Genomic DNA, 72089 nt, shown 5'->3' on the forward strand with positions numbered 1-72089 from the left:
ACAAAATCAGAGTAAAGAGGATGTGAGACAGAGACAGGAAGGATCATATATGAGTGTGTTGTGAAACTCGCAATTATGCTTTTCCTACTGTGCCACTTGTGACAGCAACCAGCTTTTAGAAAGTCAAGTGAAATCCTGGCTCAATAGAAAAATCTTCCATAGCCTACAGCAGCAGCAGTACTTCATCCCAAAGGAAAGTATCATTTCAGGATATATTTACGGAGGATTATTAGTAGTGTTGGATTTCAAGGGGCAGTGACAATTTACATTAGCTTAAGAAGTATTTTCTAGTATTTAAAATAGCTTAGCACAGGATATGGTAGGCATATAGTCAATGCCAATTCTATGCTAACCCAGAAAAGGAATGGGGAAAAAAGCCCCAAATCTATGGCTTGCTTCTTGATAGCAGACAAAATGGATACTGAGAAGCTGTTAATCTTTTTCTTTCCAACTTTTGCCTATTATCATTCAGGTTATAATTTTGACTCTGAATAGTTACAATGGAAGAGTTCAGAACAGAAATTGATTAAGAGTTTGGAGGAGAATTTTTTAGTGGAAGAAAGCGAAAAGGGAGAGAAGAATCTAGGAGCTATTAATAATGAGTCTAATTTGCTATTTATCCGGAAAAAAAAATCAAGTTTATATCTTAATTCTTATTTAGAAACAGAAAACAAGAAAAGGAGTGAAATATCTCTTTGAAATTCATTTTTTGTCCTTTTCTCCATCTCTTTTAGTTTATAAATTTGTCTATTTTTAATGCAAATCTTTGCTGAAGTTTGTAGGTCAGTTTCATACACCATTAAGATACCATGAAACAAAACAGAAGAGTAGAAGTCCTATTTTTTTCTTGCTTACAGGTCATCCTAAATGCCTTGTGAGGAGAACATCTGCGCTGTTCGATTTTACTCTTCATATTCCTGCTACTTCTCTCTTGCCTCTTCCCTCCCCCTTAAGAAAACCTCAGTGCTGAATCTCCACCAGGTCAGGATCCAGTCCTTCCTCTTAGACTTGACTCTGGCAGCCCAGCCATGGGAGCTATGCTCTAGGGAAGAATGCTCAGCATGACGCAACCGTAAAGGAGTCAAAAAAAATTTAAATCATTTGAAATATAAAACAATAATTTATTTTACTTCATTTTACTTGTTAACATTTGCAGCTAGTGATGATTTAATGAAACAGCTTTTATAATTCAATACGTTCAAATCTATAAAGCAAACGGTAACTACCATGGGCTTTTCAAATTCCACAAACTGTCTTATATAAACAAATCAGCTGTACATGCACATTTTTTTCAAGAGGTTGCAATGTTTGCAAACATGCTTTAAAATCTTTAAAGCTGCAGTATACTTCTCTTTGCTTCAGGCTTTTCAGATGAAACCTATATACTTTCTTTAGAAACCTTAGAAAGAAAAATGCTTAAGTGTTGATGGTAACAATACAAACTGCTGTTTGATAAATGTTAAATATTACAAGAGAATGGCTCTATTAGGAATTCAAGAATTCTGAGTTTAAACCTTGAGCTAAATATAGATAAACAGCACTCAGTGTAGAAGTGACCAACAGCAGAATAGTATCAGAAAATATGATTTCACAAAAAATACCTATGTGCAGTCGCTCTTGTGGGGTTTTGCATCTTTTTAGACAAAGAAGAGCATGGGTACCTTTTTATATGAATATAGTTTAAGCAAATTACCTGTGTAAGTATGGTTACTACATTTCTGATATTTAAACACTTTATGTAAAAGGTAACAAGTAAAAAAGTACAATCAGTATCCCAAAAAGCACTGCTAATATTGCCTCTGGAGGAGCTGGGGTGGGCAAACTTTCCCTCCACTTTATAATGGAGATTCTGGCACCCACAGTCGTAGAGTTCAGTATTTGAACTATAAACTCGATGACTGTATCTTATATACAAAAATCTTGCCACATTGAACGAGGCATTGATTTCTACCCCAATGGTAGCGTTTTATGTACATAATTTAGCAAGGATGATTATACAGTAGTCACTGACAGGAAGGAATTGTACACTCGTGTTCCATCTGGTGACTTTGTTCCATGGGTAAGCAGTTCCTGGATTGTCATCCAGTTGTCGAATATTTTTTTATTTCTTTTCTTCATCATTTTTTTGTGGCTCAGTTCAATGATATTCATCTCTTTCTTTTCTTCTGCACCTTGCTGTTCCTTTAAACAATCCAGCCTGCTCTGCATCATAAACTCACGTCTCCTCCTCTGCTCCTTTGCTTTCACTAAATGCTGCTTCCGCTCCTCCTTACTCCAGTAGCGGCCCATCTTCATTTCACTTATGGCATCATCATCAGTAGTCATCCCACTGCGCTCTTCCTTAATCTTTATGGCTCGTTCTCTCAGCAACCTGTCCCTGACTGGTCTCTTGGTAATGTAGCGGGTTCCATCGCTTCGGACCTTCACTTTCCACTCCATCCTCGGCTCACTCTGGCTTGCACTGAAGTCTTTGCACATACTCACCAGACTCATCTGGCTCTGTGCATATTCCACTGCTGATTTCTGCTGGATCAGCTGCATGTAGCTTTGATAGTGCTGTGCATGAGCAGGAATATGAGCATGCTTATATGGAGAGTGGTGGTATGGGGAGACATAGGAGCCAGAAGGTTTTTGACCATGAGTAGGGCTTTTGCTTCCATCACTGACTTTTCTCTCCTTACATTCCATCTGTTTGCTAGTGTCAGGATCTTTTGCAGTTGAATGGCATTTACCAGTGCTGGATTCATGACTTTCTGAGCCAGCAAATAAATTCTTTTGGGAGACATTATATGCCACTGCTCCCTCATTACCTTGACAGTTGATGCCTTCTGCAGTTCTGCGCAAGGAATTGTCAGGAGAAATCTCGAGTGTGAGCGGAGTGCTTCGGCAGCTTTCACCTGTGTTGTATGCACTCGAGCTATCCTTGTCAGACTTCTCCGGGAGCTCTGTAATGTCTGAGAGCTCATGCCTGCGAACATCGATGCTTGTGTTGTAGTTGCGGAACCCACTGTTATGCAGCATCCAGGGCTCCCGGTACTGATCCTTCAGCTGCTGCATTTTATGAGCTCTCACAATGTTCAGGCACTCTAGCTCAATATTGCGCAGCTCCTCATTCAGCATCTCCAGCTCTTTGTCAACACTTTCTTGGTCACTTTTGCTCATATCCAGAGTGCTGGTATGGTAATACAGGCTGTAAGGGTTGGCAGACTTCACCTGACATTTGAGTTCCAGCAGTTCCCGGAATCGCTCACATTCGTCTACAGGGATGCCAAGGAAGTCGACATCTGTGCAGTCGGCTGAGATAAACGACTCGTTGCTGAACTGCATATCGCCACTTCCAAGAGTGTCATGACTGTATGTCAGCTTCTTCTGGCTCCCTAAAGTGTTAGAGGAAGTGGTGTGATCATCTGCATTGTTTTCTTGCTCAGAGCTCTCATCATTCCGAGTGCTGTCGTCTGTGCGCCCTACGCCACTGTCCTTCTCGTGCTGGTTAGATAAAATAGTGGCTGTGTCGGTGGTACCACCATCTTCCTCGTGCTTCTTCTAACATAAAAACCAAAAGACAAAGAGAAATTATTGCAAGGACAAAATATCTCAGGGTGTCTATTATGTAATAGTTTTCTTAATTGCTACCTGTTACACCTGATGCATTTTGATTTTTAGAAAGCATGGAAATGGTGACCGAAAACACGCCTTGATTTGGATGACCTTTTCAGAAGAACTTGGTCTGATTACAGTTAGAGAGGAACAACACTAGAATCCAAAATTTCAACACGTTTCTTCTGGCATTTAGCTACACAAAATTATCCAGTTCTACTGTGGTGCCAAAATGAGAATATCGCTCTTCCAAAAATGTGGCTCCCACAATGGATGTAGAGTTTTAAAAAACTCCAGACAAAAAATGAGAAACTATTCATGAACTTGTATGACTATGTTGATTGTGGCAGGATAACAGGGAATCCAAGTCCAAATCTGTCTCTCTGCATAAGCTTGCTATGCAAAAACATTTTCTTTGTCTTTCTTGTCAAATATACAGACTTCAGTCATTTGCCTCAGTTGCCCATTTGTATTTTATGGCTTTGGAAGACAGGCAGTTTTTGATATATGTGTGTATGTCAAATAGGGTATTTTATACAGAGAGCAGTAGCTCCCTGCCTCCTTTATTATACTATACTTAGCTTCTACTTTTGTTACTGATCACAGCCAGAATGGCACATCTGTGAGAAGATCATGTTGTCATAATGTCAAAAATGGAAAAGGTAACATTTAAAAATAATTTAGTCCCCAAGAAGTTGTTCGTGGATAGACATATAACCTCTCGATTTTGCAGTAAGTCTTTTTGCTTTGATTGTCTTTTGAGACACTAAACGTATTCAGTCAGGCTCAATATTGGAATATTGAGTGCAATGTGAAGCTTTGACACCATTGCACAACAGAACAGCAGTACCTGCTGAAGCATGCTGGCAGTAAATTGCATTGCCTGGTGGTGCTGCTCCTCTAACATGTCCATGTGCAAGTCATCCAGAAAATCATTTCTGTCATCATCCATCCATCCTTCATCCAGCTATGTGAGAAAGAAGGGAAAAAAAAACCAAACCAAATGTTGTCAAAAGAATGAAAACTTGTAAATTAGGTTCCTTCTTTGTGGAAGGTGATTGGGAAATTTTGACACTCCTTCCTGTGACAGTGCTGCTATGTCCTGTAAGGATGCACACATCTACTGAGTGTGGGCATTGACACTTCTATCTTCCTCCACCTCAAACTTCAACAGCATGGCTTTAACGTCAACAGCCCTTTGCATGAAACCAATACAGTCTTTTTCTCCATGGAAATGCTTCTTAGCATCAGGGCTGTTCTGGTTTGCATGTCATTTGATTAGGATGTATAAAATGCTCCAGGGTGCAAGGCTTAAGTATACCACTTGTAAGGCAGCATGGAGGGCCAGGAGCAAAAATGCTTGCACTGGATATGTGAGTCTTTTTACTCCCAACCTGTCAGCCCCAAGGGAGAGAGCTCAGAAACATGTAGGCTAACAAGACAGTCATGAGCATGACCCCGTGTTTCTGCGTGCATTGGCAAGGGTTGCTTTCCCAGCACATGGAGCAAGAGACAGATCAAACAACAGTGCTGTTTGTTCAGCATCTTTGTTGTGCTAATCCCCACTCCATGAAGGGAGCTGGTACAACCTTTTATTAAGCTGAAGATGCTTCTTGACAGTATTTAACTACATTAAGAGATGGTATTATAAAGGGATAAATAATAGATGTTTTAATGAATGATTTATCAATAGCTGTAGGATTTAGAATTCAGTATGGTCTTCAAAGCCACAGCTTGAAATCATCCAAAGTATCTTGCACTGATAGTTGTAACATACACTGCAGCATACATAAATCACTGAAATTCTTATACATTGAACTGTAATATAATGCATATCTGTAAGTATAATGACTACTGTATTCTATTATTTTATACCACATGTATGTCCAGTCAAACAATTTAATATGGTTTTAGATAGATTTGGTGGATTTATTTCAGTTAAAATTCTTCAATGGTAAATACTTTCTACAAAACAGCAAGTCTTTTAATTAAGACTTTATTTATTTAATACTACAGTACCTGAATTTCTGGTCTTGCAACAAGTAAGGAGATATTCTTGCTCTCTTCACTGGTGAGAAGTGCTACGGCTTCTTCTCGGTTCTGTACCTCTATGCCATTGATCTTTAAAGGAAAGAGCAACAGAATGACATCCTTTCACACAGATATTTAAATACTGCCATAGTCAGCTCTAGAGGGCTGCATGGCTGGATAGATCCCAGTGCAGTACAAGCCAGAGAGCTTGAATCAACAGCCATGTTGTTTAGGTAATTGTCAAGCAATGGATGCATGAAGCTGTTCCAAAGCTGTGCGGATGATGCACAGAGCTTGTTATGAGAACAGAAACTAGACTGGGAGCAGAGTCAGCTCCTGTGGGTAGAAAGGAACGTCCTCATATGGGACAGGTGAAGCTATGAACACCATCCCCAAAGATTACATGGGATGTGGATGTCTACATGCTTTAGTCTCTGTGTAGGAGATAGACCACTTCCATCAAAATCCCTATGGTGTAAGATTGCACTGCTGTCCTTCTGGCATGCAGAAGTGGGTGTTCAGCCTGCAGTGTTAGACACCCTGTTCATGAGGCTGTCCACTGAGATTCTGCATGTAGGGTCAGAATGGATTTTTTTTGTGGTAGAAGGAAAAGTTCAAGGTGTATCAGAATATGTGCTGTAAACAGATGGAATCTACTGACAAAATCCTCAGCCTGTAGACCAGGCTAGTATACAGCTTTACCTGGCCAGGAATATCAAAATTTGACTGATACATAGCAGACGAAATTCAGTTGTCTTCAGAAAGTTAAAAGGGACTATAAGAATGTTGAAAGGAACTTTATGAGCAACCTGTCTAGTGCAAACTGTCTGTCCACGGCAGGGGAACTGGATGATCTTTAAGGTTCGTTCCAATCCAAACCATTCTACCATTTTAAAGGAGTGATTTGTAAAAATGACACTGAAATGAAGATGTGGAATTAAAATGGTTGCAGCAGTAGGTTATAGTGTGTTACTTTCAACCTATACACACATACTTGAATAATGCGATCCCCTTCTCGAAGTCGACCATCTTTTGCAGCAATACTGTTGGGATCGATCTACAAAATAAGAGAACTGTAAGCATTTTGGAGATTTTAGGCCTCAGCCTCTTACTTCCCAGCGTAACCCCAGCATTAGTAAGATGACTCATGGTAAGCCACTGTGCCTGTCATTGCTGCTACATAGTTGTTGCATCTTGTTAGTGATTACAGGACTTTTCCTTGCTTATGGAAGACAAAATGAAATGCAGGTTAATATGCCAAAGTCAAAACCAAAACACTACTTCCCAAGAGATGTCTTCAGGGACTGTAGGTTTATCATGTTTGCATGATATTTAGTTACCTCATAATTTAACATTTTGCTTTACAGCACATTACTCTAATTAGAACCTAAAGATTTTGCCTACAGAGCAGGAAGGATTATAACCTAAGTGATGCATTCTAAAGGAACAGTTTAGACTTAGCTGATTTTTCCTCCCCAAACTGCTGTTGTGAAGTTTGAAATTGATCCGTGTGGTAAAAAGATTCTATAAAATGCTAACTATTTTATGAAAGGAAGCAAAGAGAGACAAATGAGCCCCAAATCTTTGCAAATAAACATGTAGATTTCTTTTTCTTCATTTAAACTATTTCTGGAATAACCGAGAACAAAAATAAAAGACAGAATGTATTACAAATCCTCTGAAAACGTCATCTGAAATTGAATGTTGAGAATATGTTAGGGAAAAATGAACACTAAATGTCAATATAACAGAAGCTGTTAGCCACACAAAAAGAGTTCTTATAAATTATAAGAGATAATCAGACATTGCAAAGTCCATGTCTTTCTGTGATGCAATGGAAAAGAAGCAATGTTTAATGTGAAATGTTTCTACAGGTAGAACTCAGGTATTTTTAATGAGTGTAAGTCTTGAGTACAACACATATTTGGTGTTTGTACAGACTGAAATAGGGTAACATCACAGCTCTCTTCTCTAGACTTCAGAACAGGGAACATGCATACAAATAACAAAGGCAAGCATTTGTTCTGGGGTAGTTAATAATGTTCAATACTGGAGAAACTGTCAATTTAACATTGCTTTCCAAGTGAATAAAGAGCCTTCTGAAGGCTGTGTGTTTGTTTTTTTCCACTGTATTTCTAAAGATTTCTCACTGAAGTCAGTGGGAGTTGGACTTCAATGGAACAGGATTTCACTCAGTTTGAAGAAAAGGAAAAATAATTAGATTTCTTCCAATTATTACTTTCTAGCTGTTGTTTCAATATGGTACAAATAGAAGCAAGGAGTTGTCTTAAATATCTAGCGCTGCAGTTTAAAAGACAAATTTTATCTTAGGGGATCAGCCCAATCGTACCTCGCTCACATAAATACCAGTGTCATCTTCATCATCCGTTCTGTAACACACTGTAAGACCAAGCTTGTCCTGGCTGTTCACTCTGTGCAAATCTACTTCCTGAGGTTAAAAAAAAAAGAAAAAAGAAAAGAAAAGAAAAGAAAAGAAAGAAAGAAAAGACAGTGAGATACTTGTGATAGATGGAAGCTATTTTTCAAATACAATGAAAATATTTTGCGTAAGTGATATAGTGGATGTCTTCTCATTTTACTGTGTAGGCTAGCTTAACTTACTGAGCAAAACGTGATTATATGCATACAATCAATACTTCGGGCATTTTTGGCCCCTCTATCAATACACTGTCATTTTGAAAACAGACCTTTTATTGATCTTAGAGAAAAAAAATTACCTGTATTTCATATAGAGGTAAGACTTCAAATATTATAATGCTTATGAAGTATGATTTCATTATTTGCCACAACTGATCTACATATTTTCTTATAAGCAGGGATTTTTTTCTGTCTCTTCAGAGGAAAAAAGATAACATTCTTTTACCTTAACTTGTATAATTTTTATGAAGTGATGTAATAAGTTTCTCATACGTGTGATTGAAGATGAATATATGGTTATCAAAGCATTTGGTACTGGTAAGAGAAATACACTAAGTGCCTCAATATCTTGCAAAAGTGTCATGTGAGTAGGTTGTGATTTTACCATTCCAGGGCTCTGCGGTGGTCATGTTGGTCTTGGAGACATTTAAGCCATCTTAATACATGGTTTTCCCCAGGACTTTTTGCCACAAGGATTTCATCTGGGTTGTTTTCTCCTACATTTGCTCCTGGTTTGTATAAAAGTGTTGCAAGACGTTCACCAAGCTGTGGGATGCTCCTGTGTAAACATCTCTGTTTTCCTCCCTTCTGAAGGACGTCCCAAGAACCAAGGGAGCCTAACACACTTAACCATCTTACTGTGACTGCTGCATCGTCTCTTCCACAGGGAGAAAGGCTGGTTTGCACCAGCTAGAGAAGGAGTAACAAGTTGTGGTTTTTTTTTTACTCTACTCTCTGTGGAGAGCAAGGCTTTGAAAAGGGCCTTCCTTCTCTGCAGCTTAAACCTGGCTATGGGACTTCAGCCCCATTGCAGTGAAGGGATGGAGTGGGGCCAGGCAGACAGGGCAAAGGGACCTGTGCTAAGAAGGGGGAACAGCCGCTGTGTGAGTTGAGGGCTGTCCCTGCCAAGGGCAGACCTTGCTATGCTCGGGGTGCATCCAGCTTGGACCTTGCGTTCCTGTGAAAAGTCCTGCTAACAGGATTCATTATTTCTGAGCGTCTCTTCTGTTTTGACCTGCGCTGTGCCATTTGTAAGGGCAAGATAATAAAACAAGCTGATATGAATAATTTATTGGCATGTCAAGATGACAGCTGCCAAGATCAGCAATCTCATGTTATTTACTTGTCAACATGTGTAATTTCTTTTTTTTCAAGAAGCATTGCTGTAAATGTCAGTGACATTTCAGATGGTATTCAAATGGTTTCAATCAATAGTATCCATGGTGAGCTGCTGCTCTTTTTCTCTTTTTCACTCTCTTTTGTTAAACACTGGATGAACACAATGCTTTAATAGTTTTTTTGTTTTGTTTTGTTTTTTAAAGATTTCTAAGCTTTGGGGGATTTCTAGAGAGGAGGCAAAAAATTTTCAGTAGAAGTGAGACAAAATAAACTTGATTCCAGCCTTAGTTGATGTGATTAATCCTTGGAAGTACCATTGCAGCTAACTCATTTATTCTGGATGCAATCAGGCTGTGATCTAGAGATGAGGTGAGAACGTGTTGAATTGGACATAATTCAGGCATATTTCCTGCTTGCTTTAACAAAAAGACTTCATGTTTTGAGGAAAGTTTTCATACAGTTTAGTTGTTTGAAAATGAAATAACTGAGAAATTAGTGTAATAGCTCACTGCTGTTTGTTATGCTGGTACTGAAAACATATATACTGTGTTTAAAAAAAAAATAATTATATATATATATGGCAGTTTTGGTCATATTTGAAACAGATCCTATGTAAGCATGCACACTTGCTAGCACTTCTTGGAGTGCAGGCAGCAAGGTAGTAGCTTTGTTCTTCCTTCTGCCCTTCAGCATGTTTTAATAACAATAGATGTTTTTCCAACAGTACACAAGTATGAAGAGTACTGTGATAATTAAAAAATAAGTAAGAGTCTATATTTAAAGTAAACTTTCTCTGACATCTTTAATACACTGAAAGGTAATAAATGATCTAGTGTATTAAATAGTATATATTTTAAAAAGAGAACAGACACGTATGCTTTAAAAACAAGCTCACAAATAAAGCACCCAAAAGCTAAAGCAAACAGAATACTCTTAGAGCAGGTGTTTAGAATCTCAATTTTTATGAATAATTTGTTGACATTCTTACCCTTGGGTACAATCCCTCTAGTCCTTGGCAGGAATGGAATAACTTGGTTTGATGCTGCCCAAATAAGATAATTTTGTGTACTTAGTGGTAGGAACAGCTGCTGTCTATGGGTCTTTGCATCAATAAAGTTTTAATATAATTAAATTGAAATTTTTGAGAGATGAAAGTATGCAATTCCAGTTGGAATTGAAGAATCAACTCCAGCATCTTCCAAGCAAAAGTTATTTCCCTTGTTCGGGGTGGAATCTGTACAACGTATACATGAAAAGGAAAAACAGAACAGAAAATTGGCACCTGCAAGTACAGATATTGTGGTAGCTTGAGTAATTGCACTAGGAATTAATTAAGCTCTAGGAATTAATGTGGACCTAAAGAACTTTGAAGGTTTATGTCTGGACAATGCCATTGGACTTGCCGTGTCTTCCTCCTCTCTCTGCTGCTCTGCCCTGCTGGACAGCCCAGGGCCCAAGTGTGTGAGCCTGCAGTGCTGTGTGCTCCTGCTGCAGAAGCAGCCACTGCATGCACAGCAGTGCCTGGCCTGCTTCCAAAGCCCTGCTAGGCACCTGCTCATTCAGTTTGTGCAGGCATGCTGCACAGGCAGGAGATGAAAGAATATTTAGTGCTCAGCCAGGGCTCAGATGCTGTGGTAATGAACGCTTTATGAAATGCATCAGCCACCTACAATGAGGAAGGGGCATCCTGAAGTGTCCCAGCACCTGGTCTAGATCTGCACAAATTAGTTAGCAGACTATGCTGGTATGGACAAAATGTGTCAGTATCAAGGGATGTGTTAAAATGATAATTGTGAAAATCTCACATATGGTGTAAGTTTTACACAAATACTTTCAATCTTTTGCTGCTTTATGCCAGGTTAAAGTGAGATTTTGAGAGATGTTTGAGAAAAACAAGCTTGCACAGGAGATTTGTTTGAAAAATTACTAGCTCCATGTGAAAAGCAGGGCCAAGGAGGGCTCAAAGTGCTTGCTGCTTAAATCCACATGGCATTTGGAGAAGGCAGGAGGAAATAGATGTGCACTGTGGCATTATACCTGCAACTGTCCATAATAATAGATTAGGATAAGTAGTAATAGTAAATTAACCTCTGTAAACTCAAGAAAGCCTTCATGTGCAACAGATTATTGGATTATTGTACTGGTGATTTAAAATTATGACATGCTTGTGTATTTATAAAGATCCAAGTCCTTTTTCTAACAAGACAAAAATGAAAGTAGAAAATTGGAAGGAATGGCAGTAATGGATAAAAAAAAGAAAATAGTGCAAATGTTCAGAAAGTACTGTCCAAAGTTTGCACAGAAGTACTCCGTCCTTTGTCTCTCTCTGTAAAAAGTGGTTCTTTTTTTTTTTTCCTGAGCTGACTTCTGAGATACCTGCTGAGCAGGGCCCACTTTTCAGCACAGTCATTGCTAAGGTGTGAGAGCACATTTCTGTCCTCCTGGCATCAGGGCTGTGCCTGCAGTGGGGGGAGAGTGGTCGCAGCCCTTTGGAATAGGCATGAGGTCAGTGGCAAAGAGCCAACTAAAAAAGCAACTTCAGCTTTTAAAATGAAGAGTTCATGTATGTTCAAGATGGAGTGAGAGCAGGAGAAAGGAGATTTTCTAGATGCTAGCAAATGTTTCGTGTTGCCTTTCATCTCCAAGCTGTGCTGTCAACTCTGATGAGCTCAGTTCTCTGCTCAGAAAGAACAGAGTTGGATATAGGCGTAGGGTAAAGGACAAAGTCAGATGTGAGAGAACAAGTGTCCTTTTAGATTTAGAATGTTCTCTTTTGTAATCTGAGAAAATTAGCTCACTGAGAAGTCCCTCACTTAGGCTGTATGGTTGTTTGAATAAACATATTAATGCATAATGCTGCTGGGGAAGCCTGCAGTAGCATTATTCTTCCTTTATGAACCCAAAGTGACTTCTGGATGCGCCTCTGTGAAAAATGAATGTACTTTAATTTGCAATTGAATCCAGAAATAGAATAGAATTCAAGATTTAGACCTCCTTTCCTGGTGGCATGTAAACTTAAAGAAAAGGGAAATAATATTTGCTTATTTTAGTAGTAGGAAATATATTAGCAGTTACCTCCAAATCCTCAATTTTTAGATACATATTGAGAGAGAGAACTGAGAACACAATTTTGGTGTCTTGGCAATACTGCCAGCATAAATTCCTTCCTGAGAGTTATTTACATTAGAAGCTTGTTGTGAAACAGTATTTCACTGTTTTGTGCTTTGTTTACTTGGTACAAATCACTAACCACTCAGCTGTAGACCATAAAAGTTTGGATGAGGAGCTGCTGATTTAAATTCAAAGCACGTTTTATGGGCACAGAAACCCATAGGGCTGACTTGATGGCTTTCTTACTTTAGGCATTCTTGCTGCAGTCAATGAAACAGTGCCTCTGTGGTCCTTTAAAACATATCTATCAAAAGGCAAAACAAAAAAGCAACTAGCCAGTTGAGTCCCTGTTAGCACTTTGACCTTACCATTGATCATAGTCACTACAATTTGAACAGGAATCTTTAGTGGTTTTTAAGAAATACTATTAGGCTACAGAGACTTTTCTAACGTTCATCCCCCTGTGCTACTGAGCTGATCGCCTTTTACCATCAAGCACTATATCAATGTCAAAATTATTAATGTTGTGGTTTAAGCCATATTAATGTCTGGCTACTGAAGTGCATGTGTTTAAACTGTTTTCAGCTCAACTGGTTGACCTTCTAATGGAAGCAATATGATTTATCTACAATATTAGATTTCCTAAAAGATAGATTTTGAAAAGACACTAACAGAAAATACTAATTTGTTCTATGTTTTCCCTTAAGACTGGATTTGTTTTCCTTTTTATTTAAGAAAAAAAAAAAAGGCATTTCTTTAAAAGAAAGGCCCTTGAAGTCTGCTGAACAGGGTTTGTTTTGCTGACACTCTGATTTTATCCTGACTTCTATTTGGGTTTGTATACAGAGATGAATTACTACCAGATCTGCAGAATTTGAAGACAGCTTGCAAACTTTTTATGGGGATTGAGATCTTGATTCTGCAAACACTTTTATAGAGGGGAACAACTTCATGCTCATAGAATGACTGAACTTTGCTTCTGTTGAAGCTGTTGATAAATCTGTCACTGATTTAAACAGGACTATAGATAGATTGCCATCACATGCTTTGACAGCTTCTGCAGCAGGACCAAGATCTAAGAAATCAGATGTGCGAGCAAGCCAGGAGTCATCTAGTCACTTACTGTTAATGACGAACGTATTTTCTGGATCAAATATCACTGGAAGTATTTAGAAGTACTGAGATACTTTGCTGCTATTTATTATAAATTATGAAAAGCATTTCAGTGGGCCAGTGCTGTTTAAGTAGATGCAGAAGCAGGGCCTCCAATCCGTATGTTGTACTCTGAGTGGATGGGAACGAGTTATAAAAAGCTAAGAATGAGAAAACTGAAAAAAAATCTTCTGATGGGACATGCAAATATGAAAACCACAAGTGAATTTTAAAGATGTGGCAGGCAAATGAACTTGGATATCTTCATGATGGGCCTATAATTTTATATGTATCCTCATGTAACTTTAGTAATGAAAAAGGAGGGAATAGCTTAGTATAATGTCAGATTATGTTTTCTTGTAAACATAAAATATTTCTGAGTAATATGATTGAGAATGTCTGTTTCTCAGCTGGGAAACATTTAAGGGAAACACATGGTTTTTTACGGTGACTGTGTGGAATAGGTCCTGCCACTGAGCTAACCAGGAAAACCTTTGAGATTTCTAGAAAATCTAAATCAGCACAGTTATAGAGAAATTACCTGATGGAACTAAGGAATTCATTATTTATGTTAGTTAGCTGAAGACCTAGCTCATCACTCCATGGCACATTGTTAAATACATGCTAAAGGTATCAGTAAGGTTTGCAACCTGCAAAGTAACCAAGATGCAATGTTATTAAAAATAACTGCTTTGAAATGGTCTTTTCACTTTATACAGGATATAAAGACCAGGACATCCACATGTTAGGCTTTCAGTAAATGAACTGGTTACTGAACATTAAGTACCTCCAGTTCTAACTCATCCCGGTCCATTTCTTGATGGATTCCTCCCATGTAGTCATTTGGGTCATAGTATTCATGTACTGATGGATGACTGGAGAAAAAAAAATATTTGTTACAATAGCACTCAGTTCTATAGCTTGCACAGCAATGCATTCCAAGCTTATAGCAACTCATCATGAAACAGAAAGACTAACAACCAAACCATGAAGGTACACACAGTTAATTATATACACTATACCATTTATACCAATAAATGTATTAGACAGTATGTTACATGTATTGCAAGATGAATCAAACATTTGACACCTGATGATGAATGAGGGATTTGTAAAAGAGTCTTAACGTTTGTATTAGTGACTTTTCCTCAAATGTAAGGCTAACCTGGAGAAAAATACAGAGAGAATGGTGGCAAAGTAGGAAGAAATACTAAATTATTTATTCATGAGCTCGGTTATTTGCAGAGATGTATATAAAATCATCATTGCCTACTGGTAGTTTTTCTTTGCCTTGAAGACAGAAAATCATATTAAGTATTTTAAAAATAATATGCCACCCAACTATTTTGATTTAAATCAACAGCATTTTGTTGACTGACTTGAATACAACAGGCTGTGCATAGTGATTTAAATGCTATTTAAATATGCACCACTCTATTCATACTGCCATTCACTACTGGCATTGTGCTTTTTACATCTTGAGCTCTCCAACAGCTTTGCTGTCTACATGGCAAGTTTAAGCAGTATGATTCTTTTGTGATCACTCTTTTATATGCTGCAATTTTATTTCTCCTTTCAATTCTCTTAACTAGATACATGTTTCTCTATATGTGTGATAGTATTTAAATAACAGCATCTGCTAACTGGTTAAGTTACATAATTCACTAAACACAGGTTACGTTCATTTGAATGGAATTTGGAAAAATAACAGGAAGTATTAAGGAAGCATAAAGCACATCCTCGGAAACTTGCATTACTCTTTGCTTTTACACACTGGATAACAGCACAGTTTAATAGCAGTCTGACTGCCCTTGTATGCAGGATAGCAGTGAGGCAGGCTACCAACATCCAAAGCTCAAAGTAAGGCCAACAGTTGGAACCTGTGCCTAATGATTGAGGGGCAGTGAGGCTACATGGCAGGACAGAGCTGGCATTATGTAAGTACATTTCAATGGAATTTTCATGAATTAATCTTTGCCATGTTTCTGCGTGTTTGGTTTTGTAGTTGAAAAGTGGCAGGTAGTTGACTGAGGTACTGAAAGCTCCTCTTGCAAAAATATTTGAGAGGTGCCCTAAGAACATGGGACCTCTGCTCTAATCCCTATTTCCTGTTCACTGCATACAAGCTCAAGTTTAGCTTTGTCAAGCATTTAAGTTAAAACATGCAGCTGTGCTTGAATTTTCAATGGATGACAATAGGTAGCAATGCAGTAATATTTGACTGAACCATCTTTCACGTAATCAGCACTGAGAGCCACAAGAGGAATAGACTGCACACAGAAGACCAGTTCGTGGCTGAACACGTAGATGTTAGCATGCCATACGAGTCACTTTGGAGCTATACAAGATTGGTGCCTGTCTGCAGTCAAACTCTACTTGCTAGGAGTGCTGACAGTGCTGTCCGGAGAGGCGTGCCGGTGTGTCTGAGCTGTGTTCACCACTCAGGCTCTCAATGGAGTTCCTGTTCAGAGCCATACTGCACAGGCAGGACATGAGCACGTTGGCACAGCTTCTCACCCCAAACAGAGTTGTCTCAAAACCTGGTATTGCTGCGGACTGATCAGATCACAGTCTGAGACAACACAACAACTGAGGCATTCAGCACATTTCAATTACTTTTTCCATTGGGGAGGTATGTGGCAAGACAGGCAATTTGCATGGACTCCTTGGGGAGCTCTTTTCCTCTTGAACAGCATGTGAGGGCGTGGTGTGTGTGCACCAGGAGATAATTGTCATTTTTATTTGTACGTACAAAACATCAAGCTCCCATTAACAATAATTAAAATTTGATTCTAAAACATCCATGACAGCACTGGTAAGTAATTTTAGTCCTAGAAAATAATTTATTTGAGTAACATCGCTGCAGGGTTATAATAAAGTAATTAATACACTGGAACAGAACGTAGCGACTCTTAGCATTATACAATTTATGGCAGCCATAAAAAATAAAGTTAAAACATAAGCAACCCAAAGAGGCAATGAGAGGAATTACAAGAAGCAATAACTTTATCCATCAAACGCCAAAAAAAATGAGCTTTATGAGGCTGTGTTGTGACTCAGTGGCATTACTCATGTGAGTAATAGCTTGGTAATGTGTAGAGAAAGTGAAAGTGTTTTGAATTATGAACCAATGTTATATGAATCTTGGCTATATCTGGGAGCACACAACCACCAGCAAATAAAGGTATGTTTGTGAACTACTTCTAACATGCCATGTTAAGGAATGCAAGGATTTTCAAGTGCTTCACAAACAGTTACTTACTCTTCAGGTAGGAGGTATGGGTCCAGCACCGAGACGGGTGGGGTAGGCGAGCCCATCTTGCTTAGAGCCATGATGTGTTCAAAAGTGATATCTGTCTGAGTGCCCACATCCACCAGCTGAGACTCAGGAGCAGTGAAGATCTTGGTGCGTGGAGTTCTCCTCAGGACCTGCACCACGATGGGCTCCTTGGCTGTTTTGAATGCTTCCACTGCCTGCTCATGCGTTGCTTTAGATAAATCCTTCCCATTGACCTGTGGGAGAAAAGAAAGCAAAACAATGTGAGGAATAGTCAAAGAGTGAAAAGTAGCTTTGTTGTTGCTGGCTGTTAGAGGAAAAGACTGAGTTTCCACCTAAATACTCATATAGCAAGTACTAGGAATGATTTATGCAATGTTATGCATCTCTCTTTTTCACCTATCACTGGAATCACTTTACAAATCCTGTGCTCTGCTTTTAAATTTAATTAGCAGATTTTATGGGGATCACTCTGAACTAAAGTACAAACCAGTATCTCATTTATTTCTTGAAGATTAGAAATCTCTCAGCCCTCGTTCAAACAAAATAAGTTATTGATTCTCCTGTAATTTTTCTGCTTTTGTTTGTTTGTTTGTTTGTTTGTTTTTTAATCATTTAATCTTGTTACTGAACTATTGGGACAAAAATTGCTATTACAGAATTAGGTATCAGTGTATTTCTGTGTATGTTAAATACTTTTTCAGGTGAGACATGATGGTCATACGCTAAGATGGAGATTTCTTTGGGAGTGTGGTTTGTTCAGACATCTGAAAATGTGGAAGGTCTCAGGGCTCATTTACAAAGAGTTATGCTACAGAAATAGTAGGATTTTACCATCTTTTAACCTGCCAACTGTTGTCATTTTAACACAGATTTAAAGAAACAATTAAAGAAAAGCTGCTCAGAGCAATTTTAGTGAAAGCTGAATAGTAACATTACGATCCCCCAGCAGCATGCTACTTTCATACAGTTGTTACGTTCTTTGGACCGAGGCGAGTTTTGGCTCACATGCAGACACAAAATACAATTCAGAGTTTGAAAGCTCTCCTAGCAGTGAGAGTGAGGATCCCTATCATAGCAACCCTCACCTTATGAATAATGTCTTATATTGTTCTCTTTCCAGCCAGAAACTATTTACTTGATAAATTGCATTGCTGTATCTATCGGAGGTGGGGGCTGCACAGTGGAAACTCCTGCCTTCTGATGGAAGTGCTGGGTTTCTCAGGTCCAAGAGTAGCATATTTTTTCCAAGGAGTAAGACGAGTGGGTATAAATACAGAGCCAGGTATTAATAGTGGCTACTTTGTCATTTAATTATTTCCATAAATGTGCTGAAATGTGCTAATGTGGTGACAATGTCACATTAGTTTCTTGAATATGATTTAAAACACTAAAATAAATGTCCAGATTCTGCTGCGTGTGTATCAGATAGCATTAGTTCATACTGCAATCTGCCATGTTTAGTCCCTCCCAAGTAAGTGGGGCAGCTTACAGAGTACCATCACTCAGTGCAGTAACTGAATTGAGCCCATACTTCAACTATTGCTTGCAGCAAAAAGCTGGGCAATAATAAAGAGGGTTAACTTGAGTGCAGAATCGATTGAAAGGGCTAAATCTCCTCTGAATTACCTCGACCACATAACACTTATTACGCTGTCATCTTTGCTTTATCTTAGACAAAGACACCAGTTTTTTTGTAGAGCCAGCTGAGAATGGAAGATGTTGGCCTTGCATTTGCATTCTACAAACAGTTGTATTGACCACAATTGCTCACAGTAATGCTTAACGTGTAAAGTTTGGCCCGGTCAAATTAGATATCATTAACTCGCCCAATCAAGCAGATTACTTTAAAACAATTTGTACAGCTATAAAATTAAGTACACTGTAATGTTTTCGCTGGAAAAAGGAAATGCTGATTATGGTTCCAGTTTTATTATTTGCCACAAATTAAATTTCACTGTGTGCATCCTAATTCTTTTGGTATAACTAAGTATATTGTGCCATCAAAATAAAAGAATCCAAAATTGCAGCAAGCATAATTTTCTCCAGAAATGTGCTAAAATAACTCTTGAGCAAAAAACTTTTTATGTGAGCTGCTTTCCATGTCTTTATGTTAAAGTCTGGTAAAATCATGCACAGGATAGCTTTCCAATTTATTCCCTAGTATTGAAAGTAACCTGGATTCCAAGCATTTTAGGAGAGGTCTGTTGAGATTCCTTAGGACGCTTCCTGCTCCAAATCTGTGGACTGGTATCCCCTTTGTGCTTCTGTATGTGATTGCTGTGTAAATGATCAAACTTCAAAATCAGCTGACAAAAGGTAGGAACGAGGCAGTAGTTTTATTGTATCAGAAGTTATTATTGTATGAGTTATTTCCAAGTATTTCTGTGATGTATGGCAGTATCCTCATCATACTAGGCAACATTCTCTGGCCAGAAGCTGTTCACACAGAATGGTTTCTGGTCAGTCTGTGGATCTCTTATGATGGACTGACTCCTTAATTCACAATGGGTAGAATCCTTTTAGCTCTGCAGGTTTTTGTTTCCATCTGCATTTAGTTGTAGGCAATATGGTGTATATTATTATATTTGATTTACTGAGAACTGTACTAACAAAATAAGGGTTAATGGATTGCACAGAGCTATCACTCTTAACCATTCAGATTCCAAATGAAGAATGATGGAAGAGGAAGCAATGATGGAAAAATATGCTTTAAAGCAATTTGCAGTTGGGAAATTATTCTGCTCCAGATTAGGCCCTTAGAAGAATGGTGCAAAGTGACACACTGTACACTAAATCTGAGCATTGAATAGTTTATGTGTTTTTTTTTAAAATTACTTTTATTTCCTATTCCAGCACAATAATAACACTTTTTTTTTGTTGTAGAGACATGAGGAAGGGAGTGCTACATTTGGGTAATAAAAACTAGTAATCCTTAAGTCTTCTTATGTATACATAGCCAGTGTGCTTTTGTCCATGTGGAATTAGTACTTGAGGCTAATTTTGAGTTCTTTTGAAACATAAGCCAATAGATCAGATTGATTAAGGTGTTTCCCTGCTATCTGGAAAATTTGTCACAACTGAGAAACTCCCAGTGATTAAAAGCCAATGAATACATTTGTGCAATTCTACTTTGTTAAAAAAGTGGCCATACAAACATAAAATTTATTCCTAATGCTGTTCAATTGTACTCAGCAAAATTGTTCTTTATAAATAGTTATATCTAGAATAATGCAGAAAGAAAAAGCCATGCATATGAGTGCTTCAGAGGGCTGCCAAAAAACACAAATATGCATAATTTCTTAAGAACCTTACAGGCCATGTGACAGAGACAATGGGATCTTTCATGGCAAAAAAAGATGGATACGTTAACTGCTCAAATGTTAAAATGCTTAGCTTTGGTGTCTTCTTTGCTTTGGAACTAAATAATATGAGAAAGCTGTAGTTAGACTAGAATGTAAAGAATGGTCCTTGATGAAATGTGTGGGGGAGCCAGACAGGAGGTTAACAACTGCATGAGACACAGATATAAATTCTGTGAATTAAGGCTACAGCGCAGGCGCAAGATCTTGTACTTGGATTTATTGAACCTCATGACATTCACCTGGGCTCACTGCTGGAGCCTGTCTAGGTCTCTCTGAATGGCATCCTGACACCCCACAGCTTGGCATCATCTGCAAACCTGCTGAAGGTGCACTCAATCCTACTGTCTTATGTCATTGGAGAAGATGTTGAAGAGCACCAGTCCCAGTACTGACCTGTGGGACACCACTTGTCACTGATCTCCATCCCAGCACTGAGCCATTGACCACCGCTCTCTGGGTATGATCTCACAATGAGTTTCTGGTCAGTTACTTGAACAGTCCACCATCAAACCCGTATCTTTCCAGTTTGGGGAGAAAGGTGTTACAGGAGACCGTGTCAAAGGCAGTCACTGAAGTTCAGATAGATGACATCAGTGGCTCTTTCTTTGTCTACTGATGTAGATCGCCATCATAAAAATCCCTGAGCCTAAGAGTTTACCGTGTGTCCTTTAAACATTTGGTACTTATTTTTGCTTAAATAACGCATGATGTCTTTTGGGTCTTGGTATATACTACAGAAACTAGAAAGATTTCTGTACAAGAAAAGTATTTTTCCTTCTATCAAGTTAGACTGATTTATATGGATTTAATGTCATGAATGGTAAGCATTTGTATGCGCTGTACAGCTTGTCGGTTCTTCTCTGCTTCACAAATGTCACAGAAGAAAACTTTTTTGCTTAAGAATGAGTAAGCAGCTTTTCTTTGTAGAAATGCATGCAAATCCTTGGGAAGTGCACTGTAAAAACATTAGTTCTGTCAGACTACAGACGTCTGTGCTCCATTTAAAACACTCTTTATGGTCTGATTCACTTCTTTAGCAAGTTCTTAAGAAGTCTGCATGTTACGAAAAAGCAGCAGAACTTTAAAGATTTTATAGAAACTAGAGCAGCAAAAAGCCTGTTTTCTAAACCTCCTTTTCCTCAGGAACTAGAAAAGGAAGGTTTAAAATATAGGTTAATTCTTCTTGCAGCTCCATCTAATCCCTCTTTTATTTCCCTCGTATGGACAGTCTCTCTCTCTCTCTCTCTTTTATTGTTTAGAAAAAAGAATAATATTGTTTAGTAATGGACTGTTTCCATGTGTGTGCATTTCCTTCTGCCTTGTGAGCCATCCATGACAAAATAGTTAAGACCAAAGAAAAATTCTTTTCTTAAGAGTACAGAATACATTTGTTCTTGAAACCATTAACTTCCAAACAGAAAATCTTGGTAAAAAGACCATTGAAATAAAGGAATTTTTATTCTATTAGTAATTAGCTCATTTATGTATTGATAATACAGCACCAGCACTGTACATTGCATACTGAAATGTACCTGCTTCTGGCTGGGTTCTCAGGCTCTGCTCCTATTTTTTGCTTCAAAGAAAAGAGTTTTAGATCAATGCTGAGTCTTCTGAAATTCTTACACTTTCTGTACATACAGAGCATACAGAGCACACTTGAAGTGTTTTTTTCTTAAACACACATTTATCACGTTAAATGATTTTAAGTAAGGGCAGAAGTACTTCTATATATTTTGTCAGTATTGAAATGACAATCTTTTACATATCTGTTCATGGCTTAATAACCTCGGTCAGAATAAAACTAGACAAGTTTACAAGTCTTCCCTTTTGAATGACTCTTTCTGCCACCTCAGTTGCATGACCCAAGAGAACCAATCAATTATATTTATGAGTGAGGTACAAACAACAGCCATAAATAATTATGAATTGCTAATGAGGACAACCCAGTAACTGCAATTACCCACTGTCTCATTTTCTACATTTGCCCATGTATGGAAAACATGGGCAAATATTTTGAAGAATGATGCTCCTGCAGTGATGTTACTTCATATCATAACCATTCCCATTTCTGCACCGTTGCTTGCCATTGCAGTTTTTGAGTCCATCCTCCCATTCCCTTCCCTTCTTCCACAAATGTCCCCTTAATGTAAGATGGGGAAAGAGCAGTTCAGGTTAGCTCTAAAGATATCTATCTTGAAATCGGTTACTGAAGTTGCTGTCAGGGAGAGATGGAAAAAATGCCCCGTTTTGCTATCTGGGAATCCAGCAGCAGTGACAGATCCAACTGGTTCAGCTGGGAGCCTGCTCTTTCAGTAGCTACCTGATATCAGGTATCTGCACCTTCTGGTCTTGTGCCACCCGCTTCCAGAAGCAGAGCAGTGCTGTCAGCTACAGAACACAAACCTTAGAAGCTGTAGTTAGATAGAAGTCCCATCATCACCTCATTTCTGCCCTTTCAGTCCATGCTGCTTGAACATGTCCTACAATTTCCAATTTGCTACTTGCGTTAAAAAAACAACAACCTTAATTTTCCTTTACTTGGCTAACATTGATAGCAGCTATACAGACACCATAAGGTTATGTACAAGAGCCTATGTTGCACTCTATAAGCAAGCCTTTTAAATTAAAAAAGTCTTTCTTATCAACTGTGATTTTTTAATGTACGAATGTCCAGTTTCTCAAATATGGTGCTGTTGGACCTAATTCTCTGTGTAAATGCATACAGTCCATGAAAACACAAAAACAAAACATTATTTTAGTCTGACTTTACAATTAGTTTTTCTATGAAACGTTTTATTTTTCAAGAGTTCCTAGGGAGTCTGAAGGCAGTGTTTGCAAATTCTACTGAATCCATCTAAGGTATTGTCTCATGATAAAGCCAGAAGAAATTTCAGCACTTAGAAATGAAATCAGAAGGTGCCTAGTTCCTGTGCCAGTGGAGGGTGTGCCCCATCACCTGCAACAAGATCACACCCAGAGTTGTCATTGGGTTGAATGAAGCAATAATAAATAAAAGCTATACTGTGATGCTTCAGTTTTTCTATTAGACGACAGTCTCTAGCTTTTTACCTGAAGATACATTGAATAGTAGGAAGGCTTGCTTCAACAGTCACTGTTTAGTGAATGTTGAAGTGCTGTGTATGGACATATACACAGTGAAGTGTATACATTATTATTATTTACTCTTCCACCCTCCTGTCAAATTTCTAACTGGTTCAGGACTAGCTGGATCTGCTTACATTTACCTACCTAGCCTCTGAAAGAGACAGTCCAATTTATGTAAAAGTGTAGAGTTGTACTGTCCTAGTGAAAATGAAGCATGACCTTTTGTTTCATTATTAATGAACACAACAAAACACATTTATTAAATCTGCACTTTTTCATTAGTCCATATGTTTCCTTTTTCCCAGCCCATATCTGACATGTGACAGTAAAGCACTGAGTGATTGTCCCTAGTGCCTTCTCCCTTGTGATTTCTTGCCACCTGCTTCATAGCATTAGACAGATGTATAAGTGCAAAGCATTACAAAACCCATCTTTTCAATCATTTATCACTTAAAATAATAATTAAAAAAAAAACAGAGCTATGCTATGGTTAATCAATATACCTGCTAAATATAAAGAGAAAAGGCACTGCAGATTTTAGGAGGACTATGAAGCAGTAAGACGTTTCAGGTACACAGTAGGTCAAGTTATCCATTTATACTGCAAGTAACCATAAGGCATTTTGTTTATTTCATATCACGACTTGTTTATGTTCCTTTAATGACCAAAATATCCCTCTAACATGCAATGAAGAGTATCTTCAGAGAATTTCTAACAGAGGCATTACATAATTCATTGTCAAGTGAAGAGGAAAATTTCAATTGCCAGTTTCTGGTAAATGTCTAATTAGGAAAGGGGACTTCTGAGCCACAGACAGACGCCACAATCATTAAAGGGCAGTTTTCTGAAGATTATGAGTCTCCAGTATGTCAAGCAGAGTTTTTCTACAGCTGAACTAATTCAGCAGTAGAAAACTCTGTCTAGAACAAGGCCCTTGGAATTAACGTCTTGTTTAAGCAAACATGCCTACTTTGAAGTAAGTGCGATAGGTTCACAACTGTTATTGAGGTCAAGTTTAATGGTAGTGAAGTGGCAGAATATAACTTCAACAGTATTCTTCATTTCAGTTGCAGCACATAAAGTGTACATACAGTGTATTGAAGCCATACACTGTATATCAAGTAGACCACTGTACTATAATTGGCATAACCAGTTCAGTCTTAACACTGAAAACGACTGAAATGCAGAGTAACTAATTCTCTGGCTGGCCAATTAAATTTGAGAGTGTGAAAAGCATATACACATATATACATAATTATTTTTGTTTCCCAAACCTTACAGCTTTGATTAGAAATTTCTTTTTGAGATGGATTTTTGTTGTGGCACAAAGCTCCAATTTGGCTCTGATTTGGGATAACATCATTGCTCAGAAATGTTTAAGTCTAGTCAGTCGATGTCCTTGAATCAGCCTTTGTTAACGCTGATTGCTTTATTTTCTGTAATTCTAAATATGTGAATAGAATTCTAATGACAAAGGGAGGCGTGTCAGAGATGAGCTCAGTGCAACTAGCTTGTGTATCAGTCTCCTTGCAAGAGCTAATGCTGGAAGTTGAAAATGAAATATAGTGTCAGCTACTTCCTCATCACTACCATCTTCTCATTAGCACAGCAATTTGTATGTTAACCTTGGTGTTTATATTACTTTAGCCACATAATATCTTAATCTAGTTTAAAAGATAAATCCAGTTTGCCCACTACTGTTTCTACCAATGCTGTTGTTACACTTGTCTCAGAAATGTGCCTGGCAAAGACCATGTGGACAGAGCTTTCAAGTTCTGAAAACACTACGAGGTCATTTTACGTGAGAGGTGCCAGCTCAACAGTCAGAAAGGTAGAAGTCATCTGCCCTCAGATCATCTGAAGCCAGGGCAGTGGCAGTGCGAGCTTGTTTCCTGCCAGTGTTTCTGTCCTTGTTCTGGAGGAAAAGCCTGGAGTAAGGAGTTGGCGCCCATTCTGGCTTAAACCACAATTTCTCATCTTGAAGTGTAGGTTTTTATGGATTGTTACAATATATTCCTACCATGAAAAGGAGATGAACTCCATCATCTTGAATCCCAGGGAACAGCTCTGAACATTGCCTGTACAGTGAGAGTCGTTTGATTTAAAATCCTGTGTTCTTACCCTTGGAATTTTTAGATGTCTACTTAGGAAGGTGTGTAAATGTGTGCTTAGAGTGTGATAGGTAGTTAAAAAATGGAGGTTCTAATCTTTATTTTTATTTTACAAACTCAAAAGCATCAGGTGGTGTATTCTTCTCTAAGTTTCCTTCAGTGGAGATTACTTTTTGTTTCCCAAAGTATTTCCCTACAAAAGGAAGTGCCCATATTTCTGCTGTTGTTTGTACAGGAGCTAAGGACTTTGAGGAAAGAAAACTGGAAAACTGGCCTGCAACATCTTCCCAATTTTATGATTTTATCCTTAAGAAAACTCTTTCCCTTTGTCCCCCTATTTTCACCAACAAAAATATTCTGGAGAAAATTTCCATATAAATCAAAGCCCAAACTCTAATAGCATGTAATTACTTCACTTCATATGCTATGTGCAACTGGGAAGCAAACCTCAGGATATATCTATGGTATATGCACCATGTTGCTGCCCCAAGCATGCTTATCACCAGTGACACTGTTCAGCATCAAGATTTCAAGCTGCCACAGTCCCCTTTGTATTTGTAGTGCAAAGCATTGATATGCACAGCTACAATAGCCTTTAATGACTAGGTGTCTTAATTTGCTTTTTATTATGTGATTAAAGGTACAATAAGGTATGTGTTCAACAAGAGGGAAGACCATTGTTCTGCATCATTAAGCTCACAGCAGCCCAAAAAGAAATTGTAGGCAATGTGCCAAAGCTCTTAATGAAGAGGATCTCTTTGAATTATCTATGGATGAGGAAGGGATAAAGCCTGAGCCCTGGTATGTTTGATCCTCTTTGTGCTCTCTGTTATGAGGACTTACAGAGCCAGATGTACCAGACCTTCTGGAATTGTATTTTATTGAAGCATTATTTTCCCAGCCACATTAAAGCTCTTGGCCTAATAGAGAAAGTGCAGTTATGTACTATTATTAATTCTTGCAAGTGTTTTCTGAATTCCTACACCTCAGAGCCATTAACCTTCTAAAAATAAGGTTAAGGGGATTTATTTGTAACAATGCCCAATATTTCCTAAAACCAAATTATGTAAATTTTAGTCTAACTCAGACTTTGATAAATACTTCTTTTAGTTTTCTCACGAATGGCACTGTCAGCTTATGGCATAATATGAGGGTTACACCAATGATGCAAAATAAAACCTACTGTAAGAGATATTACTGCTAACACACTTTGGAACTTTTGTCTTTCATATCCTGGTATTTTAATGAAAATGATGCTTCACACCCCTTACCGTTAAATTTTTACTGATTGCTCTCTAGTTATATGAGGATGTATTTTTACAGTTGTAGTGACATTTAATTAGCTGGACATTCTTCCTAAGCTATAGAATTCCCTCCCACCTATCTGGAGAGAAAGTAGCATGCTGTTGAAATAATTTTGCATAGTAATTTGTATTCTGGAATAACCAGGGTTTGTAGTCTTAAAGAATTCAGATCTATGTTAGAAATCCTAGTTTTATAGGATTACAGGCACCTTTCACTTCTACAGGAGCTGAGGGTATTCCAACTTGAGGGTTTCCCCAAAGGAATCTCATGCTCAACATTAATTACTACTGCTGTGTATTGAGTTGCTTCTGCTGCAGAAACAAGGTTGATTTCTAAATCCAACCCCATCAGACTGCTCTGCACCAACAGTCAGCCCCAGATAGTTCAGTCAGCTCAGGTATCACCAGAACTGTTCCTGTGAGTGATTTTAAGGACGTCTGTTTAAAGAATGCTGCCCTGCATCTGTTTCGAGATGTCAGTAAGTTGCAAAGGTTTTTTGATTCCTTCATTTCACATCGAAGATTGCCAAAGCTTTGTAAACAAATTATGAATAATTTGTTGCTCTGGTTGTTGTCCTGAATGGGATTCACTGATAGCCATCAAATCTAGACTGCATGAAAACTTGGTGACCCTGGGGGATAAGTAACTATCACAGCAACCACTGCATGATCTGAGCTGAGGGCTCATCAGCAGAACCACACCAACTCTGCTTTTGCAGGCAGCATGTGGAGCCAATGAACCAATATCCAAGAAATCTGATAATCTTTGTCTGAAATTCTTCCCATCATCACATGCACAGCAGCTTAGCAAGTGGAAGTGAGTTAGTATAAATAGAAATGACAGTAAGCATGTCTTTCTATTTGTTCTCACAAGTTATTTTTTCCTCCACAAAGCAACAGTGTGTCCTTTGGGTAAGCAAGTGGGAATTAGATCAAAACTATGTCTTTAAAATTTAATCGCTTCCCTATTAGCATAACATACAAAACACATATATTATTCACTGTGTTGTCAGTGCCATCAGTATCTGTGATCAAATGCAGGTAGCAGCACAGCAAAGAGCCCAGGGTTTCACTGCTCTGTGATGCTGAGCAATACCCTCTGCTGGCAAGCAAACACATGGCAGCGCTGGGAAATGTCACCCCCCCAAGTCCTCATGTCACTTGGTAACTGTCATGTGTCCTAAGCAGCACTAGGAATGGCAAAGTAGTAAAGTACAATGTGAGAGACCTGGATATTTCCTATTTATCTGTTGTTTTCTATGCAATTCATGTTTTTGGGGATTAACCGTAATCTGCTGATGGCTCTTTCAAGAGATCAGTAAGAGTGTGTCCCTTAAGGACTGGCCATCACTGTTTTGGTCAAAATTATACTCCAGATACAATAAAGTTAGAAATTTCAGAGATAAACAATACAGACAGAAGGAACAGCAGAAATACAGGAAATGATGTTTTTATAATGGAAGTTGGTGTGTTATCACATTTTTTGAAAACTTATCAGCTGCTCAATATGAAGAATTGAGTGTATAAAGATCTGTAGAGTATTAGTTTTCATCTGCTGTCAATTCTAGCTATTTGTTAGCTGATATTCTTGCCCTTAGAGGTGAAAAAACAGGACATAAACTTATACTGGCAGGAAGCAGACTCAGCAGTGAATGAATGCATGACACAGAAAGTATCTATACGTACTTGTAAGCAGAGACAAAACCTTCTGAGCATCAGTCATTGCCTGTGTCTTCCTAACTTGCACAGAGTGTGTGACCAAGCTATGACCCTCCTTGTGAAATTTTACTAATGCATACTAGAGAAATAAAGCAGCGCACTGTTTCTTGATATAAAATTATGCAAAAAGTTTGAGGTATAATAGCATATATTTAAATATTTGATGTTCTGCAAGTGTCGAGTAGGAAAGGTAAAAACATAATCATTATCTTACACATATGAAATTAGGCAACAGACCCTTTCATTTCCACTTGCATAAGCAATTTTTGGTATTCCATCTTCCTGTCATTAACAGTGGCTACAAGCCTAAAAGAGAACATTTGCTTTTAGAAATGAAATCTAATGCTTTACCTGACAAACTTCATACAGTAATTTGTACTGTTCTTCTTGCTTCTGTAGAGTGCACAAACTGCATCCCATGTTTAAACAAGTGGCAGAAAATTTCTTCCTTATTCAGCAGTGCAGCCACAGAGATCTGTGTTAACAAGCATGCATGCAGATATCCTTTGAAACACCCAGGTGGGTCGGCTGACCTGGAGCACTTCACAGTGGAATCGCACAGAATGCTGCAGAGCAACCCTGCTCTTTTCTTTGCAGCCCTCCCTCTCCCTGGCAGTACACAACACTCCCTCTGCTGCTTCACTCTGGCTGCCGTACTGAGCTCCAAAGCGCGCTATATACTGCTACTCATGCATATTAATCAGCTCTCATTGACTATTCATAACAGACAGTGATACAGAAGCTATAATTGCCAACTATGACAGCTGAAATTTCTCTAATTAACAGGCAAGTGCTTCAGTAGCAGGCATAATAAAAGACACTAACAATTTTGTAAACCATTTTGTAGCAATTACAAATAAACATGACTACATTTTACTATGGTCCCTCAGGATAATTCTTAACATATTTAAGCAGACCAGAAGTACATTTTAAATGTAAGGCACAATGCAATGAATCTAATAGCATGCAACTCAGCAGTGGCTGCAGCAAAGTTGAATGTGCTCAGAAGCTTTTATTTTTGTCTCATGCTGTGTTGGCATCTGAGGAGCTCAGTAATAGGAGGAGATGACTGAACTAGGAATTTAACACAACACAGAAAGGCCATCCCTATCCCTGAAAGCACATGTACAGCTATTAGGGCTTGACTGCAAAGCAGCAGAGATGTTACTGCTAAGTGTACGTGGATTTAGAAAAAAAATAAATAAGAGAAAGCATTGGATTAATATTTATAGATTAGCTTTAGGTTAATATTTATACCAACTGAAAAATGGCCATCTGTGCTGATTTCTCTGTTTTATTAAAACTCAAAATGTTCCCCATTTACAAAAAAAGATATACAGTAAGTATGGCACATATCCACTATTTGAGTCCTTCGATCTACCTGTGCCATAGATGTACAACATGAAACAATCAGTGAGCTGCCCAGCAAACTAGAAAAGTACCCATGAGAGTAAGCTTTATGGCTATTGCTCACCCTGCAGGAAACGCTGCCCTGTGTTATGAGTTTGGATTAAATATATATTTAAACATTTAGAAAGTGTGCACTTTTACAATCTTAATTTATTCTGCTACAAAGAAAAGAAGCCAGAATAACAGAAGAATGAGATGAAAAGTTTAATTCAGACACAGTTGTTTCATGGCAGAAGGCCTTGATCTCATGCTGTGGTCATCTGCCTGGTTTCTGACTATTGGCTTAGCAGATTTCAGGGGAAGTTTTGAGTGAGGATCATGTGCAGCTTTTATGTACAACCTCAATACATAGGTATCTTGCTGTAAGATGCCCAGCTGTTGCTACAATTATACTATTGTATAATTGTATTAAAACGGTCATCTACCAAAATGAAGTTCATGCTAAGTATATGTTGCAGTGCCAGATTTACTAGGTAGAGACTGTGACAAGAAGGGATCCCAGGGATCCCTGCACTCTAGAGAGTGTGTCTTTGCAGCAGTCTACCCAACTCTGGGAAACAAAGATGGGAGACTTCTTCACATCCCTGCCAAATGTCAGAAATCTCCTAAAATAGATAGGGGCTCCATCCCTGTGATATTTGTCCCACAGTATTCCTGCTGCAACAGTAACTTTCAAGGCTAGAGCAAGACAGAGATGGACCAGGTCTTACTGCTGGCCCTCTCTGCTGAAGGATTCTGGCTCTTGCTGTTAGATACGTTTCTGTCCAGCAGTGCACTGGGGGCATTTCCACAGCTGCTTCACAGCCCACGGCTGTGGATCTCGGACAGCTGGAAAGCTCCTGCATATGGGAATTAGAGAATCACAGAAATCCAGGGGACTCCCCCTACCAGTCTTCTGAACAATTTCAGGTCCGCCCTCCGAAAGTCCAAGGCAGCAGTTTTGCTGTTCCCCCTCCTGGCTCCACCAAGAATCGAGAACTCTACCATTTCATGGTCACTATTAGTGCTCCCTCAATGCAGGGAAAATAGATCCAATACTAGCAAAACTGTAAAGAAGTTTATGGCTCTGGAAAATTTTGGGCTACATGATTTGATTAAGCAACTTGAGGTAAAATTTTCAAAGATGATGCCTATGGCTTTTCTTTTTTAGTGGAATTATGTTAATTCTTAGATGCCACTTGCTATTTAAATGTTAAACTTAGTTCAGGTGGCTGGGTTCCGTCAGGAATTTTTCTCAGAAATAGCATGCAGCTGGATACGATGAGAAATAAAACTGAAACATGCATGGTATTTCAACTGTAATTTCAACAGAAATGCATCGATTCATTGTTGTTCTGTGGTGATGTAATAGACTGTAAGAAATAATTTTCCATTATATCTAATAACTACCCTTAAGACCAGTAATTATCTGTTTTCATGAAGATTCATCTGATTCAAAAAGAGAATCCTTCTATCAGGTCAGGAAAGTAAGTCCAGCAGAGCTCTCTCGTGTATGTGATGCTTTGGATTCTTTAGTAGCTCACTCTGTGAGCACACTGTTCAGCAGCAAGCAGCGTGGCTTAATGGTGTGGTTGCCTTTGTTGCACTGTTGCTCTGGTAAATAAGCTAGCCCAAAAGTCAGGCCAGCAGTTAGCTCAACTCAGATATTTTCCATTATTGAAATCCACTTCATATTTCCCTGTTCATCTCATGGACAGAAATTGTGGCACTGTCTCATGTGAGTATAGCCTAATTTTTTATGGTACTTTGCTAAACTTCAAACATTGGGGCTGAAAACTTCTACTTTGGGCATTGTCCAGGGTGGATTTTTGTTTTAAAAGGCATATTTCAGCCATTGTGCTCTAGCCGTTTCCAAGAGTAGGAGTACAGGAAAAAATACATTGCCTGTCTATGAGACATTTTGGATATGTTTTCTTTGAGAAAGTTTTAGTATCAATGGAATTTGAAACAAGAATTTGAAGTTTGGCACAGGGATGGTTGGTGCTATCCCTGTGAAAACCACTAAATCTGGTCAGCTTTTCAGCTGCTGCAGTTTGCACGTTCTCAGTAAAAAGTTGTTTCAACTTCTGAGTGTCATTCTCATGAGATTTCTTCAGTGACGAACCAACTCCGTGGGTGATGCCAGGTGGTACAAAGAGACTCCTGCAGTTCAGTTCTTTTACCGAATTGCTCTTTGTGAGGTTCAGGAATGGGCACCAAAACCAAAGATGTGCAGTGATCCTCACTGCTGGACCCAGGTAGCAAAAAGCCACCTGAACTACACAGGGTAGTGCCATAGCTTTGTAACATACGTGCACAGACCAGCCTGTGTGTTATAGAAGCTAGTAAACATGTTGTATGTGGTCAAGGTAAACCAGCTGCCTTGGTTTGTCTGGATAAGGCAGCTTGTCACTGGGTCTGTCATCTGTGTTAACAATGTGTCATGTGTGGTCTCAATGCCACTCATGCCACAAATAATGAGCTTAGCAAAATGTAGGCATAGAGAACATCTTGCATCATATGTAATATGAATATTATATTGGTCCCAGCTGAATCTGAGCAATCCAGACTGAATGGGAAGTTCCTGAGCCAGCTGACTAGGAACAATGCTAAATAGCCTTTGAATATACAAGGTGCCAGAAAGCTTTCATTAGCATTTATCTAGATTATTTGCTCCCTATCTGATTACACATGACCAAGTCTGCAAAATCCCTTTTACCAAGATATCTGGCTCCAACTATCAGGCGTTTCCTTTTGTGTGTAAAAGCTAATTTCCAAGGAACAGAAAATGGAAAGCAGCCAGAGTGCGAGGGCCACTGCAAACTGCAGGGTGCTGCCCTCGTCTCCAGGAGGCAGGAGGTTCCAGGCAGGTTGTGTGTGATGGCTATGAGCAAATCCTGTCCCATCCTAAGGGCAGGTTTTGCTGTTTGTGTTTGTCATAGTTGTAACCTGCAATCCCTAGGCTTCTAACTACAAGCCTAGTTTAAATTTTGCTACTCAAATGTTTGATTTATTTTATGATTAAGCCTGTCAGATGTTGGCAGGTAAAGGGAATGCACAGTACCTATGTACTGATAGTGTCCTGTCTGCACGGGCTGGTGAGTCGGAATAAAGAAGGAAATGAAGAACTCATGAGGGACCTGCACCCTGGAGGGGCACATTATTAGGGAACTCAAAGGCTAAAAAGCGCTCAGTGCCAGCTTTGTCAAGGGTAAGGACTTGCATTGCCAAGTGCTGGCTCTTAGACAGCAGTTCCCACCAGCAAGAATAAACTCACGTCCTTTGTGCAAGGAGCAGATGGCACATAGCTGCTTCACAGATCTGGGCAAACACCAAGCACTGCACTCAGTTCTGGGGGTTCCTAATGTTTGAGCGGTTGACTACAATATTAGTAATGGTTTGGCACTGTTTATTTTGTTTCTTTAAACGCAGGTTGGCTTTGTTTGTATGTAAGTAACTGTTTAACATTATATTTTTGTACATATACTTATCAAGTTCTTTTTAAACAAATGATTCCTATTTAAGGAGCACAACTGTGGAAATGTTTGCTTAATGCATCAATGCTTTAATTACTTTTCTTATTTTTTACAAATATTTAAGACTTCAGAGAAACAAAGGCTAGGGAAGAGAACAGCTGCAACTTTATAAATAATTCTCACATTTGTGTGTTTTATAAACAGAAGTCAGGAAACTGTACAGATTATGATTACATAGAGTGGTGTGAAAGAAAACTCTTTGTGCTACACAACTGGACTTTAAAGCAAGTATCTGGAATTCATAAAGTGTTTTAGGGTTCCTTTTAATTAGAGCCATTGGGTTACCTTATTAAATCTTGAGAGCCTCTTTGTTGAGAAGGTGCTCGGAGTTCTATTTCCCTATGTTTATGTGCAAGTTTTCAATACTGCAATTCACTGATAGCCATGGGAAGTGTTTGATTCTTAATAATACACTGAATTGACATGGAGCTACGTTAAAAATGCCCTTTTGAAAAGTCTTTCATTAAATAATTGAAAGTAAATGAGGATTTTCTATGACATTGTGTAGGCACAAAAATTAAATGCATGCTAAAAATATAAAGATCTCCATTCTGCAATTTTTTGCATATGGGCATAGCAATCTGCCTGTACACTGGAAGCTTCAAGATTGAAGCCAAAATATTTAAACTAAAACATACCACAAGAGAGGATGTGAAAGCAAATGTAAAACTTTGGCTTTATTCCCATCAGTTAATGTTACTGTCTTGAGATCCTTATTTGCTCCACTTAGCTTCTCTGAAAGAGTTCCAATTCTCAGAAGTAACTTAAATGAAATGATATTTATTGTTAAATCATTGAAGGGACTGTTCTGTCCTCTAAGCTCTTTAAGAAGTCCAGGATCTCCTTAATTAATGCCACTTGAAAAAGACAGTAACGTTACAGGAAAATTGGAGCAACGTCACTGTAAGCAATGCAACAGCAGCATGTATGAGAACGCTGTGTTAACTCAATCTTTTCAAAGCAGAAATGATGAGGTCAAAATAGGGTAAATAACTGTTTAATATGCCACTGAGACCTTGTGCTGGAGAGAAGAAGGATGCAGAGAGCTGACCTATGGACTGCAGATCTCCTTGGGCCACCTGTTCAGGTGTCTATTCTTACAGGGCCAAGCAGTGCTGGTCAAAGATTAAGACAAAAGGTGATCCCTGAACCAGAGAATGTACCAACTGGATTTACAGAGACATGGTTATGGAGTGGGTGGAACAAGGGTTTAGCTACTAGAGGACCAAAAATGAACTAATCAAGAAAGAAATGCTCTTTCACATATTAATAAAGCAGTTCCAAAATCACCATCAGCAGTAATTCCAATCCAGCAATGCCAGAGTGAGGGACCTGGAGGCACACAATTTAAGTAGCTGTACTTTAGCTCAAATCCTGGACACAGTATCATTGCCCATTTTCCCATTTGTCACAAACTGTATTTAGCCACTAAAAACACAGACCCAGAAGTATAGAAGACTGGCAAGAAAATGAGAAAATCTTATTATAGGCTGGATTTGTTCTCTGAAAGCTTCTTCTGTGTTGGAAGAAACCTCAGCTTCCTCTCAAAAAGCATCTCTGATTTCTTGGGTTTGATACTGGAACAGGCAAGTTTGCCTTTGCAATTTTTTACAGGTGATTTAACTAGATACTTTCTGTTTAAGAAGAATTGCAAATTTAAGGCTGCACAAAGTGTCACTTTTTACACAGTAGGAGCAACGTGACCATTGTCAGCGCTGTTACAAGAACATTAAATTGAAAATTAAGAATATATGAATGATGAAAGCAGATCATGAAAGAATATGAGTGTAGAGTTGATTGGCAGTTACGCACTTGTGTTTACAAGGTTCATGTGTTGTCAAATCTAAAATTACTTACAGAGCTTCTATCTCCACTTTGCTTTTTCTGTGAAATATCACTTTAGAGGGATAGCATTGGTAAGCACAGACTGCTGTGAGTGATGGTTCATTTAGAAATAAAAATGTTTTTTGTAAAAGCAATAATACTCTTTTATAATTTCAGAGCAGGCAAAATGATTCAGTGTACTTGAATGCTGCATAGAATCTATCGACATAATACTTAATCTTTAAAACTGATAGACACGTGCCCAAAAGCTAATAAAGTTCATTCTAATATAAACGAGCACGTAAAATAGTATATCACAGTCTGTGATAGCTTTGGATCTCGATCATATAACTGTAGCCCAGGGACAAAGAAAATTGAAGTGATTTAGAAAGGTAGCCAATAGGATTTATCTAATATTAGGCAGTTTGCTGAAGCAAAACAGTAATGTCACAAAGAGACAAAGGTGTAAAATCCATTTGGCTGTGTCCAAATGCTTCTACTCTTTGACCTTAATGGCTCCTGATGAACTCTCTGTAAGGTCAGCAGAATAATAATAATATATGGTCAGAAATTACCAAGACCTGCTAAGTATCACAGTCTTTACAAAGTTTTATATTTTAGCTACCGTATTCATATTTGGAATTTTAAGCCTTCTCTATTTGAAAAGATATTAGCTTTCATTTCTCAGTTTGTACTGTTCCACTCTTAATTTGAAACACAGCAAAACAGGAATGCCATCTATGGTTCATTAGGTTTTACATTAACCATCTCATGAAAAGGATATGTGGGAATATTACGTATTAATGGTAAATCGCAGTCAGTATGAAAAAAGTTGCTGACATGTTTGCCTTTGTATCCATTTCTAGGTTCAGGTACACAGGAGGTGTAGGGTTTCTATCCCTCCTTAGCAGAAAAAAACACGGAAGATGAGCAGACCTTGAATGAAATGAAATCTAAAGCTTTTAGGAACAAAGGAAATATAAGTACTCATTTTTTGTCTTTGAAGGTGGGAAACCTGCATTTCCTCTGAAGGTGACGGGCACTAGATCCAGAATTGGTCTGTGATTAATTCCAGCATGGGCACACAGGGTGGCCAGCAGTGACTGAGCCGTGCTGGGTCCTGCACACACGAAGCAGCAGTCATCTCTGCTTCAGCAAAGTACTGTCAAAACAGATCAGACACACTGGGTAGCAGACAAGTGACTGAGGCTCATGGTGACTCAAGTGGTTTGCAGTCACAGGGACAGCCTGTGCCAGTGCTGTGAACTTCATCTGTGTTTTCCTAGTGCCAACAGAGACATAATCTTGAAACTGTCTTCTTCCAAATACAGAAGAATGCAGAAAATGGCTACAGTCCTGCTGAGTGTTCTCTACTGTTCAGTGCATAAAATACACCAACAATTTTGGGTGGTGTTTGGTTTTCATTTATCCTGTTCACAGTATAATCTTGCCAGCCTACGAAACTGCAGCTACACTGTTCGTTTCTTGTTTCATTATGAAATTAATACGACTGTGGTATCACTGATTTGATAGAAGATATTCTGGAGCCACAGTCCCTGAATACAGTTCCTGAAACACAGGAAGCAAACTTTTCACATCTACTTTGCTCACTTTGAACAAGCAATTCTGGCCCAATGAGTACAGTTCATTCCTGGAGACCACAAAATTCAGTGTTGCTCCTTCTAAGTTAACTTGATCTACCTTGATCATAAATGGTTGGAAGCTATTTCCACTTGTTATTAGCACTGTATTTTTGTACAGCCCTGTGAATCAATGGCACACATTTACCTTAATGAAAAAAATAAATTACTTACACAGGTTATTGTATTGGCTAACCACACAGAATTATTGTGTAGACGTAGTTTCTCTGCTATCCCTCCTTCAGTATACATACTCTGAGAACCAGTATTGATTAAGGAGAATTGAAATGAATACAAAAATATAAATGTTTGATAAGAGAAATATGAAAGTACACATGCAGACACAGTGATGAATATCCACAATAACCTAGAAATACTCATTCCTATTGGAACAGTCACCCACTACTCTCATAATTTAAAACGAAGCCCCATAGCTGCAGGCTCTCCACAATGGCAGGAGGTGGAATGAGATTTTCCTGCAGACTTCTTTCTCAGATTGGCAAGCCTACCAAGAAAGTGAGCTGCACATGTTTCATTTGCTTTCTCTGTGAGAATAGATCAACATCTTTGATAAGAATTTTACAGATAGAATTTTGACTTAAAAGATAAGTATTAATTAACAAGATCATTTAGTCATGCACAAAATAAATGATTTTGGGTCTTTGAAACTACTATTGCAAGTCCAGAATTTTTGTCATGATGGCTAACTGCAGTAAGACACTGGGCTGTAAAATGTTTTTATGGTTTACTTATGATTTACAGCTTATTTGTTTTTATATTTTGGGTTATGGGTTGTCTATTTTGGAGTATCGAGAAATATGTAAACATTGTAGTGAAACATATTATCCATTGTCCATCTTTGTTATCTTTCCTCCTTTTCAAAAATAAGATTGCTGCATAGTACCATGTTTTCTGTTCCAATTATTTTTGCCTGTTCTTACTGTGATGATGATAGACAACTCACACACATTTTTCAGGATGGCACAGTGGAATGAACATACTGGATTGCATGTACATGTCTAGAAGCACAATCAGGTTACTGAGAAAGGCACCTATGAAAACACTGAACAACTCACAAATAAGACACTGACAATGAGGGCACCCACTTAACAGCTTAGTTGCTAATATGGTGATCAACATGATTTTCTTTGCTACTTAAAATCCCTTCCTGTTTATTGGCTGTATTTTGCAGTTACAAACTGCCAAACACATATTCCTAGGTCCTTAATATTCAAGTTTCTGTATGCTTTCTATGAGTTTCATGTTCTTAGCAGAGAACAGAAAACAAAATAATTAAAGCTTAAAATATTCTCATTTCATGGTGTGGCTAACAAGTGAAACTACAAGTAATGATGTAATCTAACGTGTCAAAAAAGAAAATGAAAAGAGGAGACAGAAGGCAGGACGGAGCCAAGGGATGAGATGTGCCATGTCATCTTCTAATTAACTAACTGATCCTTTAAACTGTCAAAATCAGCAAGGAGCTCCATGGCCCGGTGTCTTATTAATATTCATATGAGGCCAATAGAAGCTATGATTCCAGTCCCAGTGGTTATAGTTAAACATTAAAAAAACAAGAAGTCAGGCTAACCAAGACTTCAGCAGCTCCACATTCATAAGGAAATGCAGGCAGGGCACCCTGCTTTCTCCAAACCTCTGCTGGGGGAAATTCTCTGAGGATGCATATTGATTTCTGAATTATTATGGGGGTTGTCTATTGAAAAAACAATTATTTTTTTTCTTGCTATGAACTGCCACACTGTTAATCTCATCGAGCTCCACGTTGTCAGATGAAAGAAAGACACGTGTAATGTTTTGTACTATGAGTCCATTTTTAATTTTAAGCACACCAAATGAATATGCCGTTAATAAAACCCTGTCATTTAGAGGAATGGGTGAATTCATTTTGCCTTGTAGGATGCAATTCAGGATTGTTTTTGCAGAAATCTGGGGCCGCAAGCAAAATAATCTTCCATAATCTTCTTATAATACAATTACTCTCTTACAATCCGGCCTGCCAGTCTTTTCCCACTCCCACAAAGTAGAGTTTCCTGAACCTTGAAGTCTAAGGGAGCAGCTGACATTTGGTTTCTCCATTCATTTTCTGTTTAATTCTTCATGGCAGGACAATGCTTTTTTTTTTTTTTTTCCCCTTATATAAAACCACAAAGCAATCTTCTCTTTTCTGTATTGCACAGTATATATTTTGGGGCCCAATACAGGTCAACCACTGACAGGTTTGTTCCTGTCTGTAGTAGAAGATGGGGATAGGGACATAATTCAGCACCCTGAGGTCAAAGGGAGTTTCAGCGCTGGCCTTATGTAGGTAATTTCAAGACCAGACTATTTTGAGAACAGCTAATGCCATTTTACACTTGCCATTTCTATCTGTGCATGTCATAGTAGAAAGTAATATATTATGCAGCATTTTACAGCAGTGTGATCAGAATAGGAGAGGCTGGGCCATAAATCATGTTCTATACCTCCTAATAAAAAAATAATTAAAAAATTTGAAACTCATCAATGAATTTAATTGAAATTCTAAAGAAAAATATCTTTGGTTACCACCCTACTCCTTCTGTCACCTTTATCCCACCCATTACCAGTTTTCTTTGATGCAGCCTCTTAACAAGTTTAACACAGCTCCCAGAGCAGAGCAAACCTGGGATCAATCATCTGCTTCTGCAGCTCAATCCAAATCCTCGTCCTCTGCAGACGAGCAGGGCCAGGAGCAAACTCCTTGTGGAGAGCTGAGTGCAGAGCCCTGCTCCTTCTGCTTCCTGCACTGGCTTCCAGCACTATCTCACAGGACTTGCTTCTGGGTTCTCAACACGAAGTCCTCTAAGTCACAGCAGGGCAATTTTTAGCACCTTAAGTAACTGCTCCCAGGGCTCCTCCACTGCCTGCAGCAGCTGGCTGTGCCCCCGCAGCGTCAGCAAAGCAGTGCCCTTGGCAGGCCCTGCCACCTCAAAGCCATGCTGTGCAGTCTGTGTCCTGCTCCACGCGGGCAGACTGACCTGGCCATGAATGCGGGAATCCTGGGCCTCTGATGTGCAGAAAAATGTACACATGGTGCTTACGTGGATCTGAGATTTGTCTGGGCAACCTCTCAGTGCCAGAAAAAAGGAATCTCTAAGCAAAGATATTAACCCAAACATATAACAGTGCATGTTTGTTCCACTGTTTAACTTCTCTTATGTACAAAAGACAGGCTCAAATAAAAAATTTAAACACTTTAAACTGTCAGCTGGGTTAACATCAGGCACTGAACTGCCAGACCACAAATCTTGAATATGTTGACTCTAAATGTCTACCAGGAGCATATGTTATGGATCAAAGAACACACTGATTAATCCAGCAGAGACGAAAGTCTGTCACTTTGGTCATGGAGGCATGATACCACAGAAGACAGTAGTGAAGAAGCAAATGAACAGAAAACAAATGTCAATGAATATAATAGCTATAAAAGGTTATCTTCCAAAATACAGTTTCATTAGCTCAAATAGTGGGTGCACCGTTTTCATTCAGTGTTTCCTGCTTTTTAAAAATCATGAAATTCATAAGAATTTTGTAATTTAATGCATATGTTTCCCTGCTATCATTCATTTTTTTTCGAGCAGTTTATAATTTTTAGTGTGACAGCTGATTCCATGAAGCTGTGTATGTTGGTATATCACTCAGAAACATTTGGAAGCACAGTAATGCTGTTTCAGAGCTAGATTCTTTTTCTTTGGTAGTTTTGATGTATCTAGTGTGTCTTCCTCAACTCAAGGTTGCTTCAGCAAACCTTTCCCATGACTTACACAGGAACATTTCAAACACTTTCCATTTAGATTAAGTGTTTACTTGAAAGCATTTCAAATATTTTCCATCTCTGCACTTAGAGTTCCTTCTTTATATTGTAAGTTTAATTTAATTTTGTTTTGAATTTGAAGGAAAGAAAAAAACAAGCAACCTTGGGTAATAAGACCTTCCTTAAATTCAAGCTGTAATATTGAAAATGTTTCTTGGGCATGAGGTACCACAGCCAATAGTCTGTGGGGATCCTCTGCATGTAAACCAGGGATTTGTATGCAGATTATACTCAGAGGCATCTGATTCCTTGGAAAGAATGGAACTCCCAGCACTGTCTCTTAGCTTCCAGAAAGTCTCTGATTAAATTCTGCTGAAAGGCTCCTGATTCTGCTTGTCATTCAGTAGTGTTTTAATGTCCCCTACTTCTTGAAAAGATAGCTGCCTTTGTCATAGTAATATCCTGTCAATGCATGCATGTATAGTGCTAGCTTAATGCATAATTTATGAATTAGATTTTTCAAAAACATACATTGAGTGGATATATTAATGATACACATTTGGTAAATTTTCTATCTTGTTTTGGCACAGGATAAATTATCAGTAATCTCAGAAGAGAGAGATATGTGTGTGAGTGTATATGAATATTTTATGTTTGGAAATAAACATTTAAATCATGGTACCAGGCAAGCATGTCAGAAAATACGTGCACCTACACTTTTACCTAATTTTATTGCAAAATGATACTGCATTTGTGCTTTCTGGAGGAATAAACACTGCTGTATTAGGCAGATTCCTTTAACAAGCCACTGTTCAGTTACACTTGTCCTCAGCTTGTTCTTCTGCATAATTTAAAAGACAGCTGTCATAGCTACATGCTATCTGGTCTAAAATCTGACACTCGTACAGTGTTAAAAAGCTACCTACTGTGCTCAGTGAGAGTGTGCCCATTCCCCTCAACATCAGCTGGAGCTGAGGACACTTGTGCATGGCAGTGGGACTCAAAACCTTTCAAGTTTGACTTAACTAAATAGAGTCACATTGTGGAGAAGGTTTAGAAGTGAAAGGTGAGAAAAAATGAGTCTTTACAGTGCTGTTTGCAGCGCCTGTTGCAGTGGGCAAGATGGCATTCTGTTCACCAGGGCACAGCACAGAGGTCTTTGCTGGGGCAAGCAGCCTGGGCCAGCAGCACCCAAATAGCACCCAGTTCCCCAAAACAACCCCTGGGAAACAGTTTGTGGATCATCCGCAGCCTGACATTGGCTTGGAGAAACAGCGTTAAGGCAAGGCTTTGAATGGAGCAAACCATTGGAAAAACAGCAGCAGCAACTCATCAAATCACGTTATGCTACCAGAATGACCGGGAGTTTGTTCAGAAAAAGAATTCATGCTAATGGCAGAGTAAAGGCTGAGCTCAGGATCCATGTGACTCGAGGACTGATTTATGCACTGCAAATATGTATATCCTTCTGAGAAAAGGCCATTTCCTGTTTAAAAATTTAAAAATACTTGATTAAACTCTGAGGTTACCAAACTAAACACATTACACTATTTAGTCCATTAAAACTCAGAAAGCCCATTCCTTATCGTGCAGGGATGCACTGATTGTATTTAATCTTTCCTCTGCCTGCAGTTGTTTTCATTTCCTGTGAGCAGTGTGCACCACCAGCAACAAAACGCAGCGAGCACCCGCTGCCCAGCGCCAGAGCTGATTATAAAGAGCTATTGTCCTTTTGGCAATATTTGTAAGAAAATATCTATGTTTTATGAACTCTTATCATTATTACCATTGTAACAAACATATGAAAGCTGGAGGCAGATGATAATAAGGATAGCTTCACTGGAAAAACTCTTTTACAGTTAAATTCCGTGTGTCATAATTTTTGATACTCTCAAATGTCTGAAATGCTACTTTACAAAAAGCATTTTTAACTGAAGCTAGAAATAGAGTAACATGTTTCTCATAGAGGAAAAAAAAAAGTGGACCTTGACCCTTACTATACTTGTCCCACGGTAGTTTGTTATTTACCAAGCAACAAAGGCAAGACTTATTCGTTTCATTTTGTGGCTTTTAAAAGTGACCATTTGCCAGAGAAAACATATCAGCAGGAAGAAATTGTGTGATTTTTTTCCTGCTGCTGCATATGTAGCCTTTTGGTTCCTCTGGTGATTACTTGGATCAGACTACAGAACTTCTATGATTATCCTGCAAACTTTGCTCCTACCTGGAAGAGAAAGGATTAATCTTTTCAACTGTCACAGCACATTGCCTGCATTGTGCTGCTGGACACGATGGTAATTTCTTAAGTCCCGTGCTTAGGGTTAAAATCTTACTCTAGAGTTGCAATATCTGATCAGGATTTAATCATCTGTTTTGTGTGATTAAGAGTAATTCTGAGCAGTTAAGGAAAACACTTTAAAAGTTCACTTGTGGCAGGTGGCAGAAGGCTAAAGAAGATAATTACTCTTTTTAGCCGTCCCTGTTAACTGCCATTAGCAGAATTAATCTGAGATTCACCACTTTGAAATTTGAGTCAAAGTTTCATTCCCTTAATCACATAATATAACAATGTCTGAAGTCTAATTAGGAAAAAAAATATTAGATCTTCCTTCCATGGGGTGTCTATTTATTAAATTTATTATATTTTATTAAAAGTACAATAAATTGAACAAGTGCTTGTATTAAAGGCTTTGGAATTGCATGTTGGCTTTGAAAAGCTGTTCATCTTTGAGAAGTTTGTCCTGGAAAGTCCTGATCCATATCAGCAGCCACTGCAGGGCTAAACTTCTGTTGGAAAGAAGTCACATTTCTATTTCCTCCATCAAGTATCACAGCCAGGGAATAATCCAGTACCCCTCCCCAAGTCTGCTGACAATTCTGACCGCTTAAATTGCTGCTTAAAACTTTGTTGAATGCTCAGGAACCATGCCACTTTAATAGCCCTTATGCTGTGAAAGGCTATGAGCAGTTATGGATACATTTGTTGGGAAGCAGAAGATTTACAATGTCAAAACTGAAAATGAGCAAAGGGAAATCTTCCCTCGCACAAAAAGCAGCTGGAAGAGTGAAGGGACAACAGCAGCTAGCTCATGTTTTCTCTCTCCACACTTGTCAGGTGTGGCTGCTCTGTGCTTTCACTTTGGATGCCAACATCCTGGTGATGCTGTAACTGTACAAAGACACAGACTCAGCCACTGTATTAAACAGACAAGCTTACTGTGGAATAAGTGTAAGGTTTTCCATATATCAGTGGTATTTTTGAGTATTAAAGAAGTAGGGTTGTTTTTCCCAGAATACAGATATCCATCTCAGATACCCTGACATCCTCACACCTGCAGAATGCAGGATTTAGGAGGACCTGCAGCCCTTTGAATCAGGATATGGAGACCTGCTCAGACTGTTCACAGTGCCTAACTGCCAGTAAGCTTCCATGTGCAGGCCACTGAACGGTGGTGCATAAATGCTATTGCCAAGCTGCTCAGGCAGTTGGAACAAGCTGATCTGTAGCTATAGCTAGATACCTTAAATACTCATTTCCATAAATGAGATGTGATTCTGTATAAAGTTTCTTACTAGGTTCAGTGTGCTTTGATCCATATATCATTGCAGTATACCTTTAGCTAGTGAGTTGTCTTGATTTGAAATAAAGTATTTGCTGAGGAGGAAATATAAACAAGCTGAATTTAAATGAATAGCTTTATGTTGAATATTCAAATCTCCTCTAATGTATCAGATAACTGGAAGTGGCATTGCCTGGTTTGCTTTGCTGTGCAGCCACGTGTGCTTTCCTCAGCAAAAGATGCCTCTTCCTTTTTCCCTTTCTAAACTGTGTTCTGGGACTTCCATACAAAACAAAGAGGAGAGTAGGAAGGAGGCAGATACTGTGCAGGAGAACAAAAGCCCTTCAAATAACTCTTTTAGACACATTTCACACTTTAATTGAATAAATTGTACAGAAAATCCAAAGTCTGTAGAATATAACTCCCCAGGTGCTCTCAGCTACTACATCTGCAGCTGTTTATATTCAAACTAGGTAATTTAATACAGCTACATCTATATATATTGTACGGTGTATTTTAAAATCAAACGGCTATGAATTTTAATTTGGAACAAAGCAAACACCTATGAAAAGACACTTCCTTTCTCCTTGGACCTTACTGTTAATCTCCGAACATTAAAGCGATATTAAAAATAGAGCACTGTGCTGGGACAAAAGCTCTGTTCCAATGGGTGTGTAATGTCACTAAGATGACACACATGCACCAAAAAATAAATGTATCATGTCAGTTGGCAAATCAGTTACTGCCCGGTGTTCCCCAAGGGGAGGGATTCATGCATGAGGCTGCCAAAAGAAGGGCCATGATTCAGTTTGGCAGGGGCACTGCCTGTTCGCATTTTCACTTAATTGCTCCTTGTAATGTGAGATGTGGTGACACAGTGGCTAGAATAATAGAAAAAACAAATGCACAGAATCCCATATATGGCAGAATCTCTAAATGCTCTGTTTATTTTGCCATTGATCATTAGAGATAAGAATAATTAGTGTTTCATTTTCTCCTATTTTTTTCCCGTCATTTCTGCTTGGGTGATACAGAAGTCAACAAATGACCTACATTAAAACAGGATATACTGCCCAGTTGATTTCTATTGCTAGAGTCAAACTGCTTGTGTCTCTCTCTGTAACTTCATCAACACACGTAAGAAAGGCTAAAGATACTTCTAGGGCCCCTGTAAAGCCTGATGGCCAGGGATGTCCTACGCTTCATTCACAGCAGGAAGCAGTGTAATTATCAGCTCCATATTTCTCTCCTAAAGAGCTGCCCTCAGCTAAAAGGAGAAAAAAGATTATGTACAAGGTTTTACAAATTTGGCAGATGGTAGAGTAACTGAGGAGGCTGACAATGGGTGAGCAGCTAGACAACACAGGGCAGCATACCCTTCTGCATGTAAGGAAACCTCTCCTTTTGGATCCTCAATATGTAAAACTGATTTGATTTACTGGAGGTAGAGTTGCTGGTACAGGGGAGGCTGGGGAGGAAGAAACCTCATGGATATATTAGGGCAGCTTCACTGGGTAAAACGAAAAAGACAAAGAAGGCTGGAGGGGATGGACAGTGTGAGGGATGGGGGCAGGACGTCCTGATGGCTGCCAGCACAAAGCCCTGTGGCCCCAGCTCCAGCTGCTCATTTACTGGCACCAAGGGAAAGGTCTTTGCTTCATTTGTCCACAATAAGCTCTTCTACTCCTTGTGCAGTTATCATTAAGATGTGTCCAGTGCTGGAAGACGCCAGCTATTAAATTATATAAAAGTGAAGGTTTAACCACAAAACCTGCCAGGCACTCCTACAATGAGCATTTATCAGCCATGTAGAATGTCCCCAGGTTATGTATTCATCAAATGTTTATTGATTTAAGCTTTGGGCATTTTACAGGATTAGAAATTATTACTTCTGATTTAAATAGTGTTTAGGGGACAGAAATCAAATACAAAACACTATTTATACAACAATAGATTTTTTAAGGATTGCACATCAGAAATACTGAAGAGTATGAGACTTTTTCCAGTGTTTTAGAACTCAGGAGTAGCCTCTACCTACAGCAGCTAGCTGAGTATTAGAAATGAAGCAGGCCCATTTTTCACCTTAAGTGAGACTGATGCTCTTCCCAGTGACTGTTCAGAGCAGAGGATATCAGGCCTCCTGAAAATCTTTGCAATTATGTGAGAACACGGAAGCACGGACTTTTCCTGCTTGTTGCTCTCATCTGGTCCTGACAGTCTGTTCATAAACAACTGAAAAATGACAGAACTCCCTTCTTTTTAATCCTACACTGTTCCCAAATGCAGGCAGCAATCACGGGTTGGATATTTGAACTCCGCTGAAAATGGTACTTGGGCACTCAGGAAAGGGGCTAGCTAATGAAGAGAGGAAATGTCCTCCCCATTGCAGTGAAAGCTGATCTGCCACAGAGATGCACTCATTAGCACATAGTCTTATACAGAAATGATGCACTCTTGAGAACAAAGCCTTCACATGCTTTATGTGCAAGCATATAGATATACACACATTATCTATTGCACTGTATCTCTGAAACAGCTTTATCAAAGTAATAATCCCCTGGATGTGGAGCAGTTGCTCCACACGGGGCCCAGCAGTGATGGGTCACAGCTGAGACTCTGCCCTGGATGGTCCCTACCACCAAAGGTACAATTTGCTATTCTTCATCTGCAGCCTTCATTTTCTCTTAAGAAAGTTCATTTAAGGATGTATTTATTTATATTAAAAGTATAACCATTTTATGTATTACCTGGGTCTTTAGTGGCTTGTCATGTATGTAGCCATAAGAGTGTGACATTTGTTTATAGCCATAACTTGTTTTAAGTGGGGGACATCTTACACAGCAATTTGTCAGTGGCTAAAGAGCCTGGGGCTAGGCATAGACATTCACTTAGAGAATCTTTAGACTATTTTAAATAGGCCTTTGGGACCTCCTTGCTGACCAGCCTATAACATGCCCTCCTGTAGCATCTCACTGTGCTATTTCTTTTAATTGACTAACCTCGACACTGGCTGTTCAAAATCACTTTAACCCAAACATGCCCCCGGTCTGAAGCTCCTAATGACCTTCCCCTGGCCCTAAACACATATGGCTGAGACAATGCAAACATCATTTGGGAGATGAGTAAATTCAATAACTCAATTACCACTGCACCAAAATAACATTTATCAAACATTGGCCACAGTGGTTTGTATCTTTAGCTCTCTGTGTTTCAATGGCACAACATTTGGGTGAAAGTAACTAATCGATTTAGGAATGATTAAATAGAAATTTGTAACACTTGGCATTATTAAACCTTCAATCTTCATTACAACTGCTTAACGATTACATCATGGGCTGTGTAAAATAAATTAACGGTAGCTGGAAACAATCTCATCATAAATAAAGAAAGCACAGGTATTAGACTGGTGTTCAATAGAAAGTCTAATAGAAATACATATGTTGTGGAGTTATTAGTAGGTTGCACATGCTGAGGTTTGGAGAAGTTTTAAGATTGAAAATATGTAAAAAAGCCCAACCCCATTCACACCACCCTCAATACATATCTCACATAGAACACATTTATTTCAAAGGTGGAGCAGTAGAGCCAGCAGCTGTAGGAACAGAGATGAATAACAGGTCCACCCTGCATCCTCCCTTAAAGCAGAGGAAAGACTTCCTTCACAGGCATCTGGCATGTATCCCAGCTTGTCCTCGTGGGCTCTTAGCCCCTCATCCTTTGTCTGAAGTTCAGTGGTTCCTCCTGCTCCTCAGACACCCAGAAGCTCCTTTCCTTTTCTATAACAGCCAAAGTACTTGACATTTGAAGTAAGTTAATTTAAAAAATGATTTTGAAAACTCTTTAAAAGCCTTTCAATTATTTTTCTACCAGCTTTGCTCAAACCATGACTTTTCCATGGTCAATCACCTATCCTAGGTTGCTCATGTCTTATCTTGCTATCCCCAAATATACTCAAACTTTTGGCTGTTGTCATGGTCTGTTCTTAGTGTAATCAGCAGCTCTGGCTTCAATGGTCTTTTTATTCTATCAACTTTTTTCTATCAACTTTTTATTCTAGAAATGACAGTACACTGACTCTGCTCTCGTGAAATTTCTATGTGGCATCAGCCATGGCATGAAGGACTATGGGTGCAGTGCATTCTGCAAATAGATACCTATTTTGAAAGGTTTGCACACTGTTACTGCTACATGAAATCAAAGCACTTCCCTAAAAGTTACACTGGTGAGCTATTAAGTAAATAAATTTGGTCTGGGGATCGCTACAGTTATGTACTTATTTATGAAATGCTTACATGGAATTTTTTTTTATTCTAGAAAAAACAATGGGTTGGGGGTATGAAGAAGCCTGTGGATGCTGCCCTATTTCGCAGTGTCTGCAAGGCCACACTGAGATCTGAGAGGACTTTCCAGGTACCTGTAATCTCTGCTCTTTGGGCTTATGCCATGCTCAGCTTGCCTGATATTTGAGAATGTGTGCCAGAAGGTTCAAACACCAAAGCTTTAATCCCCAGCAGTAGCATGTAAATAGCCTCTACCTTTACATTCAAAAAACAAAGCAGCCTTTTCTTTACTTTGCTACTACCAATTCATTTAGGAGGTGAAAAAGAAAGAAGCAATGAACCTAGTCCTGAATGGCTAATGAAGTAAAATCAAAACTCAAATAAAAAAGATTTAATAAATATTTAACAAATATTATTCAGCCCTTTAGAAGGGATTGTACAACACAGGACTGTTTTCTAACACATCAGCCATTGATGTTTCAATGAAAAATAATTTATATCACAAATCTCCTGCTAAAACTGGAATTTAAATTTAAGTCCCCAAACCCATTTCTATACCATGACGTATATTAAATAATAAATCAAATATTACTGACAATGATAAATACAGACTCTTGCTTCTTTTTTTTTTTTTTTCCGAAAGGAATCAAGAGAGACGATGGCTGCATTAAAATAGCTCAGCCCTATAATTTTCTTCCAGTTTCAGGAAAATAGCAAATGCCATTATTATGTTCAAATTGTTTTTTTAAAGCTAAGAAAACAAGCCATTCAGTGAAAGCAATCAGCGTGAGGTACTTAAGGCCCTTTACTTATTTTATTATGTAAAGAAACTCTTGTTAAGTGAATGAAAAGAAAAAAAAAAGGGAATATCTGGAAGATAAGGATAAATATATGAGCAATGGATAGAAAGGAAAACTTAACGCAAAATATTACAACTTTTGTCATGAAGGAAATACCCATCCAAATGGTTACTGTCCCATAGCCTGTAAGTACATCCACCTTCACTGCCTGGCACTGCACTGGGGTACAGCTACAACAGCCCTAGAATCATGGCACAGATCATGCAAATCAAGGTACAGTAGTTAATAAACTATAATGTAGCAGTTACCTCCAGCTCCTTAGGCTTTTAATTCAGACAGAGTTTACTTATTTTCACTTAGATTAAGTTTATTTGAATTATTTAAAAATTTACTTTATGTTCTAAAACTTACAGTAGACTTCAAAGTGAAATATTTGTCTCAGTCAACTCAGTCATTGACTTTAGTGAGTATCAAATTAGGACTAAAACAGCATATTTCATAAACTGATGATGTGCTGTGAAAATAAAATGTTTGGACCTTTTCTATATTATTTCCAAATATTTAATGGCATATTTAGAAAATTTAAAATGAAACGTGTATAAGTTGTAACTGTTTTGCAGACATTAACATGAAATACATAGAACACTTTTCCCCTGCTGATGGAGGTATGTACCACGTGCTGATTAGTGGCTCATATTTATGTATTGCACAAAAGGGTTATACTATAAAACCTCGGTAAGTCTGATTTTGGGAAGCTCTGCCTCTCATACAAGAGAGCTTTTCTAATAAGCTGCAAGGTTTCACATGTCAAATACATCTGTCTCGAAAAGATGAGTTGACTGGTAGGCTGACAGCTGGAAAAGGTTTTATCTCAGTGCTATGGGTTTGATTTATGCCAGTTGAGCAGCCCCGCAGGCCGAGTTATTGCTGTCCTGTGGGAATGGCATTCAAATCCCGCAGCAACCAGTACCTTAAAGCACAGGTAAGATGCTAAGCACACTGGGACAACAGTGGCCTGTTGCTCTAAAACAAGTTTCCATCTTGTGCTGAAGTGGTAAGGGAGAAAGTTTGCTCTGTTTCTGGCTGGTCTACATAGTACTGTGCTTCTCTAAAAACAGAACTTCTCCTTGAAAGTGAGAGAAGCTTATGATATTGATCCAGAGATAGGGAGCATATCTACAGCCATACTCTCAGAAGCCCAGTCCAAAGCTTTGTGGACTCAATAGGAAGATTTATGTAGACTTCAAAGGCCTTCACATCAGGTTCTGGGGAGCGCACGCATCCCGTGAGAACTTGAAGAAAATATCAAAGAGTCCTGAAAATCAGATGTTGCTTTAGTTTATTTTATGACCACACTACATCAGAGATTATCTCTGTGGTTGATATGAACACAATTTGTGGAGGGCTAAAGACTTAACAGTTGAGCCTTGTTCCAAATCCTGTACCATAAACGTTCCTTAATCTCTCTGCCTGGAATGTGTACAGTCTCAGCCTGCTCTGACTTCACTTCAGTCCTGAGATGTCTGAAGCTTGGAGAGACAGCTGAGCTTGGTTATCAGTGACAACTGGGCATCTTTGCAAGTGTTTAACTTTGCTAAGCTTTGTTTAGCTTCTGCAGACAGTTTTAAGAGTTGCTACTGACATACGTCCCACCAAGTTTTGCACTAAGTTAACTGCCGAATAATTGAGAGCAGATGTAGGGCAATAATGCAGCAAACATGATGGTCTTGTTATCAGTTCATGAGACAGCAGATGATCCTTTCTATCTTTAGGAAAGACACTTTGAAATGATTACTGTAACAGCACTGCATCCCTCACAGTGTAATGATCTACAGCCGCAGGGTGAAGCGCTCAGTGTTTGGGGTACTGAGAGCAGTCAGGATTCAAACACAGTGTAGATGTTTGAGTTCAGCTCTCTACACTTCTCTGTGGTAGCTCTTTCATTTTTGTTTATTTACGGAGAAATAAAGAGAGTAATGTGGAACTGCGAAGCTAATCTAAAATGTTTCAGCTAGACGTGTTTTAGTTGGCAGCATAATAACAACTTTGTAATGACCTCACGATAGCATTGGGGGTATCGGAGCATGAATGCAGCCTGCACTTGTAAATGTCCAAGTGTTTATGGAGGAGGATGAATTTATTCCCAGAGTTCAACTGTTTCTCAGCAAGTTATGGCTACTCTGCTTCAGGTTTGCTGCAGGTGTTTGGTGCTGGGGAGCTGTGTGAAGTGAGGCACTGAAAGCAGCTGGGCACAGCGGTGGTGGGAGGTGGGACTCGGACACTGCTCTGGTTGCTGTCAGCCCTCTGACCACTCAGTGCTGGTTTTATTTGGTATACAAGTACTCATCCATCTGTGTCAATCTGATCTTTGGAGGATGTCAGAGCACATATTCTGATTACTCTGATTTCCAAAGGCAGTACAAATAAGAGCTGCCTGTAATTGAATGCAGTCTTTGAGAAGGTCCTGTAACTTACATTGAGGGAATGTTAGATACAGCAGGAACTGAGTGTTCATACAGAACACAGGTGTTCAGCTGTACGTGCAACCTCTCTCTTTTCTTTGTGTGTGTGTTTAAAGTTGTAAGGACTTTGTCTGAAGCTGTGATTAAATGCATCAAGCCTTGTGTAACCAGGTGAACTTTTTTAAAAGAGCAACTTTAGTTGCAAATGTAATCTTTTTATTGGTGTCTGTTTGGCTTTGTCGAACTAAAATTTCTAAAGCTGAATTACAAACCTATGAAGAACGCAGTCCCTGTTTTAGGTACCAAAACAGCCATACTTGTATTGGTGCAAATGGTACCATTGTAACACAATAATCAAATGAGTTTCTCATAAACTCTTCTGTAATCCAATAAAGCAACGGCCTTTTTTTAAACCTTTATCAATCTCAATCTGTAATATTTACATACATATCACAGATAGGGGATGAAAGGGAACTGGAATAACTGACAAGCAAACTGAGATAAATGAGAAATAACCCATCATTAAGGCAAAAAAAGCAAAAGGCAGCATTATGTAGAAACTTTATCAAGTAATTAATGATCTATCTGGGAATAATTACATGTGACTCACTGCTCCCATTTTCTTAAATGAATTTAAAAGCTATTAGATATCCCCTTAACAATAAACAGCATATGAGATATTGCTTTGCAGCTTTTGTTCACAAAATTTTATCTTAATCAGTGAATATGGACAGTCTTGAGGAAGCGCGTCTGAGCGGATCCAGCTGCCAGGTAGTGAGAGATATGTGTGCTTAGCAGGAAAAGGCTGAGATAATGGATAAGAAGATGCAGAGCCTTGCACATTAATGGCATTGCTACTACTTGCATTGTATGCCTCTAACTAGCAGATGATGTTTTTTGTGGCCAGTCTGATATGGGCAAGATGGTCCCAGTGAATGCACATCCTGAACACTCTGTAAATTGCCTTTTCTGACATGCAAACACAGGATGATGAGGAAAAAGAACATTCCACCACGTGCATAGGTCTGAGTGAGTGGAACAGTCACAGGAGGGATTTAAATGAAGAAAATGTCCTTATACTATATAGTGTTTGCTGCTCTGAGCACTCATGACATTACGCTACCATTTTTGTTAAAAAATAACAATGATGTATAACCATCACAATGTAGTGTATATATGCTAATATATTATGATGTAACCGTGAGAGTGATGCAAGAAGACACAGATGAGGAAAGATCTGACTCAGTGAGAGCCCAAGTTCAATAGAAAAGACAGAAGAGCATTGCTTACAGAAGGATAAGGCATTCACCTGCTTTGTGAATAGGGTGGATTTGAGGAGAATGCTGCACTCAGTTTTCTTCCTGAGGACAGTAAATACTACATCACTATGGATGTATTAGCTGCAGTATTTTTAAAATAAACCAGTAGGAACTAACAGACAGAACTGCTTTAAACAGACAGCAACCTTTATATATTCTATTTACAAAGATATAGCCTTTGCCATTATTTTTTTTTCACAAAAATACCATATTTTGCTAACATGATAAATGCTATATGAGTATCATTATTGGTATTCTGTATGATTGCTAATGACCTTGTATAAATCAGACATAAATTATTTTCACATGTCATCCCTAGAGTAGCTGTATGAAAAAGCATGCAGTGATTGTGTATTTTGTTCTTCAATTAAATGCTGCAGTGGAAGTGACTTTGGTGAGGTTTTGCCACTTGATTTCATGGGATGATCCCATTCCCAAAAGGGATAGTAATCTACTTTTATGCAAACAGGCAGTAATTTGAAGGAACATATTAAAAATCTATAGCTGTTGTATTTAGTATTTAATTTAAACTCAATTAAATTGCCGTTTGATTGGGAAAACATTAATTCTAAATGTCCAAATGAGACAATTCAAAGACAATTTGTTCATTAAAAGTATGACAACTTTTCAGGCAAAATTTTAGTTCATCCAGTATCAAACCATAGTCAATTTTCAGGTCTGAATTTTCATAGCACACCTAATAGGTGTGAGGACTGCAGAAAATACATGCTTAAAAATATGAATAGTTTGATCCTGACAAATTAAAAGAGATTTACTGCACACAGGCTTAATAAGTTTTGTAGTTATTTCAAGCCAATGTATGTAACCTAGAAAAGACAGTTTTACATAGTTAGGTACTCCGCATGTAGATGATGTACCTGTAGATACAGCTGTTGTGAAGAAGCCAGCTTTCACTGTAACTTCTGGATCCAGATCTAAATTTCTAAAACTAGGATGTTCAGTGCTGGCTGCAGTGCTGGCTTTGGCCACTGGCTGACTCCCACTTGAGTTACTTGCTCCAGGAAATGGCTTCAATTTTGTACCCACTCTTCCCCTGATAAACTTTGTGGAACAAAGCTTAGTGCAATCTCAAATAAGCAGAAATGCAACACAGCAGAGCAATGTCTGTGCAATCTTGTTTGTATAACTTCATGTTTCCCAGATGCCAATGGATTAAGTTCTCTCAGCTTCACTATTTTTTATCAAGAAATACAAATATTTTACATTGACTATTAAATATGCAGCAACTAGGTATATATTATTTTGTTTCATACCCCAGGATCAATAAGAGCAGAAGAAACATAAGGAAATTTTCACATTGAACTTTTTACAACTGGCAACATCCTGGTTTGTCTTCACAAAAGAGTAAATTTAGTTACAAAACGCTTTGAGTTTGTGCCCCACAATGGTCGCAACACCTAAGCTGAAGAATAGGATTGTGCAAGTAGCTTGTGAGCCTCACTACTGCAAGCTGCTGCTTGTGACACCACACAACCGAAAGCAATGTTGTGCCTGGATTGCAAATTAGTGTGGGTGAAACTGAGATGGGACATGACACATTTGAGCCTCAGCTCGCACTGAGGAGATGAGCACAAAGCACCATGTGGGGTTGCATGAGAGGAGAGCAATGCACCTGAACCCGCTAACCTTGCCCTGATCTGCCAGCTCCAATCTGAACCACTCACCCAGCTCTCAGCTGGCATTTCTGCTTGCTCTGTAGCTGCGGCCAGCTTTTGCTAGCTAAGAAATGTATGTTGAACTGCAGCATAAGTAAACTAGAAGAGGGATTGTTTGATTTTATTTCTATTTCTCCCATACACCCAGCTTAGCACTGCAGTGCATAACACAATGAATAACCACCTCCTAAACATATGTTGTTTTGTGGATGTAAGAAATAAAATGGCAATCTTGAAGCAATATTACTTATTCTTCCTTCCCAGCATCTAGGGGAAATACGGCTAATTGTTATCTTTGGCCTCAGTATGGCTACATGGGGAAGATGTGCATGAAATATGTGCTGACAGAAGGCCAAAGTGCCCTGCTCTTTTCTTTTTGATCATCTCAGCATAAAATCTATGTAATTCTTCCTTTCCAACTAATGTGAGGTTGAAGAAGTGCAAACAACTGTTTCCAGAGATAAAACCAAAGAATTAAAATTATATTATCCTTTAGTTCCTGGCTCCTATGCTGGTAAATTAATTCATAAATGAGAGTATTAATACTTACGATAAAAATGCTTCCTATAATTGCCCCACTTAATAGATGGAGGGCCAAGAGAAAGAAAAAAAAAGAAAGAAGCAATTAAAGAAAATTAGTGTTTTCATTTGAGTATGAAGTTTTGAGTTGCAAATGAAGATAAAATGAACTATATTTCCTGTTTATGATACCAAGAATCTCATTAAGGTGCCTCCTCTTTGACCTATGTTGTTATGAGAAAGAAACCACAGCAAGCAGGCTTATACTAATGAGAGGCAAGAGTATCCCTGCTTTTTCACAATTAGAATGAATGTACTGGGGAGCCAGATGGGACCTTTAAAAATGCCCACAATTACATGCTTTCCATAGATAATGGCAAAGACTCCACGATAGCTATTTTAAAGCAACGCTCAGATGAACACAATAGTAGGATTCTTGTTGAGATTTTTCTCGCCCTTAATTGTGTCTTTATTTTTGGTCAGTTCTGGAGAAGAGGCAAAGGTGGGAAAGAGGTGAATGGAACTCAAATGTTTTCCGTTAAAATAACAAACTTCATAGAGCTGAACTAGCAAAACAGGCTGGATGAAAGGAGAGCTGAATAAATTTTTAAAAATATATCCTTTGGAGGCTTTTTGTAATAAGCAACTAATTCCGTCAGTTTTATCTAATTAAAACATCAGTGTCCTTGCTTCTACCACAACCAATATTATTGCTCCTCTGTTTGTGATCCCCCTTCTTTCCTCATGTGCCTTTCACATCTCCTAAGCTGTCATGCCAGCTACTGCTAACTGCATGGGCTTGCCTCTTCCTGTTCATCTCAGTTCCTTCACTGAGGCTCATAATTAATTGAAATTATGTAATTCAAGAACAGTTGTTTCACTGTATAGTCAACTTTGTAGAGTTCTTAAGTTATAGGACAGCTTATTGGAAATAATGAAGACAAAGCTGAAAACACACTGCTGTCAACCTGGGCTGCTGCACTGAGCTGAGCACTGCCCAGGGTACGTGTGCTGTGTGCTTGCAGCCAGCCCTGTTGTGCAGAGCAGCGGGTTGGGCCATCTCTGCTCTGCTCAGGGGTTAGCAGGCCTCCAGCAAGCACCTCGCTGGCCAGGCTGTTACCCATCTAGTGAGCCTACCTACAGACCGTCAACCTGGAATGTGTCACCGCTCCCCAGATTCTCTGGATCCCAAAGTCACACTGCAGCATCAGCACTCCCCAAGGCCTCGCAGCTTCTTTCCAGAAGTCTGCACCACAGGGCTGAACAAAAGTTAGGGCTTGTCTCTGCTTCAAACAGATGGGGTCAGATTCCGAGGCAATGGAGATTTACAGGCCCAGCCTGTCAGCCTAACCGTTTGCCCTGGCCCCATGCAGGCTGTCAGCCCCAACAATTACACAGCAAAGCCTGCAAGTGTGTGGAACGGGAACTTACAGACAAGAAGTTATTGAAGGTCAGCTGATGAATGGTCACTCATTAAGCTGTGGTAATATTATTGCTTGCAATGCTCTGCCCATAGAGTTAATCAATTTTCTAAGTGAATGAAAGTGAATTAATGCTGCTTTAATTCCAGATGAGAATGTCGACACAAGCATTTAGTGAAGTTCAACTAATCCATTTAAAACAAACTTGGATTTGTTTCTCTCAGCAACCATGCATAGGTAACTATGGGAAATAGAGCTGATAAAATATAGGAAACTATCATATAGAAAAAACTTCAAGTAGAAGAGTTTTTATCACTAGTGCTGAAGACACATCAGTCACTCGGTCTTCATTCCTAAACCACTCACAGGAATGTGTACAGGAGCTGTGCCATGTCTTGTTCCTCTGAGAGCTGCTTCACTTCACTGTTTTCTAGATATGGCTTCAAGCATCTGCTTTTTAGTTTTTACTTTTACTTTACTTTTTTTACTTCATATCCAAAGGTACAAGACAATTGCTTTGTTGCCATAGTGAATGTTTTATTTTTTAGGAAAGGGGTAGATGGAAGCACCACAAAATTAAAAAACACGGCAAAAACAACAAAATAGAGCTTAGCATTGAACAAGAGTTGTCTTATCAGGGAAACAAAGGAGAAGCACAGTGCTGGCACAGCACACTACGTAGAAGAAATATCACACTGAGCCCAGAGATTTGAGAAGACACCCTCATCTCCTTGAAGTTGATGGGAATTTTGCCACTGACTTAATGGAGACAGGTTTACACCCACACTGTCTCAAAAGTGCATGCTTAGCTGCTGAAGTACACATGGCAGCAGCCCCAGAAAAACACCACCAGCCTGATGAACCCCACCACATGCTGACTCAATCCAAAACCTGTTCTTAGCTCAGGGACTGATTTTTGGCATCACTTTGTACGTCTCTTGTTTTACTTGCCACAGCCTTAAGCAGGGATTGTACAGAAGCTAAGTGAGACAAATCTGCTAACAAACATGGAAATGGAGGTCACAGGATAGCCAGGACACAGTGGCAGAACTAGAAATGATTGGAAGCACATGGAAGATTGATTTATGACTTGAAAAATACAGAGTAAAATACTTTAATTAAACTTTATTTCATACCATGAAATGATGGAGCTTTAAAAAGGTAATAAAAACTAGATGAAAATACTCAGTAGCATCTCCCATGTCCAAAATATTTTGTATGCAGACTCAGTTCTTTCTCTCCATCAAATTCCTGCCTAGATATCCAGCTGTGCCATTCCCTGTATGTGGGGTGGGTTAGGGATGAACCCTGGCTTATTGCTCTGCTTGCTATGAGCTTCTCCAAGAGGGCTGTGCCTCATTCACTGGCCTGAGCATCTCTAACACCTGTCATCTCCTCAAACTACATGGCAGTTCCATTGGGCTAATATGGATTTGTGTAACAAAAACATCAGATCAGTTTAAATACTACCCTGCCTCCAAGTAGTAATTACAATAACAAAAGAATCAAGCACCTGGACACAGTTGGCTACTTTTGATGCCTCCCCCTCTTCACCAGTGCATCCCAAAAAACCAAGAGCAATGTCATTCCTCAGTTCTAAGCACTGCACCGTGTCAATTTGTAATAAGTCTCTAACCCACTCACAGCAGATGCTGTGCACCACAAGTAAGACTTCTTCGTGCTTGTCTACCCATGAATGGTTCAGTACAAAAATGTATGGAGTTTTGAAACAATCTTGAATCAAAATGAACTGCTTTCTGCAGTTGAAGGACATTTTGTACCATGTGGGCTGTGGCCTCCAGCTGTGGGCAAAGGGAAGGTTTTCCCCAGAGGCATCCTTCAGCAACTGAGGAGTAGTTGGAAAAGCTAGCCAGTGCCTTTCACTTCATTTTCTCTAAAGCAGTCCCCATAGAATACATATCATGCAACCTTGTCATTGTTCAATGTGAATTGGGCCAAAAGGTGAAAGATGAGCACTTCCTTCAGCCTCCCGGGATCAGCAGCCACTTACAGACCCTATTCAAATGATCTCATTAACTAACAGCCCTACTTCCAAAGACCCTTTCACATACCCATACAAAAACAAAGGTTCCTTCAAGGCCGTCATAATTTCCATCTGATATTTTTTCCATATATTTGGTACTGTTCATGAAGTAAACTTAGACCTAACCCAGTACAAGTGTAAGAGAGTCATACACTGTGGAAGAAAACATTTGCTTTAAGTTGCTAGGGTAGGTATTCCAGCCTCATTCCCTTCTTGCTCTCTCGGATACTGACAGGCACTCTGTGCACCTCTCCTGCATGTGTGCATCCTTTCCCTGGGAAGCCAGTGGCATCAATCAGGAAGAGATCTGCCTGGTTAACCACCAACCTGAGCAGCGAGAGACTTGTGTCTGATGTATCCAGACCTCTAGTGTTACAAGCAGGCTCTGGATTTCCTAGAATTAATGGTTACAGACGTATTGATCTAGATGTGAGAAAGGTCACATTCCCAAAAGTCAGAAACATAAAAGAGAAAAATGGAAATGAAATGGCTTTACACTTCCTTCAGAGTGCTACAGCTGCTGAGCTGTAAATGACAATGTACGGCCTCTTTCCAGAACTGTTCGTCTACATACAAGACTATGATGAAGAGTCAAAATTCCTTAGCTACAACATCCCAATTTGCAATATCCCAGCATCTACAAACCTTCCCAGCGCTGTAGCAACACCAAGTTTTAATCGCAGAGAATGTCACCTTCATGTTGAAATGACCCAGATATTTTTCAGTGTATGTGAATCAGCAAAGTTCTCTGAGGCTCAAATATGACCACGGTAGTATTCATTGTTTTATGCAGAATGAAGAGAGAAACTAATTCACTGTCCTTTTGTGCTGGGAATAGAATAATGCATGTGATTTTCTACCTTGAAAAGATATTTAATAATCCCATTTAATGTTGAGTTCAACATTTCATTGTCTGCCATGACTAATCCACAGATTTGAAGAGAAAATTCCACTTTAAAAGATAATGGAGCTTCTCAGATCCTTCACTTTTGAATTAGAATTAACACAATTTTGAAAGTAAGTCCCATTTTGTGAGGATATTTCCTACTGTGTATTCTGACACACGTACCCTAAGTACAGTGAAATAGAGGGTGTTTGGATCACGAGCGCCAGTGCAGTTGGACTGGTAAAACCAGTGCAATCTTCACTTACAAAAACCTTCTAATTAAATGAATAAACTTATTCTGAAAGACATTCAATGAAGGATACAGAATAGGATTATTCTACTCCATCAAACACCCTTTTGATGTTTAATGAATCTACAACACCAGGTAAATTGTGGTTTTGTGTTCACTGCACACTTTTTAATGAGATTATAAAAAAAATCCAATATATGACAAGTGGGTCAGATAACGTTTTTATGTATCTGTCTGGAGAGAACCCCGTGATCATTTAGATCATTTAGAATATGCAGCTGACTACAGAAAGAACATTTAAACAAACAGTTATTAAAGCATGGAAATCACACAAGTATTGCTATTTACTGACACTTTCAAGCATCAGACTGCTTTGAATTCAGTTGTGGCCAGTGAATAAGCCCATAAAAACATGTAAATATTCATGGGTACACAGTGATGAAGTTTAATAACAAATTCTATTACACTGTTTTTTAGGAATCACTGTCCCTGACGTTTTTTGGTATTTCACTACTGTTTTAACAAATAACACCATCCATATCAGTATGCAGGGGAAAAAGGCACAGACACCCAAGCCTCCCATGCCATGAAGTGTTTGCCACACTGCACAGGGTTACAACTCTGTTAACATTTCCAAGAAATGAGGCTTAATATTCAGATATCTAATTATATGTGCCCTTTCTGAACCTAAGGCAACTGTATGTCACACGTATAAAAGTGATACAGAAGCTTTCTGTTTAACTAGCACTGCTCCCTGTGACAGCAGTCACTGAGCTCCTTAAGCCTTCTCAGGGATCCCAACCACCCCAATGGGAAGTGCTGTGGAGGGTTCCCCCTGGAATGCACCCTGGCACCAAGGCATTAATCATCTCACCTGCTCCCTAAACCAGCTCCCACAGCATCGTTGAGCTACTTCAGTCCTCTTTGCAACGACTGCTTCTTCCTTCCAAGCGAAGTCTTCATTGGCCATCTGGCCTTCATTGCCCACCCTAGGCTTGGGCCAAAGGTACAGATTCCCAGACTTCTGTCCACCAGCATTCTGTTTGCAATGCAAAGTCTTTTAATCCTGACCAAATGGCTAAATTGCTCTGCCTCCACTTGTCAGTGTTTCTGGCTGTAAAAAGACAAGTTGTCCGGGGAAGCCAGGATACATGTCTCAGCAGTCTCAATTGGACATGAACTAATTGGAAACTCCATTGCAAATGAATGAATATCACATGTGTTCTCTGCAGTAAGGCAGCATCTTTCAATTGCTTTGACCAGAAGCTGAAGAAGAGCCAGATTAAATGCAGCAATCTTAGCCACACAGAACTCATACTGAAACGTCCAGTACTAAAATCAAGGTCTGTGTGACAGCCATATGGCAGAAGCTGAGTAGTTTGTACTTTGATAACAGTTTTTCTGTACTCAGAGACTTGCAGTCAGTATAATACCAGTTCAGATGCTAAAGATATGCCCCATACAAGGAAGCCTGAAGCTAATTTTGACACTTTTTCACTGAATCAACAAAGAAAACAACCCACGATTACCAGGCTTGCAAATGCTGGGTAACTCTTTTTTTTCTAAAAAAACAACAACTCTGCTTCAGACTTATCTGCAGCCACCCTATGACACTTTCCTGTCAGTGCAACAGGACAGCCTTCACAAGACAGGTATTCACTACTGTGAAGTAACATTACTGCACTGTGATGCACTGCAGTAAGGTCGCAGCTGTGCACTTACGAATAGTTTTAATAATGAAATGGACAAAAAATATTTTACCTCCTAATTCAGAATTCACCAGAAGTGAGTTGGTGAGTTTTGACTGGCTTTAGTTTAGATCTGTGAAGTCAACACTGTGAGAAGGTGCTCAAATGTTATGTTAACAGGGCTGGATTTAAGTGTGTGCTTTGCAGGTCTGTCAATGTCCTTGGCTCCTATTATCAGGCTCTGACAGATGTGGCTGGGGCAGTTGTTCCTATCCCAGCTGCCTGCTAGTGCTGATGCTGACTCCTGCCACTGTGCAGGGAGCGTATCTGTCTGTCTGTCTGTCTGTTTGTCCAGCTTATTGCTGTACTTCACACCTCCTCACCAACGCTTTAGGCTGAAAGGCCAGGCTGCAAACTGGGCACTTGAAGTGTTGACACATGTTCCATTCTGTCATCCTTTCTAGTGGACAATGATGCTGGAAGGCAGAGGTATGGGGAGAACAGCTGGAGGTGGTCACCTCTTAAGCCAGTGCAGCTAAATCTGTCAAGTCTTATCTGTCAGAGTACACAGTTTGTGCTTTTAGTCTTCTGTGTTTGGAACCACAGGATTACTACTTAAATACAACGAATTAGCCTGGATGAGATCAACTGGAGAAAAATGCAAGTATAACCAGAACATCTGAGTTCTTCAATGAAAAGCATATTGTTAACACAATTTAGAAAAAATACAAAATCCTAAACTTTGCACATAATTTAATACTGTTCTTTGGAGGGAAAAAAAAAAAAGAAAAAGAAAGAAAAGCAAAACACTACAAACTTTCAATAGAAGATGTTATCTGCTTGCTTGATAAATGCTTCAAACATACAGAGGTCTGATCTTCATCTGTTTTAAGTCAGAATGACTTCACTTTTTGTCAGAGGAGCCATGAAAGCCAAGAGCAGATGAGGAGCTGGCCCTAGTTTGCCATTCATTAATCTCCTGGGAAGGCATAAGATTATGGACAGAACACTTTCCTTCTCCAAGATAAGGAAATATAATATCCCTAGAGTAACTCTTATCTACCCTCAGATTCAATCTGGAAAGTCTTTCTTCTCTCCTAAGCCTGTTGTAGAATTTCTGTTCTATAAACACAGCCTTTCCCAGTTTAGGGGTGTTTTTAATGCGTTAAAGCTGTGGCTTTCTCAGCCACAGTCCCCTCTTTTCCTGATTCCTTTCAAAACTTTTGAAACCTGTTCCTTTGCTGCTATGCACACTCCACAGTTGTTTCTTCTCCCGTTTACTACTGGAGATGGAAATGCTTCCACTTACAGTTCCCCTTAAGTCTCTCTGCTGTTTTTCAGCTTTTGACCTTCCCCTGTGGTGTGTATGTGTTTGTGTCCATCTGTGGGAGATAGAGAACCAATGTGTGTGAGTTTAGACTGCATACTCATCAGCATCACACCTAAAATGAATTACAAAAGTAGAAGTGTAGATGAACTCCAAATGCAGGGACAAAATTATGTCCTTCCAATGCTTGCAGTATTCTAGTGCCATCTAGCGACATACAGATATAGTAAATACTAGAATAATGTGAGAGAAGTCCTTTTTTAGTATTAATCTAAATGCATTAAGGAACATACAGACTGATGTTCTCTATGAATGTGCCAAATTCAGTGATGAATACTGTAGGAATATAGAAAATAATTTTTCTAACTAGTGAGATTTCTTAAAGTACCCCAAAGCATTGCGTTTCCAAGGCACCCGGGCTGCACGTGAGCTAACATTCCATCGCATGTATAAAACCTAATTCTTAAATCTTTGATAAATCCTTTCCAAGTAGAAACAAAGGAGCTTCAGTTAACTGTATGCAGTTTGCAGACTAAACACATAGCTTGTATAATCGGTCTCAAAAAGCTGTTTACACTATTTGCCACATTTGCAAAAGGAATGTGTAAAGGTCTGTTATTTACCTAGAATATGTTCTCAAAATCTTAACTCCTGCATAGCTTCTTATTTATAACAGGCCAGCAAAAGCACCTCAAGATCCAGTAGCTTCAAATGGGAAATCTCATATTTAACCCTTCCCTCCCCTTCCAAGCAGGATTTGGCATTTTCTCCTTGGTCCCCTCTGCCTCGGTTCCTGCTACCCTGTGGGACATTTCTGCACATTGCAGTGTGTGGCCTCATGCACTGTGATCAGTACAACGAGCCACAGCTGCCACATGTGAGGCTCTCAGGAAAGAAGTGGTCCAAGGCAGTGCTGCAGAACACATGCAGCAGGGAGATGCCACAATGAGAAGCCTGGGGTAGGAAGCAGCTCAGTGAGGCTCATGAATAGCCTGCCAGTCTTGGTAAGTCTGTGTGGAGGTGCCATTGCTATCCATTAAATGACTTAAGAGATAAATGATAAATTGTCTCAGGGTCTCATTTGATTATGGATATCATTAGTCTCAAGTACAAATAGTTTGTTTTGCAAGATGCCAGGGAAATTGTACAGGAATTGCTTTGAAAACTCTATCAATGTGTTGTCTTTGTCTAAAAGTTTGTAGAAAATATAGCACACGATCAGAAGTACCTTCTTATGCCTTAATAGCCACTTCCAACTTCGTTCCACTACTACTGCTTTTTATAACGCTGTAGAAAAGCCAAACCAGAATTAGAAAATGGCTGTACTGTGTGATGTGCTGTCACAGCCGGAGACAGCCCTGCCCCAAGGATTGCAAATCAAGGGTTTGATCCAGAATCAGTTAATGAAGGCCTTTTCACTGATCTCAGTGAGGTCTGGAGCAGGCCTAACAGCAAAGATGTTGTCTATTAAGTTAAATTTTCTTTTGGATGACATTTTGGAACTGTTAGCATAGTTCACATTTCAGTTTCCATTGTCTGCCGCCATATGAACTTGATATTTTACAACAGTTTTACGTACAGACTGGAAATCTGATTTCAGTTACTCCTACTGCTGCTTTATTTCATTTAAGGAAATTGGTATTAAATTGTTGGATATATTTATGTGCTCACATTTGTTATTACTTTAGGCTGTCTGAAGTACCATGCAACCTACGGTACTTCATTCTCACCATTAATTAAATCTTTTCCAAGGTTAACACACCCAGGAAATAGGATTGGCGAGCAAGTGTTGTGTAACAGATGAACTCATATAAAATCTCAATGTGATTTAATTAGTTGATAATGGATCATTAATTACAAAGCCAGTGAAATGAAACACATTGTTGTGGGAACACATAATGGAACTATTGAGAAAGAATGGATTTGTTTTTACTAAGTACTTGTCTGCTAAGAAAACCACCTGTGCAAATAACTAGCTCAAATCAGATGACAAGCAGATTTTTTATGGCACAAGAAAGATTTTGGTTTCCATGACAACGCACCTAGGTCAAAACAGCAAATTTTCTATTTCTCTGCAATAAACATTTCATTTACTCTAGCAGGTTTATCATCCAGGTTTATAATGTGTCTAAAATATATTTATTAGCTAGCAATTATTTAATACAGCAGCTTCTGCCCAGAAATTGCTGTTTGGTGACTAGGGATTCAGCTAGAAGTGTATGGGATCTATCCTAAGCCTTTTGGCATTTTAAACAAATGCCGTAATGCTGTTTGGCTCGCAGTAACCTACTGTGAGCTCTGGGGAGAACTAAGCAAACAGTTTAAACGTTACACAAAAAGTTTTTATTTAATTGAATTCAAGCATTTATAAAATTCTATTAAACTAGGTCATATCCATAGGTTATAGGGTATTTAACATTTTCATCCATAATTGCCTGTACATCCAATTTAAAATTTAATGAAAAGCTATGAAAAAGGTTTTCTTGATCTTAGAGCAAATCTGCTTTATTTATAGGCCTTTTTCTCAGACCGAGAATGGAAAGTACGAATGTGTTACTCATTAAACCCCGCGTTGTTCCATCATTGGATGGCTGAATCACCACTTCCCTGGGGTGCCTGAGCCAAAAAGAGCCGGAGTCAGCGAAAGTAGAGGGGTAGGTGTGCGCTCCTTTCCAGCGTTCCAAATCAAAAGAACAATTAGCAAATCCTGAAATAACAAGGGGCTGTCTTCCTGAGGGCAGAGCTGAACGGGGGGATGCATGGCAGGGCCCTTGCTCAGCCTCCAGAAAGGCTTTCTTGTAGCAGAAGAACGTAACGGGGTGTCTGACACACCTTCCTGGGCACGCAGGGTAAAACATGCATGGATAAGGACACTATTCTTATATACATTTCTTGATATAAGGACTAGGATGCTTTGCATAATACTGCTCCCGATATCCACTATTCCTAAGCATAGCATGAACAGCTTCAAAATTTATGTGAGACTGAAGAAGAAGTCAAAGGGGAGAGCTGGCAGAAGTTAGGAAAACTCCAGCGCGTTGCAGGCCCAGACGCGCTGCCTGCCTCCCTCAGAGCACCCGATGCACACAAGCAACGGCAACGAGAAGGCACCAGCTGACGGGATGCGGCGGGCCCTCCCTCTCCGCCCGTCCCAGCTATGCAAAAAGAGTCGCCGTGACTCCGCTGCAGCCCCACATCTGCGCTGCGGAGCGGCCGCGCGGGCCCTGTCCGCTAGGTGGCTGCCGAGGCACGGCCTGCGGCGGCGGTGGGATCCGCTGGGATCCGCTGGGACGCGATGGGAGCGGGAGGGAACGGAGGTCGGAGCGAGAGTACAACGTCACGGCCTCCTCGGAAAGGGGGTTTGAAGTTCTCGGAGCCCTGTGCACCGCGGGAAAAGCAGTGTGCTGGGCGCGTGGTGTGATTTCTGATGAGTGTATTCTCAGAGCGACTTTTCTTCTCTCCACGTGGCAAGAATGTCACCAAATAATTTGGCTTTCTAATAATATCTTCATTTCCTGGCTTAGGATTTTGCCCAGGCTTTTTGTTCCCTCCTACTCACAGAGCAGTTCTTAAAATGGTGTGCAGCCTCCAAAGCACCACGTAGTGGGCTGGGTTTGGAGCCGGCAGGAGCCCTGCGAGCACCGGCACGGCCAGGAGGAATTTCCTCCTTTCCACCACACGCTCACAGCATTACAGCACAGAGCTAACTTAGCTGGGAGCCACCTTAATTGGCATTAATTGGTTTCCCTTGGCTTGTTCCTGGCTTCTTTTAATTTCTTCTTATTATAATGAACTTTGAATAATGGCCAGTGTCTTTCAGCAGTTGCCCCGCTGATATTTGTCTCCCAGGGAAGCCCTCTGAAGGAAACCACTTTCCATTGCCTGTAACTCAACCCATGATTTCAGCTACCGGCAAGGTTGGCTCTTCAAAAGAAAGGAACCTGGTAAGCAGCTGAGCAGTGCTGAAATCTTTCCGATCACATCAGTGCACAGAAGTACAGCTCTGAGTTTCTTAGAACATCTACAGCTTGGGAGATTTACTGGCCTACTGGCAATAGGCAGAAATAAACAAAAACCTGATTTCTTCTGTAAACCAACAGATAGAAGAGCATACTTTCTAAACATGGCACGCATTTATAATCCTAAGGTAAAACTTTCCATCTGGGAACTTGGAGAAGTAGGTCAGTTTGCTTACTGCTGGACATGTGCTCAGTGGCTTGGATACATACACTGGTAATGAGGAAATGCTGGCACAATGCACTCTATAGTTCAAGCTCTATAATGACAGGTTTCAGATGTAAGTAAAATTCTATTAAGATTATAATCACTGTGAAAACCAAAGTTTCTAACCCTTTAATGAGAGCTACATGACAACTGTTGGCCCTGGGAGTTTTTCTGCTCCTGGAGCACGGATGCTCCGGCTGCTGTATGTCAGGGCACCACGTGCATCATCTCAGTGTGTGTTTCCCTGCTCCTGCTTCTCCCAAAGAAAGCCGCCTGTGTGGGCAGCCCCCAGTGCTGGGCTGGGAGAGGGACTGCAGTGTACAGCATGGCCTCGTCAGGTCAGCTCTGCTCTCACTGCGACTTCACAGCCCTCTGGGTGAGGAGAGTGGAGAGCTGCAATCTCCTACAAGGATGGTCATAATCAAAATTCTTTCTGGATGTATTGGATATATATGTATTACAGCTCAGGCAGGTTGCCTTAATGGAATTGAAACACTTTGCTTAGATGCAAGCAACCAAATGGGCTTGTATGCCTAGCTGGACAGTTCAACAAAGCTCCAAATACTTCAGTTGGAATTGCCTTCAACGTAAATGTCACAAGGAGACACGATGCAGAAAAACTCGATTTCCACAGAGTTCTTCACTTTCCTATTCTACCTTTCAGAAACTACAGTAGGGATGTTGAAATTAAGTATGATGGCTATTCCCTGTGCACATCAAGTCCATCCTCCACGTTACATTAGGCAATACCATCATTAAAGATTTTAATCATCTGCATTTTCAGGGATAAGATAGAGTAAAATGTTATTTTGCTGCACATTAAACTTATAAAAGCATTGCTCAGTAAACCTATCATAAGCTCACAGCTGTTCCAAGCTGAGACAGGAAACACCTGGACTTCTGTGGTAAAACATCACTGTGAGAGCACTGTGCGCTTTGGAACAGATCATTCTGAATTGTTAATAAATATTCATCTTATGGCAGTAAAACACTGTGTGTCCAGCGCTATAAACATCGGTGGAGTTAGATTAAATGCATGCAATCTTAGTCATCTTGATGTTTTTCCCTAAAATGAGAACTTGACTTCCCCTCCAAGAACATCTTATGATTTAAAAGCTTAAAACCCAAGAAGATCATTCTATCGGATATACAAATTAGATTTCTCAGTTTCTGTTATATTTATTCCTTGTTAACATATTCTCCCATCTTTTCTAAAGGACGCACTATTAAGTTAACTAAAATGAAGGCTTTGTTTCCTTTCCTGGGAAAAGCCTTGCACCTTGGCAGACAGAGCCCTGTGGGCTCACACAGGAATTCACTGCGACTCCTCTCACGGTCTCAATTTGAAAAACAAACCTAGAGATGTACCTAATTATGTAAAAGCCAAGGGGCAAGATGCAAATTGTAGACAAATCCTCAGGCTTTCCTCCAAGAAACTGCACACCACATGCATAATTATTTTTGCCACATTGGTCGAGCTTACTTTTATGTCAAGAAGACTCACAACCATGCCCTTGAATTGAGAAGAATTCCTGATTCTAAGGATAATAATGTAATTATTATTGTGATTTAATGTCCATCAGTCTTGAGCTGAATGAAGACCTGAACTGGCTGACTGTGGAACTTGGCACAAATGGGGCAGGGAGCACAAGCAGGCAAACCTGAAAACAGGGAATTCTACTAAAGACCATTAAATTCATCTGAAGGACACACGCAGAGTTACAGACCTGCAGATAAAACAGTATTCTTCAGTATTCTGAGCTACCTATGATCAGAAACCTGAATATTTTCCTCATTTTTGGCAAACACCACATGAAAGGCATAAACCATGCACTTCAGAACAGATATCCCAGGAGCTCCAAGTAGCATTTGGGCACATCTCTGAAGAGAGGTGGGAGCTTGAGGGTGAAAGCTGATTCTGCTGCAAGGAGTGGCTCTCCAGCTCCCACGTAAGACTTGGGCTCTGTTGCATTCTGTAGGGACAGAAGATGCAGCTTGAACTCATTTCCAGATAATAGCACAGATTCATTAAAAGGACATGATAAACACATCCTGTGTGCATCCTGCTGCACATGCTTACAAGCAAAGTTAAACTTTTCCAGAAAATTTGTTCAGGTTTGGGAGCTGTTTCCATGTTTCTCTTGCCTAACGCTATTTTGTACAGCTTGCTTGCTCATACTGTAGTTTTGTGTCCTAATAGCTTTCACTGTTTGGGTTGAAATAAATATTCACCAGTTTTCTGCTAAAACATATTGCCTATGGAAAATTAAGATATTTTTCTGTCTTTTCTCAAAGTATTTTAATACTCAAGAAAACAAGATATCATAAATCTAAGGAAAGAAAAGCTGCTTTCAATTGGGCATAAAAAATAAAAGAGAAAGTCTGTTGTGCATGTGTGTCAACAGCTTTCAAAGCTGTGATCTGAGCACAAAAAGCAATCAGAAAAACCCTACTGCTCATACAAAAGAAATTCCCTTGGTGAGAACTGCACACACACTGAATCAGTGTAAAACTTGGCTTATTGTGACTGACTGTAGCTCTACAAAGACTACTTGTTTCTGTTTTCTGAATGTGCTGAAAACTAAAACATGGCAGCTGTAGTTCTGCTGTAAAGCTCCCCCAAACAAACACCAAAACAACCCTGACCACCTGTTCTGAGCAGGCTTCAGCTGTGCAAAATGCCTCTCCAAAGGGAAGTGCTGGGCATTACTCATGAGAGCCTAAAAGAGAGGGGGTTTGAGCTGAGATTTCCCTGTGCATGTGGCACTGTTATTAAATCACCATTGCTTTATCCTTTCCACCCCATATAGGATATTTATTTTGCGCTCTGATCATTGCTTTAAGGAGGAGTGTTTCTTCATGGTGAGATGAAGTTTCAGGCTCAGCAGTTGCCCAGTGCCCTGTAGGGAACCCTGGAGCTGAGCTGCAGCGTGGCAGGAACACGGCTGGGCTCTGCCGGCCCCATTTGCCCCCAGCTACCACCATACTTAAGCTCTCTTTGGTGTTGACACAAATAATTGTGCAAAAGTGCAGACATTTTGAAAGGCCATTGGCTTTGATAGATACTAATATGTGCGTAAGCAATCGGGCAGTCTGGTATTTAAGTACCACAGAATTACTGCATGAAATACCCAAAGTCTTCAATCAAATTCTTATTATAATGCGTAGTTCAATGCCACCATGGTTCATATAAAACATTCTCTGGACGTTTGCAAAACTGTATCAGCATTGCCTATCCACCAGTAGCACAGTGTAACTTAACGAGGTGCCAAGCAGCAGGGAAGGGGTGCTCACCATAAGGATGGACAGAGAAAGGTGAAAGTGGGTGAGATGCTATTCCTCAAGCTATCTCCACTGGAACAGTTTTCATGTAAAAAACAGATCATCACCTATCAGACAAGAAGACTCCTTCTGTGAAGTGGGAGCTTAGCAAAGCATTCAGTAACTTGCTTTTTAAAAATATTTTAACCAGTGCAGTGGAAATGGATGGAATGAAAGAGTAGCTCACGTACCATGAACAGATCTAATAATCCTCATTATTTTTATTTGTCAGCTCCCCTCTCTAGCCAGTTCAAGAAAGAGAAGCTCTTGTTCATAACAGATCACCTCACTTTGCAGTGCAGCGATGCCGACTATCCTCAGTGCTGGGGATTCTCATGTTTTTCATCTCCTGCACAGCAAGGCTGCCAGGGCATTGTGGTGATTTCCCCATGCTGCAGATGTTCATGCAGAGACTGATCTTTCCCCACGTAACGTTCAAAACACGAATGGTCTTACTTGGTATCTTGAGAGCTTTCATTTGAGAATTTATTCCAGCTGGACTGCAGAGCTGGGCTGACGTTTCCTTGCTAGTCTTGCCCCACAGTGCAGTGCTGAGAAAAAGCTCAGACTGTTCCAAGGCTCCCCTGCTCTCGTGAATGGCTTGTTTGTAAGGGTGGTTTTGCCACCAGTCTTGGTAGTATGAACACTCTCACTGTTACTGTTTAACTACAGTAAATCAGTTAAAGACTAACCGTGGTGTTCCGGAGAAATATTTTATTTCATGCAATGAGACTGGTCTACAGTCATGTATCTGACTTCCAGACTGGAAAGACTATAAAGAACAATGATTCTGGACTTTACAGCATTTTCTTCCCAGTGATTTATATGCGCCCAGAAGATGAAGACATTATGGGGTGAACATATCTTCCTTTTCAAACATCCTACTGGCAGGGGGTCTAAAAAACCTGGGAAATACATATAAGTGTGAAAGTGCTTTTTATGAACGATTTCACAGTGTATTTCTCTCGCCAGCTAATTATGCATAAAACAACTGAGAGCACACACTATTATGGTAACTCCTAAGTGACCGGTTCAAACAGGCAGAGCATGATAACTGCTCTGGAAAGCAGTCCCTGCTTGGCGGATGTTAGGGCAGATGCCTTTCCAATAAACTCTCCGAACTCTAAACTACAGCATTTAATTTTTCCAGAAGCCTCTCAAGTATGTGGATTTTCGATGGCAGAAACATCCTGCTCACAGCTGATGTTTTGTCAAGATGTTTTCTTCTCCAAGCCAAGTCAGGAGAAAATGCATAAATATTCTTAGAAGCAGGTCACTTATTTTCCAGCTGACATACATGTTGTATTCCACAATTTTCTCTCTATTTCCCCTACACACAGAGGCATATTGTTACATGGGAAGTAGTTTATATAAGAAAATGAAACTGGTACAACTCAGATTCTTCTCGCAAAATGTAAGTAAGAAGTTTGTCTGGACACTTTGTTGTTGAAGACTGGAACATTGTGATTTAACGTAAAGTTCTTAGGAAAGGGTTCAGCTCAGCTAAATGGGAAGGTTCAAACTGGAACCTGGAGTTTGGCACCAATTAACTGTGTTTTGTTTCTTTTTTTAAAGTCAGAT

The 72089-nt window shown here is 39.4% G+C and overlaps 1 protein-coding gene across 1 annotated transcript; it reads right to left on the bottom strand.

The window, feature by feature from the left end:
* Positions 1 to 1097: 1097 nt before the first annotated feature.
* On the bottom strand, positions 1098 to 29152 carry PDZRN3 (PDZ domain containing ring finger 3). The gene is made up of 8 exons (XM_031555619.1): positions 28901 to 29152; positions 16931 to 17181; positions 14456 to 14543; positions 7979 to 8077; positions 6623 to 6685; positions 5617 to 5718; positions 4448 to 4564; positions 1098 to 3543 (listed from the first exon to the last, which is right to left on the bottom strand). The coding sequence occupies exons 1-8, from the start codon at positions 28967 to 28969 to the stop codon at positions 1993 to 1995; spliced, it is 2340 nt and encodes a 779-aa protein (XP_031411479.1). The 5' UTR covers positions 28970 to 29152; the 3' UTR covers positions 1098 to 1992.
* Positions 29153 to 72089: the final 42937 nt, after the last annotated feature.

Source organism: Meleagris gallopavo, chromosome 14, assembly GCF_000146605.3.
Source record: "Meleagris gallopavo isolate NT-WF06-2002-E0010 breed Aviagen turkey brand Nicholas breeding stock chromosome 14, Turkey_5.1, whole genome shotgun sequence".
In the NCBI taxonomy this organism is placed as follows: domain Eukaryota; kingdom Metazoa; phylum Chordata; class Aves; order Galliformes; family Phasianidae; genus Meleagris; species Meleagris gallopavo.

Bases quoted from the DNA above. Each gene is read 5' to 3' on its own strand.
- PDZRN3 (XM_031555619.1), bottom strand. From the start codon at position 28,969: ATGGGATGCAGTTTGTGCACTCTACAGAAGCAAGAAGAACAGTACAAA. The intron at 14,544-16,930 runs GTAAGTAACTGT...TTTTTTCTCCAG, and splicing joins CCATACCTCCTACCTGAAGA to TCATCCATCAGTACATGAAT. The intron at 8,078-14,455 runs GTACTTAATGTT...TTTTAACCTCAG, and splicing joins GGGATGAGTTAGAACTGGAG to GAAGTAGATTTGCACAGAGT.